The sequence below is a fragment of the Hyposmocoma kahamanoa genome, unplaced genomic scaffold (genome assembly GCF_003589595.1).
Source record: "Hyposmocoma kahamanoa isolate Upper Pololo Valley unplaced genomic scaffold, ASM358959v1 180, whole genome shotgun sequence".
Lineage (NCBI taxonomy): Eukaryota > Metazoa > Arthropoda > Insecta > Lepidoptera > Cosmopterigidae > Hyposmocoma > Hyposmocoma kahamanoa.
The window spans coordinates 1,871,663-1,943,751 of record NW_020653711.1 but is presented as its reverse complement, the minus strand read 5'-3'; the positions used below and the strand labels follow the sequence as shown (position 1 = coordinate 1,943,751).

At 36.1% G+C, this 72,089-nt stretch overlaps 3 protein-coding genes across 5 annotated transcripts in view; 1 reads left to right on the top strand and 2 right to left on the bottom strand.

The window, feature by feature from the left end:
- Window positions 1–5,309, bottom strand: part of LOC113225954 (neurogenic locus notch homolog protein 1) — a 14,621-nt gene extending 9,312 nt beyond the window's left edge. The window contains exon 1 of the mRNA XM_026458440.1: window positions 5,243–5,309. Coding sequence (XP_026314225.1) covers window positions 5,243–5,309 — 67 coding nt within the window. The remainder of the gene's footprint in view (window positions 1–5,242) is intronic.
- A 6,151-nt stretch (window positions 5,310–11,460) lies between these two features.
- Window positions 11,461–27,234, top strand: LOC113226001 (protein ABHD18). Of its 2 annotated transcripts, XM_026458501.1 has the most exons (11): window positions 11,461–11,567; window positions 11,713–11,797; window positions 12,572–12,751; window positions 14,192–14,304; window positions 15,629–15,767; window positions 16,699–16,788; window positions 20,338–20,878; window positions 21,433–21,612; window positions 23,352–23,567; window positions 24,765–24,900; window positions 25,857–27,234. In XM_026458501.1, exons 1-11 carry the CDS (start codon window positions 11,476–11,478, stop codon window positions 25,921–25,923), a joined length of 1,839 nt encoding a protein of 612 aa, XP_026314286.1. In that variant the 5' UTR covers window positions 11,461–11,475; the 3' UTR covers window positions 25,924–27,234. The 2 variants fall into 2 exon arrangements, 1 of the variants encoding a protein (XP_026314286.1); XR_003310058.1 differs by lacking the exon at window positions 25,857–27,234 and having other exon boundaries at window positions 23,324–23,567; window positions 24,765–24,893.
- Window positions 27,235–36,970: 9,736 nt separating this feature from the next.
- On the bottom strand, window positions 36,971–71,613 carry LOC113225957 (squamous cell carcinoma antigen recognized by T-cells 3-like). Of its 2 annotated transcripts, XM_026458442.1 has the most exons (17): window positions 71,429–71,613; window positions 70,964–71,073; window positions 65,359–65,534; window positions 64,170–64,338; window positions 63,171–63,321; window positions 58,700–58,776; window positions 57,972–58,077; window positions 56,183–56,392; window positions 53,621–53,794; window positions 52,416–52,527; window positions 50,027–50,247; window positions 47,875–48,148; window positions 46,648–46,747; window positions 45,940–46,060; window positions 40,509–40,741; window positions 38,956–39,201; window positions 36,971–38,074 (listed from the first exon to the last, which is right to left on the bottom strand). In XM_026458442.1, the coding sequence occupies exons 1-17, from the start codon at window positions 71,531–71,533 to the stop codon at window positions 37,927–37,929; spliced, it is 2,733 nt and encodes a 910-aa protein (XP_026314227.1). In that variant the 5' UTR covers window positions 71,534–71,613; the 3' UTR covers window positions 36,971–37,926. The 2 variants fall into 2 exon arrangements, with proteins under 2 accessions (XP_026314227.1, XP_026314228.1); XM_026458443.1 differs by lacking the exons at window positions 50,027–50,247; window positions 52,416–52,527 and having other exon boundaries at window positions 36,972–38,074; window positions 47,875–47,990; window positions 53,628–53,794.
- Window positions 71,614–72,089: the final 476 nt, after the last annotated feature.

Sequence of the window (72,089 nt, the reverse complement as noted above, 5' to 3'; positions counted from 1 at the left end):
TTGTTGAAATTTAAATGGAACTAACACTGTGGTTACCAACTTTCCAACAAAAAAGAATCATCGGAAATCACACAATACACAACGTCGGAGTAATCGCGTAACACAAATAAAAATACAATCGAATTGAGACCCTCCTCCTTTTCTTGGAGTCGGCTAAAATTCACGCATAAATTGTCGACACAAAACAGTGGGAACAGCTAGACATGACAGTCGTTCAACGGTAAAAAACATCTACGACACAGTTACGACAGAAAGTCGAGAAGATGGGAATAATGGGAAGGCCCTTAGTTGCGACAGGCGTTATGAATAAATTGCTTTACCGATGAGCACATGTGACCATGGATGATTAATGGAAGCATTATTTTCTCAAACATTCTCGGAAATGTTTGCATTACATTCAAAAAAACAACTGAGAGATATTCCCAGGTGTGATTTTTGCGGAGCGTGTATGAAAGTTATTGTATAAGCTGCCGAAATAGATAAAGTACCTAATATTTTTGTAGTCAAGTATATGTAAATCTTCACCTGGAGCTACTAATGAAAAATTCCTACGTCGACGTTATAGCATTTTTTTTTTCTTGTCCGTATTTCTAAATGTAGTATCGCGTCCATAGCCTGTGTCCCGCACTTGTATTTGTGATTGGACTATATAGAAGTCGTTAAATATTTGGTCATTTCCTTATAAGGTAAAATACATTTAACGACAAGAATTTTCATTGCGTCCAATAAAGGAAATAATGTATTCATATTATGTGCTTAATATGGAAGATAGAATGGTAGAAGATTTAAACAATTATCAACGAATTGTAGAATACCCAAAAAAAATAAAAAATTTAATACTTCCGTATCAAACATAATAAATTTGAAACAATAGCCCATCAACCTAACTGAGGTTTTTTAAAACCATATTATACTACATAATAGTCCACTGAATTAGATCCAAAGCAAAAAAAAATAAAGAAACCTTCGGTGTAGCTATAAATGTAAACAACGCCTACATAAAGACCTTATGTCCTTGCTAGCTCCACATATTGTGTAATTGCTTTGTTATACATAATTTATAGATGTCGGTAGCTATGGGTGTGGTGGGTGGACGTTCCGCGTGGTCAATCATAGAGCTTCATTAAATCTAGGGAATCTTTTTTGTGACGCGCTTTAAACGGTGATACTGTATGATTTTGATGTAAAAGGAGACAAGAATAACTGCTTGGTTTGCATAGTTCGTTATATTTTAAATATGAAATAATACACGTTGAAAATATATTCCACATGTTCTTTCGAGCACCATGACCTAGCTATAGTTAGTACTTCTTGCTCCATTTATGCGTAACTACTAAAGTTTTAAAGCGTTGGATTAGTAATGTACACAAACATTTTTACAGTTGTGTCAACAGTATACTGTAGAAATCGCGTATCTCCTTGGGAATACCGCTGCTTTCCGTATATGAAAAGTCCACTTTCGTTGTATAAAGGCAATTTTGGATTAATATTGTAGATTGACGACAGGTCTTTTAACGATTTGAAAAGTAATATAATTATGAAAATGTCACTTACACTACAAAATAACCAATACTTTTTAATTATTACAAAGTCGAATAAGCCAATAAGTTTCATTCATTTATTTATAGCAATTCACATGTACGAGTATAGGTATCTTCACAACTTTATAAAAGACTGAGAATTTTTTCTTACAAATATACAAGTTTCGAAAATATTCTCCAAGCTTTTTAAAATGCGATGGGCAATTTTCCGGAATTTTGATATTGGTTTGTATTCGTACACACTTATTTTGTAGGACAAATATATCATGAACATTCATGATAATTATATTTGTCCTACAAAATAAGTAGGTACTGTAAAACAGTACCGTCAATATGAGACTATAAAATAAAATAGGTCATTTAGCAAATCCGTAACTATGCAATCTTATGTTCATTTATAATACATAGATTTACTTCAGGGTAAAATCAACTCTATAACGCTTGTGACAAGAAGTCCTAAGTGTCAAGCTTGATGTGCTCTTGACTGACCTGTTAGCAGTAATATCGCACACACACACACACACACACACACGATGCCATATCAGCATTACTGCGTTCCGGTTTTGAAGGGTAAGGGTGCTGGTGAAATTACAGGCAGACTTGTCAACTTGTGTGTGTGACATGTCTCAGGGTGACGGGCGCAGAGGCAGTGCCTCTCAGACCTTTTAGATTTAAAGCTCTGAGTGGCACTGCAACTGTTATGGATAGGCGTGTCGCTTACCATCAGGCGCACGACTTGTTCGTCTCGTCACTTAGTCACATAAAAAAATCATAAAAATAATACTAAGTATATGAAACAAATTACGATACCTATGTGAAATTTTGTAACTCTAAATAAACTAAGTAAAATGTTTACATAAAAAAAGTTTTTGAAGTTTTATTGAATATCACGATGTTTTACTACCATGATATTCAATTATTTTTTTGTGAAATTACTCCACAAGTTTGTTATAATTATTAATATCAAGGATGGAACACTTAGAAAAATTCATTCGATCCGGCTGGATTCGATCCGTGCCAGCAGAACTTACGAATTTTTCTATGTGCTTCTTGCACATCTTTGTTTTTCGTTTTTAACACAGATTTAGTACATAGATATATTAAATCTATAGTTTTTAACGACGTTGTTAATTTTATGTAATTAATGCAAAAATCCAAGGAAAATTCCTTCGATCCAAATCAGTGATATTTTCGCTTAACGCGAGAGTGAATAGGCATTTTTAGTGTGCATGCTCCATGGTCGACTTCATTGTCACTTTCCATCAGGTAAGATTGAAGTCAAATGCGTACTTTTTTTTTACATAAAAAAAAGGATCTCGTTCTCCCAAAGGAACTACGGAACGCTGCAGCATGCTAATTTTGATTCAAATGGGAATCGAACCGATCGGGTAGTCTCGAAATCAGATGGGTTTCTGAGCGAGAAGATGAACCTGATTCCTACTATATCTTTCTAATTTGTAAGTTAAATCAAGTGTTGTTCCAATTTGAATGTCAAAACTTCCCGATCGGCCAGTTGTGAATCGCAATTATGCGCCTCGAATCGCAAGAGACGCAGTTTCTGATCGGGAGAGGCAATCAAAATCTAGCTGCTTATCTTTATTTTAGGTTTTAACGGTTCTTCGCCGTTCTCTGACTTTATTCGATCTTTGCACCCATTTATAACATTATACTAGTGGAGAACTTTCACAAAAAGTATATAAATAAATATTACATAAAAAAATTATCGACTAATTTCGTCGAAACCACACTTCACTATTACTACTTGACCTTACCAATTTTAAATAAATACTAGTCTGTTTTTTAAGTCATCTTCAAGTATTGACATGGTAACATAACAATGTACATATTATGTCAATTATAATTCGCGTAACCACGCCCACTTAATCCACTCGCCTATTATGGCAATCTTCCACATTAATTGTATTTATGCTACAGTTTAACCTTGGCGATTGTTTTGTTTGTATCGATAGCTGGAAATTGTGGGTGAGATCACGTATCGCTAAAAATTACTAATTTGCGTATGGTTTTTCGCAAAGTAAATTTAAACTAAAATATAGTTACTTGCGACCATGAAACCAATAGTCGACTGGTAGCAATTGTTCGTTCCGTAATACGAATTTATGTTTTGACAGCGATAATCGTGCAACTATTGCTAAAACGACTGGTCGCTAAAGATCGGTAATATGCCTGCTGAAACGTTATTTTGTTTGAAAAACAAATATACGCGGCTTAGATTTGAAAAATAGTCTTATTTCCATTGTGTGACAATCGCGAAAACGTGTGTGAAAATGTGCCTATATCCGAAAACATACCTTCCTGACAATTTCAATAATCTCGTTTGTTATAAAGAATTTTTGATTTAATATGGATGTATGTTTTCCACGCTACTCAGGTAACTTCACTTGCCATTTAAAACTCACCCCTTTATATATACGCACAACATTTATAGGGTGGAAAAAATCAATGTTATGTAGGTACATGAAGTGGAACTACCTTTACCTGTACATACCTTATTTTTTTTACTCTTTTTCATTTAAGGGCTTTGATCATTATTGAACATGCAGCCCCATTAGAAACCAAAACAATACATCAAGTAAATCTTTAATCTTTATTTAAATCTTTATTTAATAGAATCGAAACAGATAAATCAAAATACTACCTAAATACTACATGTATACAAAATCTTCGCGGCACTATTTGTTGGCTCAGACAAAACGGATTGGCATCACCCAACATTAAATGTACCTACCAAAACCAACGTGTGCAAATAACCGCATCCTGACAAGTTCCAGCAAATGAGCAAATGAGCAAATGATGCATATCCTCAGGAATTCACTTAAATGCTTAAGATAGCTAAGATAGTGCCCTTTCGAATCCCATTGATATTTTTCATCCTATACTATACCCTATATATTTACACGGTGTATCAAAAAGGTGTCTCCACATTTTAGCTGCTGGTGATAGTACCTACTGTTGATAACATTTAACAACCTATTAAAATTATGAAATGTGACACCTCTTTTATGTTCCTTTATTTTATATTCTTTAAGTATCCTTAAAGCTTTGGGTTTTAATGTAGTTATTCAAATTCAAGAAATCCCTTAGCCCAATTATTAATTTCTGGATATTTGTACACTCTTTTTTTTTCGTTTTTGAAATATAGGAAGTGAAACCATTTTTTCGGATCCAAATCGCATATATTTGTTTATTCAAACAAACCAACGTTTCGGGCTCTTTAGGTCCCAGGTCACGGATGACTAGGACGGATGGGGCCTGTAAAGTCCCCGAAACGTTGGGTTGTTTGAAAAAAAAAAACAAATATACGCAATTTAAATTTAAAAAAAAATGTTTAATACCTTAAGCATATAGAGTATATACCTATAAAAATCGCGAAATCATAAGAAGTTTTATTTATTTATTTATTTTTATTATAAATTTTAATTATATTAAAATTTTTTTTTTTAAATAGACAGATTTGTTAGAAAGAAAACGGTGACATTAAAGCATAGACAATGTTGAGTTTTAGCAAATGGTGTAGATAATGCATAAAATCCATAAATGGACTTATAGATTTCTTGAACTGGACCATTATATTTATTCGTCTCTGTCAATACTACTTTCTTGCGTGTTAATAATATTCTACTCAATACATAGATATAATACGAATAATCAAGTAAATAGTTACTTAGTTGTTAACTCACCATCGACTCCAACTTGGAAGAAGGCGAGTAGCACCACTGGTGCTAAACATAGCAGTTTCTCGCCCATCTGAAAATACAGCATCATCATCAATATTGTTTTAAATACTTAATAAACCTAAGCATTGTTGATAGATATTACTCTTTAGCAATAACATCACCTGTTGCACTAACTTCTACTCAATTTGTTTTATCCCAAGTTCCTTACATGGTTATACTATAGAATTGATTAATAAATATAAATAAGAGAATCAAGTGCATTTTTAGGTATAGTATAACACCTAAAAATGTACTTGATTAATTAAATTTTTATTGAATTGATATTCAATTATTTTTTGTGAAATTACTCCACTAGTTAGTTATCATTATTAATACAAAGATTAATTAAGAATTTTATAGAAGATTAATTAAAGATTAATTAATTAATATTTTCTGAGTGTTTTTTCTGAGTGTTCGATCTTTGTATTAATAATTATAACAATGTACTTGATTCTCTCAAAAACAGCAACACTTTACAAATTTAAAAACGGACCGTTACAAATGTCAGTATTACGTAAAAAATATGTGCTGGGTGTCCAGAAAGTAATAGGACTTAATATAGGGAGTAATGACTGCTTTTTTCAAATGACCTGCCTAACGTGTCTTCAACAAAACCTTATAATTTTATAATTGCACTGAATTTTCAAACAAATTATCGAATAAACACAACCTTGCGTCAATATTTTGCTGTCATTTCATCCTTATACATCTTGTAGAGCACTTCCTAATATAGTTATATTAGCACCTATAACTATGAATGGATTATCAGAATTTGACTCGCTAATTAATCTTATATTTTTCACCAACTGACGTACTTAAATACTTTTGATCACACGTTCAACTATTTTGCCGTGACAAACATTTTCAACCTACTAATAAACCAAATTTAATAAACCGTTTTTCATTCCCATTTCTTGCTCTAGAAATATTCTTAATTATTATTGTATTTTGTAGTATCATTGTATAATGTTTATTATTGTAAATAGTCAAATATCGGAAATATTTGACACTCAGAGCTTTAAATCACAAAGATCTTAAGGGCACTGCCGCTGCGCCAGACACCCTGAGACATAAGTTGACAAGTCCCATGTGCCTGTAATTTCACCAGCACCCTTACCCTTCAAAACCGGAACACAGTAATGGTGACATTACTGCTTGGCGGTAGAAATAGGTAAGGTGGTAGTACTTCCCTAGACGAACTCTTTCACAAGGAGCTCTGCTGCTACTAAATCATCAAGCTATGTAAACACAACTTCCCCTTCAAAACAACATATTAATTAAAATTTCACGCTGTACATAACGACACCCGGGAATTTGTTATCATTTATTATTCAATCTGCATTTAATCAATACTGATCAATGTCATTCGTACAAAGTGTGTTTAACCTTGTAAATACGTATTGAGTCAATGACTCATATCCCATACAATACCATGACAAGTAAAGCTGACTTTTATAGGTATGTATTTAGGTATTATTTGCTAAATGGTATTTGTTACACTATGACTAAAATAGGCAATGAGCTACAACGCTGTACCTGCGGTTAGTATGGCAAATTTGTTAAAACACATTTTTTTTAAATTGGCCGCCTAGGTGTAGGTACTTAATTATATTTTTTTAATTTACAATTTCGTGTTATTTATTTGGTTATTATTATTATGATTTTAACTATACATTAAAATCTCTCTACGTTGATTAGGGAGCTTGCATAAAATCTGTAACTCTGTTTTATTTTAAAAATAAACACAGACTTGAAACATTGAAATTTTTCTTAATAACACATCGTATCAATCATGATATAAGTGCAAGATCATTGATATACGAGTAGGTACATTCACAAGAACTCGTTCTCAAAACTATTTATTTGAATCAATTTAAAAATATTGCGGACGAATTTTCAGTTATCGGTTTTGTTAACTGGAGTTAATAAATAAATAAACGTGTTAAAGTTGATTTTAAATAACCGCCACGAAATTCACATGTTTTCCTATTCCAGAACAATGACACTTCACAAAAAAAAGTTTTTAGCACTGGCCACTTACGTCTGTTCGTCTGTCTGTGTACGGTGAAGAAAACAAGTCCGTGTAGTGTAACCGCGATCCTTATACTGTTCGTAGCGCCTACGCTGCTTTAATAAATTCGCAAACTCGTGCGCATAATTCAATAAGAACAACAAGGCTTCTTGTTGTTTTTTATTTTGAAATTCTTTTAGCTTCCTGAAAGCGTTGTCCTTTTTTATGTAGGTGTTTTACTATATAGATTTAGAAAAGGAGGATGAAAAAATACAGTTACCTATTTTCTTTCCCGCCATATTTCGTTTTATTATTTTTTTATTTTTTTATTTATTAAAGCTTTGGCAAAGCCATCAGCCTAAACATGAAGTTTAATTATGTTTCTGTAAATATGGCCGCCACAAAGAGGATAGGCAATTTGAGGCGGCGTGTTTGGATTGACACGGGATTCCTTAAAACGGGCCGATATGGGTGTTTTAGTTCGAGATTCGTATAATTTCGCGTTTTAATCTTTATCAAGGCACAATTATAGCACTATCCTATTCCACTTTAAACTAGATTTCACAAAATAATTGAAAGTCAAAATAAAAACGACACTTTTCCCTCTAAAAGGTCCAGAGCGAATCTCTATTTGATTTTATGTAATAATATTGACAGGTGGGAATGACGTAATTAAACTTCGAGACAAGCCCCCAGTTAGAGTTGAACCGGATTTTACTAATTTAGAGTACGATTACACGTATATATGGATAGGTAGTAAGTAATACATTATCTTAATTACTTTTAACATTTTTTACAATACCAGGTTTTCTTTACAGTTAAAAAAAATTGTTAAGTATAGGTAAAATTCCCTGACGGCCCAAAATAAAAGTGAGGGAGGAAATTGGGGGGCTTTGGTTTTTTCTAGCGCCGAAACCAAAACAAACAGGTACTTAAAAATCTACCCAAAGGCCATAAGAGGTACTACCCAAAGGCCATAAGAGGTAAGACTAAAATCAAACTTCCGTCAATAAATATTCAAAACAAATATAAAATCGTAGATGAACTCTATTAGTGAAAAACCTCAAATTTTTCAAACAAAACTGACTCGATAAATTTAAATCGTAATTTAACAAACATTTTATTTCATAAAGATCGATTTTTGCATGCAATTTTGGCAAGTTTGACTATGAACGAATAATATTTTTTCAGTCTGACTCATGATTTCGCAGCCCACAACTGGTTACGTAAGATTCATCTTGGTTTGTATTTGTGTTGTTAATGACAGCTTCCCTACTTTTTGTTCTTTTAATTTCTTGCTTGCGATGGAATTAGTAGAGCTGCAGCTTGATTTTGATTGCCTCTCCCGATCGGAAACTGCATCTCTTCTTGAGTGGAGGCGCATAATTGCGATTCACAACTGGCCGATCGAAAGTTCTTGGCATTTCAAATCGGAACAATAGTTGATTTAACTCACAAATTAGAAAGATATACTAGGAATCCGGTTCATCTTCTCGCTCGGAAACCCATCTGATTTCGAGACTCGGATGGGCTACCCGATTCCGATTAGAATTAAAATCAGCCTGCAGGCGTAGGAGTAGAACACAAGTAAACGGTTATTATTTTTTATATGGAAATAGTTTTACGTAGAAAATGAAACCATTTTGAAACGAACCAAAGTTTCGAGTTCTTTACAGGTTCCATGGTCACGGCTGACTGTTTTTTTTTCCATCCTCTAAGGTGACTGACACAATAAAGTAATCCGTTATGTCTAAATTAATGCAAACTACCCTACTTTTCCACTATAGTTTCCGTGGTACGATTGGCTTGCACGCAGGTTTTCATGGTGTCACCATCTCCGAGGTCCCGGTTTTAATTCTCCGCCAGGTCAATGTAGAAACAAGTTTTTAATATTGTCTCAGATCTGGGTGTTTGTGGTACCGTCGTTGTTTGCGATTTCTGTAACACAAGTGCCTTAGTTACTTACTTTGAGATCGTAGCTACCTATGTGATGTTATCTAGTAATTGTTTATTATTTATTTATAGTTACAAAAGTTTTTTAAACAAATATACTCAATGTAGATCACAAAATATTAAGTAATTTCCGACGTCAACAATCGTGAAAACATCGACAACGAAAACCCACAAAAGGGATACTCAAAGTATAGGATGGCCCTTTCTCTCCCCACATATTAGTTTGCAGTTGCAAACTTGCTTAAAAATAATTTTTATCAAGCAATCATTATTAAGTAGACGTTAAGTCATCACGAAACCAAGGACATTTAATGATATTTAGCTTGCCTCAAAACATATTCCTTCTTAAAATATTCGTTTAATTGTTCTAGTTTTGCTATATATAGAAATCTTTTCTACCTACGCTTGTTTATCGTTAAAAATTTGCATTTTAATTTAGTTCAACTACACAATCGGACGACATCTGTCTTTGTGGACCTTCCATATTTGGTAGTCATTTGTTTTATCGTCCCCACGAGATACGTCATAGTCCTATTAAGTCGGTGTGTCAAAAACGTGGATGAAAAGTTTGAGAATTTAAAGGGCGGGGTGATGGTCCACCAAGTTGAATTTTTTCGACGTTTCCACTTAAGATATACATAAACTACACCTTATTTTAGTTGCATGCACTAAATACTAGTTGTATGCTCTGGTTTTTAGACAACGTCTATTGTATATGTAATGAAGGCTGCCCCCCACTTGAAGAAAACAAAACCTAATCGACTACACGATTTTTAGTCAACGTACTATATCCGTCTGTCCCATTATTGTACTGTATATGTTTCGAATTAATTTTAAAAGTTGCCGCGACAATCATTGCAATCGATGTACGTTTAGAAAATAATTTAAGCACTTGCCAAAAAAATTATAAGCAACATCCTAAAATGTTTAATACAAATTATAGTTTTCATTGATTGAAATGTTTTCAGCCGTTCTTATTAGAGTAAAATATTTTGCTATAAATAAAATCAAATATTTTAAATCACACAAACAGGTGTGTTATTTTCGGTGCAATCACAAAATTATACGTAGTTTGCGAACGTGCCGTAATGACTTTCCAGAGTTTCTATATTCTAATTAAAATTACCTGAAAAGTAATTCCCAAAATAACAATTCTTGCATCAAATCATTGACTTACAAATAAATGGACGACGGGTCTAATACAAAAACCACGAAAAAAATATCCCAAGTCAACCTATTCGAAATTTAAATTGTAATGTCATCGCAGTATCGCGCTGTCAGTCGAACAAATGAAGACTAAAGCGGAGTTTGGCGCTCTGTATACGATTTTAGCGCCTTACAAGTGCGGACACTTTTTAGCGCGGACCCGACGTCCATATAATTGTAAGTCAATGCATCAAATTCAAAAGTACTTTTAAAATTTCTACTAAAAAATGTTTTATACGAAATTTAGACCACAGATTTATATATTTCATAAGCGGGATCGAGCACTTCGACATACCAATATTACAAATTTACACCTTATTGGGTTATGTTAAGGTTTATTTTAAGTAAAAGTAAAAAAGCGAGACTCGTTAGATAGCCCGAAGTACTGGTCTGTCCTTGTCTAACAAGTTGCCAACGCTAAATAAAATCATCTTAGGCAGTGTCTAGTCTATTAACTTTTTAAAATTTTGGTTAAATAAAATTATCTTAATGGTAATATGCTTTTACTGTAATAATACAAAATAAATGTATCAACAATGAAACCTTATATTATGAAGTAGCATATCAAATAAGTATACTAATTTGTACCATGAAATAATATTAGTAGATTTGGTCATCCATAAGCGGCCACATTTTCTGTAAAAATTAAAAACAATATGGCTGGCTGAAACATGAATGAACTCCCTATTAGAAAGAGATATATTACTATTCACTCGGCTCTTTTTATTAACTTAGTGCGCGGTCCAGTTTAATATACAAGTCCGTGATTTAGATATTTTTAACTGGTATGTGCAATATCAAATTTCATATTTAATAAGTGAAATACTTTTACAAAGATCTTGGCAAAATTTATAAAGTTGCAACCCAAAATTGACGTGTTGCTACTGCCAAACAGCTGACCGCGCTAAAAAAATATTTGTTGACAATTTTTCGACAAAATGTATTAACAAGTCATGAGCACTGCTCTAGAAGCAAAATTATTTTAGAGAAAATATATTGAATTGCTAAATCCGCCCATTTTACGAAAATGTCCGCCAGTCGACTCGACGCTGTGTACCGGAGTATTCTTTTGACCAAGTTTTTTACTAAAGGATGGGGTAAACCGGAAAATTTGAAAAGGTAACTAAGTTTATAAACCCTATACCTAACGTCCTTCTTATAAAAGCTGTTTACTTCTTTAAAGAATTTTAAAATTCTTTGTTTAGGTTATGTAGCATTTAGTCCTGCAGAGTTGTTTATGTAACCACAATATTGTTGCTTTCAGGTTATTTGAGTTCCGTAAGGTGGTATCGAACCGCGATGAATGCTACAAACTTATTGAAAGAGACTACCCGGTCACTATCACAAAAGTAAGTTTCAGTCAAAAGAATTTTCTGGAACCTTATTCCAGAAGATTGATGATGCAAAAGTTGATTTTAGCCATGACCTATTAACGCTCTTGGAATGTGTAACAGATTTTGTAATAATAATATGTGTGAGATGTTTAGGTCAGTTTGAAACATTTCACAGTTTGAGATATAAATTCCAGATGCAACAAAGTGAACACTATGCATCGACTAAATTCTTCTGACGTTAATAGAAAAGTAGTATACTTATTGATATGCTGTATAAAAATACAGCATCACAGAGAAATAGACTAAAATTATTAATAGAAAATTGTCTTTACTTATAAGTCACATATTGCAAAAATTAAAAAATGTACCCTAAATTGTAGTATAATTGTTTAAAAACGTTATTCCTATTGGTAATTGAAAATTTTCCTTGTAGTTTCTTTTCAGTACACCTTCAAAACATTTTGTTAAAAAATTGCAGAAACCAAAATGTCTCAGAAGTACCTTAAAAGAAGGAAAATAAACTGTAAATGGTACATATGGGAAAAACTCGTTTAAACAATTGATAACATGAGTGGCTCATTGATTAGAACAGTTCCTGCTAGATGAGGAGGTCTTACCTACGATCTCCAGTGAGGGAGTTGTCTCTGGTTTGAATGCTCTTGGAGTGATCACATTACTCCGAAAGTCTAGAACAGAGAGCTCTTTGGTTTCAGAGCAGATAAATATGATTATCTGGTACAAAAAAAACACTTTTATATCTATGTATATCCAACTGAAAAATATGTTCAGGAACAAAACCTGTCAGACTGCAAGCTCCTAGAAGGATACTTCACAACACCTCTGGAGCGATATCTCCCTGGTATTGTTCCGGAAATTGCGCAGAAGGCGCACTTCCAAACTCTGATGCCTTTACACTGGCCTGAGAACTGCAAACCCATGTGCTTGCATTTAGCTGGCACAGGAGATCATGTAAGTTATCATCTAACAGTAAATATATTATTTATTTTTGTATAATATGTATTTGTGCATATATGTTTCTGCTTTTCCACGTCTTCGTGTGCATTTTTCATGTGAGTTCTGTATGAAAATAATTGTATTTATTCTGTCGGTAACCAAATTCAAAATTGTGGTAATCAAAGTTTTTTCAATATCTAGTTAATCAAATCGCAATTAATGTATTTTTGTTACCATGCAAAACAAACTCATGGGTTAAATATGCATAGAGGTCCTTGAAGGTTTTCTACTCTTTAAAGAGAGTACGTAAACATACTTTACTATTAAGGCATCATCATTTAATGTTAACACTTGCTTACACCCTAGCCTTTAGGTCGATGTGGGCTCTGTTTTTCTAACAATCAACAGGCAATGTTAATAAAAGGCTTATCCAAACAAGGTTAATCCAAATGGATCAAACTTGTTTTAATTAATGTTTAAATAAAAATCCATTATTTCTTAATCAAAATAAATAACTACTGAATTAAATAAAGGCATTGTGTTATAAATACTCGAATATATTATGGTAAGAATCTATATTACACTCCTTTCTCCAAAACAAACAATCTGATAAGAGCACACGTAACAAGATACATGATTCATTACAATGTTAAACTTGTGTACTGGAGCAATTTCATTGCGTCAAATGATGATAAATAAAATGAAACGTGATTTCTTTCTGTCACCAATGACGCAAGAAGGATTTGGCAAAACTCCAGTTTTTTCTACCTATAGTATATAAATTACTATTTCAATTCAAACTTGACGTCATTAGGTATAAAACTATTTGGCATTGACATGACGTCAAGTCTAAATTGCATAGTTGTTTGCCCTTAGTTAAAATCAATATAAGTACGAAATCTTTGTGGACTGCATGAACAAAATAATATGATTATTTTCGTAGATGAAGATGTTTAACACCATTTTCCAGCACTGACTAACAACATCTATCGCGTATCGCGTACGCGCAGGTAGGACTGATCACGAGTCGCTCGCTAGCGCTGGCCTCTTGCTTTGCATTGGATTTCTTTGTGTTGCGTGAGTTTGATATCTAGCAAGCTTGATATTTCCACGCAAGCAACAAGGAACGTTTGCGGAGGACAGCACCACTGGCCAATCACACAGCAGCAGCCGGTTCAAGAGTGTCGACAACCCAAACAAAGGCAAGCCGCCGCGCATGCGCGCAAGTCTCCGCAACGCATAGCGGAAGACTCGTGAACGCCTTTGCGCGGAAGTCAGATTTCTACGTCATGTACCCAGAAAACGCAACCAAGCGAAAAACGCAAAGAATCGTGAACCCGGCTATCGAATACCATACAAAATAAATATCATGGTAGTAGAACATAAGAATATTCAATGTTACAACAGTTAAATTTCCAATTTTGAATTTGAATTATCAATTCTTGACTTTTGCAGTTCTTTTGGCGACGGCGGAATCTTATGGTGAAGCCGCTGCTGAAGGAAGCGCGAATCGGCGGCATCATCCTGGAGAACCCCTTCTACGGACTACGGAAACCTACAGATCAGGTGTTGGTACTAGATTCATAATTCAAATAGTACTAAGTAAGAAAAAGAAATTAGTACGTCACTAAACGTGAAATTTCATATTTAAATATTGTTTAATATAATGTTTTTATTGAATTGATATTCAATTATTTTTATGTGAAATTACTCCACTAGTTTGTTAGAATTATTAATACAAAGATCAAACACTCAGAAAAAAAGTCAAAAAACCAAATACAAAGATACGACTCAAGCACATAGAAAAATTCGTGAGGTCCACTGGTTGGTTCTGTGGCTTAGTTGGTATAGCGTCTGGCACGGTATGCTAGAAGACGTCGGTTCGAATCCGAATGGAAGGAATTTTTTCTGAGTTTTGTTTTATAATTTTGATAAAAATTGCTGTGGGTAGAGAGAGAGATTTTGAAGTTCGGGTGAGACACCTATGCCCAGAAATCCCTCTGCTAACACTATTGCAGGCTAATTAAGATATTAAGAGTACCATTGTTACAAAATTTTCGGTATCACCTTGATATAGTTACCTAACTTTTTTGTTACAAAATTAATGAATGAAATATTCCTTATTGCACATAAAATTACAGTGGCAACACACAACAGTAATTTGACGTAACAGGCCTTATTGCTATGTAGCAATTTATTTCAGACGACACTAACACGACACATTTGGTTAAAAATAATGATTTATGAAAAATTGTTGAAACTAGAGACGTACATGTGAAAGGGGTGCAACTAAAAAATATCTTCTTTAATGCACTTTTTTACATTATGTAGGCAGCAAACAAGCACACTGCCCGCCTGATGGAAAGCCTTCTGAAACCCCTTTTGAAGGACTCCATGCTTTATTCCTGCGGGAAAACCCCGACAGGGAGTTCATTCCACAACCTAATAAATTGTACATGGGAGAAAGCTCCTCTGAATCCGTACAGTACGAGATCGACTCGGTTCCAGAGTGTGAGGATAGACTCCCTGCCGGCGGCGAGTGTTGGACAGATATAGGGAGGCAAAGTCGCTTCTTCAAGACAGTGGGTCAATATCGTAAAAAGCACTACATAATAAATACTAATATAAACATATATTATATCATATATTATAGATAATATGAATACATAACAATAATTAATAAAACAGACTGAAAACAATTTGGTGATCTGTGTGTTCTGAGTAATGTCTCATAGTAAATTTTGCTGCTATAATACTCATAGTTGTGGGAAATTTCTAATATAACCATACAATAAGACCAGATAATTGCTGTTCATTGTCTGACCAAGAAAAATTCATTGATTTTGGGATGTCTAGTTAATACAAACTTGTCACGCGGATACAATATTGCAGTCGTTCTTCTCTCCACAACGTGTCGGACATATTCGTGATGGGCGGGTGCTTGATCCTGGAGTCGCTTGTGCTGTTCCACTGGTGCGAACGCAACGGCCTCGGCCCATTAGGCGTCACCGGCCTCTCCATGGGTGGACATGTGTGTACTTCATTCACTTGTCGACTGATTTTTGGTTATAAGTCATATTAGTTACCCTATATAGCACTGCTATTGCAATAGCGTTGTAACTCAAAATATGTGAAATTTACTATTATATCATTATTGAACGTAAAATTTTATTCTCTACACGTCAAAAAAACCGTCGTTAGAATATTGTAAGAAACAATCAAAAGATATCTACTTAACTGAAAATGAGACACTGTATGTGAGCTAGCCTGCCCAAAATAATCCATATTCAAAAGTATGACATTATTGTTTACATTTTATTTTTAAATATATTTGGGAAATTATTTGTGTCTATGGAATTAGTTTTTCATTGATTCTGAGAAAGTCCACTTTTGAGTTAATACACTATTGTATTAACAGTCCGAATATGAACTATATATAAGTACATAACTGGGTACAGAACAGTCGCAATGGGAGAGTATGGGCTGTAGTTCCCACGCGTGTCCAGTGCGCATTTGGAAATGTGCGCAGGTTTCCTCACAATGTTTTCTGAAAAGCTCATGGTAACTTTCAAATTAAATTTCGCATATAAATTGCAAAAAGGTTACGAGGTCCAAGCCCTTGCTCGAACCCACGACCCTCTGCTTGATAGCCGTTAGGTCAAACAACAGGCTACCACGGCTTTCAGGGATTGTTCTTTAGTAAATTAAAAAGAAGGTATTTAAATTATGACCTCTGTAAATATAGTTCAGAATAGGGTTTTTTTACTTTAAAATAATAATAAAAAAAATATTCGTAACTTAGATCCGGAAAAAACCGTTTCATTTTCAATAAGAGAAAAATAAATATAAATTTAAAAAAAACAGCCAGTACGTATTACTTTTGTTTCGGCTGCTGATTAATATGTGACTGTTACAAATTGTGGAGAGAATAAAGAATTTTATAATTTACTTACATGCTACAGATGGCGTCACTCGCAGCCACAAACTGGCCGAAGCCGCTTGTTCTGGTCCCTTGCCTGTCTTGGTCGACTGCTTCCGCTGTATTCTTGCAGGTAACCGCAAGTCCTATTTTTACTTTTTGTACCTTTTTTTTCTCGAAATGTTCGATTTTTTTTTCTAACTACTTAAAATTAGAAAATACTTTCTATGTTTCAACTTAATTTAGAGTAAGTCGTTAAAATTTGTTGTATGTGACATCCCAAAAAAGTAACAACCACACGAATGACATGGTCTCAAACTAGGCAATTCCCGGTACTACGACTACAACAAAATGAACCGAAGCACTGGTCATAACACCCAGACCAGAAATAATTTAGAAAGCAACAAGCCAAAAGGGAAATTCGTAAGATCTGCTGACTCGGTTTGGAGCTCAGTTGGTAAGAGCGGTAGCCCCGGTGTGGCAACAGACGCTGGTTCGAAGCTAGTCAGATCGAAGAAAATTTTCTTTCTATTGTTCTATCTTCAGAAATATGTATATTAATGTCATGGTAATAAAAACATCATGATATTCAATAAAATAAATATAACTTACGAAAGTTGGTCTCCCTAAATTGGTCCTATCGAAAACCGAACCCGAGACGTTAAAGGCTGTGCCACCGAGGTAGACAATTTAGTGTATTTTCTGATGTTTGTGTTACTTGCCTGTGTTCAAATTGTTATTATTTTTACAACCGTGCGTTTATAAATTTTCTAATGCAGAACGTCAGTTTACGGAGAGTCGTACAGTATCAGGTCGTATATATTACACATCGGGAAAACTCAGAATCCACGAATATATCCGAACCATCGAGTATATAACCAGAAATAAAGACGAACTGTCATTTAATTTGTTCTGCCAAATCATTACGGTGACAACTGCGCTCAGATTAGCCAGCCCGGGGTGTCGTCAATTGATTCACTTCAAATCGACCAGTTTAACTTGTGCTTTGCTACAATGGACGAAAATTGAAACCACATTCCATCGGTAATTAATACCGATAAAATGTGATTCCATTTGTTTTGTAATTAGTTTTGCTGTTTTTCCCACAACACCGAATGGAACAGCCTCCCATTGTTAGAAATATTATCTTTATTACAATAAATACAGAACGTTTTTGGAATATACGGAGAAGTACACACAGGTCAGTTGTTGGCGTTGTACTATTTCAGCTGTCTAATTTGTGATTACAGCGCAAACGAGAGATGATATTTAAAAGTGATATTAGGCCCACTTGCCTGATGAGTTACCAGGGATGGATGACCCTCATTTCGTCTCTATTTCTGGGTATATACTCGATGATCCGAACGCTGTTGTCGCGTCTATACATCGTGTTATTCGCTGATGTATTTATCGACAAATGCGCTGCAAATTATTAAATCCCTCAATTTCGATCACTGGTCATTACAAGACGAGGGACAGGCGCGCACACATACAAGCCGACTGCTACGTTTATATGCAGTCACACTACTGTCTTATTATGTAATGATACTAGCGAGAGTTCAGAATTCCATGTGTAATGTTGTGCCGTTCGCATAAAAATCGCAAAAACAAAATTACAAATACGGAAGATACTTGTATACTGTATACTGGTTACTTAATATAAATGGTCTAGTCCTACTTTTTAATTTATTTTAACAAGTTTAATTACCTACTCCCTGTTACTTAGTAAGTAAACACATTTATTACTGTTATTACAAATACAACCAGAAATTCTCCCGTCAACACACAAATCCCAGTACATAATGCAAATTCCAGCTCCCACTTAATATCTTTATACTATGCTTTTACTTATTATTTACGTGTACTTTTTTTTATAATATCATGTGACGAGGCGATCTCGTCGTGCGCCTAAAGGTAAGCTACACGGCTGTCCATAACAGTTGCAGTGCCACTCAGAGCTTTAAATCGCAAAGATCTGAGGGGCACTGCTACTGCGCCCGTCACCCTTGGACATAAGTTGACCAGTCCCATTTGCCTGCCATTCATGTCATCGAGTATAGACCACCAGAAGCAGAGACGAAATAAGGGCCATCCATCCCTGGCAACTCATCAGGCAAATGAGCCTTATAGCACTTTTAAATATCAACTCGTTTGCGCTGAAATCACAAATTACAGCGCCAACAACTGACCTGTGTGTACGTCTCCGTGTTTTCCAAAAATATTCTGTATTTATTGTAATAAAGATAATATCTATAACATTTCATCGGTAATTAAGTACTAAATATGTATTTTTTCAATCTTCGTCCATTATAGCAAAGCTCAAGTTAAACTGGTGATTTTTGAAGTGAAACAATTTACGACACCCGTCAATTGTTTCGAATTCGGGCTGGCCAATTGAAACGCAGTTGCCACCGTGGTGATTTGGCAGAATAGTTTTCAAACAAATTAAATTACATTTCGTCTCTATTTTTGGTTATACAGGCTGTATATTTGAAAGTGAGACATTCATATTCATACATCATTCATAAATGTCATAGTAAATCATGTTACAACTTAACATAGACTAAAATAAAATTAGGATATTGGATAGAACAAAAAATAAATCAACAAATGTGTTTTGAAGTGTACATAGGAATAAACAGTTTTCCTTTACGCTTGATTTCGAGTGCAATGGGAATACTACCAAGCGAGATCCGAGTGAGACAGAAACAATAACAATGATTTCACATTTACGTTTTAGCTTATGTTAATTATTTTTTACTTGAACTATCATCGAAATGTTTTACGTACTAAAAAAGATAAGTTTATGATTTAGTAACTAGTTATCATTTAATAAGAATTGAGGTTTTTTGCTTAGTTACAAATATGAAATCAAATTATTTACAATGATTGATTTTTTAGTTATTTATAGTTTATTTACACTTACGTGGTACGGAGCAAGTGTTCAAAATGCCCACCGTTTTCTACAATGCATAGTCTAGCACGGCATAGTAAATTTTGTTTTAAATTGTGCAACACAAACACATTTCGTCTCACAGTATAAAATGCTGAGATAATCCTCTCACGCAACATTTCGACACTGTTCACATCCTCCGCGTATACTCCGATTTGGGAATATTTCAATAGCTTGCCTCACACTATCACCACTTATTGCGTAAAGTCGCACCATCTCAGTCAATTCGACGTTAGAATACATATCCATTTTGCGGCGATCGGGCGACCGGAAGTAGAAATAATTTACGTGTCTTCGTTAGATCGTGCACTGAGCAATTTCGCGTATGCGCCCGCGCCCACACCCCGACCTGTGCTTTGTTTTTCGCCGCCGTGCCGCCACAAGCCGCTGCTTCGGAGCAGCAATAGTGATGTGCATAGATTTCGATAACTAATGTTGTTCTCAAGTAAGAGTCGACAAAAAAAATTAAAAAAATATTTTTTGTAAAGTTTAAGTTCATTAGTTTATTATTTCTTTGGGTTCAGAATCAGGAATATAACGCACTCTATAAGTATGTCCCACTTTCAAATGTACAGCCAGTATACTCGATGCTGTAATTTCACCGTCACCTCACCGGCAGAAATAGGCAAGGTGGTAGGACTTCCCTGGACGAACTCTTTCACAAGTAGCTCTACTGCTACTAAATTACCTGTTACTTATTTTTACTTATTTTATTTAATATTTTTTTAGGGAGTTATGTCCCAATCGATTAACTGGGATCTCTTAGAAGACCAGTATCTCTCAGACGGCATATATAGAGAGAAACTATCAAAAATGGTCACCATAGTTGACGAGGCATTCCTAGCAGGCCGGAAATTCGCACGCACGTACTCAGAAAAAATATTAAACCAACTACACACAGTTGCTAGTCCAGTTACAATTAAGAAAGAAACAAATATGAACAGTCCAAACAACGAATTGAACAAACCTGCCAAAGATACAGTCACTAGTAAAGAAATAGAAGTCACAGATAGTAAAAACGAAATTATAGACGTAAGCAAACAAGTACAAGAGTTGCAAACTCATAAAGCTGTACAAACAGAATCCTTCGCGCATATAGAACATTTGGACGAAGAACTGAAGCTATTGTTAGAGGAGAACAAAATTAGTAAATCGTTGTATGATAAATTGACATCGAACGAGAAATTTGTACTGGAGCCGTATGATATAGATGAAATTAACAAATTAACCAAATTGCAGTTAAAAGAAGTTCTTCTTAAATGCAAAGTTGGTAAGTGAATTGACATTTTCAATTCTTCTTCTTATCGTATTGGTGGCGTACATTATTATGCTTGCCGTCGTGGCGAAAGGATTTCTCAATCGGCGTAACCTACTCGTGGTGTAGCGGTTATAAAAACGTAAGAACTTATAGATAGACTAGCTGGTGCCCGTATCGCAAGAAATAACAAATTCTGGATTGTTAATATAATTTAAACCCTGTTGGCCTATCGTCGAAAGTTCGTCACATTGCAAGTTACAACGTTTTGACATTATATTGAAATTTCAATCAATTCGCTGACATCTAGCAATTAATTTCTGAACGATGACGATTTGGAGTTATTAATTTAGTTCTCCAAAAAAGAAAAGAAGAAAAGAAGCGACCATATTGCAGGGATAGAAACTTTATATTACTATCGTTTCTTGTAATAAAAAAATTATTTCGATAACCAGAAAATTAAAAAAAATAGTTTCATTTCCTATGTATAACAATCACGAAAACCTAAAAACTCGGTAAAAAGAATATTTGTTTGAGTGTTTTCTAACCAATAGTACAACTTCTTTTAGCCGACATCAAAAGAGACAGAGATCAACACAATCAAAATACTCAATTAGACACACCAAGTGAAATCTCGCACCCGAAAGAACCCAAGCCAGAAACCATTATCACAGAAGACAAATCGCCTCCTCCACCTAAAGTTGTACAGAAAGATAACATTTTAGTAATAAAACCTCCAGATGATCAAGGTGAGTCAACTATAATCATAGTTATTTCTTAATGCTAAACGTTGACCGGCTGAGTGACGCACGTATGTCTTTTTTTATAATGGCCGTGTGCAGCCACTAGTGGTTGCGACTGGTGGCCGCGTCTGGTGGTTTGACTCAGCCACTAGTGGTCGCATTTACTGGCCGCGAGTAGTGGCTTGACTCAGCCACTGGTGATCGCATTTAATGGCTTGACTCAGCCACTAGTGGTCGCATTTACTGGCCGCGAGTAGTGGCTTGACTCAGCCACTGGTGATCGCATTTAGTGGCTTGACTCAGCCACTGCTGGTCGCATTTAGTGGCCGCGAGTAGTGGCTTGACTCAGCCACTGGTGATCGCATTTAGTGGCTTGACTCAGCCACTAGTGGTCGCATTTAGTGGCCGCGACTAATGGCTTGACTCAGCCACTAGTGTTCGCATTTAGTGGCCGCGAGCAGTGGCTTTACTCAGCCACTACTGGTCGCATTTAGTGGCCGCAAGTAGTAGCTTGACTCAGCCATTAGTGGTCGCATTTACTGTCCGCGACTAGTGGTTTGAGTCAGCCACTAGTGATCGCATTTAGTGGCTTGACTCAGCCACTAGTGGTCGCATTTACTGACCGCAAGTAGTGGCTTGACTCAGCCACTAGTGGACGCATTTACTGGCCGCGAGTAATGACTTGACTCAGCCACTAGTGGTCGCATTTAGTGGCCGCGAGCAATGGCTTTACTAAGCCACTGCTGGTCGCATTTAGTGGCCGCGAGTAGTGGCTTGACTCAACCACTGGTGATCACATTTCCGCGGCGGTGACTCGACGAAAAATTGCCGAGCAAAAATGCGACTTAAGTACGTGAGTCATCCGTTAATATAGTTGATATATTACAGTATGACATAATAGAAGTTTTCCATTGTTCAGAGCAGTCAACATTCGCTGTGTAATTAACGGTGTACTGAAAATGTGTTTTTTTTTTAATAATGCCTACCAAATGATGATGGGACAAACAAGTTGTGCGCTCGATGGTAAGCTACACGCCTGTCCATAACGGTTGCAGTGCCTCTCCAAGTTTTAAATCGCAAAGATTTGAGGGGCTCTGTCACTGCGCCCGTCACTTTGAGACATAAGTTGACAAGTCTGATGTGCCTGTAATTTCACCAGTTTTTTGTCTCTGTGTAATGACTACATACGTGGTACAAATATAGTTCATATTTGTCCAACAAACCATTTGAAAGTTTTGTCTCGCACGGCCGGCAGACGTTTAGCTGTAGACGGGCCCTTGTTGAGTTTATTGTATACAAGCTGTCGCACGTCTATATGACACGGAGAGAAAGTAGTTTAAATATTGTAATTAAAATAATAATTTTTTTTTTTGTTTAATATATTATAATTAAAATACCTGATTTTTTATAGCAAACTATCTTTAAAAGTTATTGAATTTCAAGATTGATTGAATAAAAATTACACAAAATTTATAAAGACAGTTTTGTATCTGGAATTAAAAATAACAATTACTTGCCTTCAAAAAACTTCAGGCGCTCTGAATTTAAAAAAATAGACACGCAGACGTCTCACGGCATTTAATAATAATAATATATATATATATATATGTTTTGTGGGAATCGGATGCTCAAAATACATAGTATAAATTACGCACGGCGACGTGCGTGCGGCTGATTTTGTTTTTTGTTACCTTGGCCTGCGCACTGGTCGTGTTAGATCTACGGACTTTCAAATACAACCGCAGTGGCAACAACAAAAAAAGAATGGAGATGGAACATGACAGATCTAAGGCCAGACTTCTGGGTGAATATACCGTTTCTGCGAAGCAGTGGGAAGAAGATAGACATAAGCAAAATACATTGGCGGGACAGAGAAACGCTGCAGTTCATGAGAGGCATAATGGATGAATGCACACATTTGAGCAACTTCTCTATACCGTATGATACTTCTTTAATTATTGGTAAGCGTTTTTTTTTTGTTATGTTTAGGTTAGATTTTAGTAATTATAACTTTTTTATGAAAACCAAATCGATCTCAAAAATTATCTGAATTACATATATTTGCGAAGTTTTATTGAAATAGGTTTACGGAAAGTGGGTGAAATCCAATAAACCGGATACATTCTCTAATTTCCTACACTTGAAAGTAAAATATTTACTTTATGAGACCACTAATGAGGTACCCCCTTTTCGAACAAAAAAGAATAATCGAAATCGGCTCACAAATACCTGAGCAATCGCGTAACACACACAAAAAAATACAGTCAAATTGAGAACCTCCTTTTTTGAAGTCAGTTAAAAATTCATTTCTGTAAAATTAGTAACTCACAATTTAACTTATCGATTTGTCGAAATTTGCATAATTTGATTTTTTCCAAAACCATAAGCTAAGCTACCAGTATAAAAAAGCCGTTTAAACCCAATACAGATCTGCAATACACACAGAAAAATGCGTAAGATTGTTGACTCTATCTGTACCTCAGTTGATAAGAGCGGTTACCCCGGTTTGACAAACAGACACTGGTTCGAGACCAATCGTAATTTTTCTGTGCGTTGCATCTTTGTATCAATATGTAATATGGAACAAAAGTTGTTGTTAATGATATTAGTAATATACATAGCAAAGCAACACAATAATTATAATAAAGCGTAATAATAATAATCTGTATTTGTACAGCATCTATTGTTGTTTAAACTTTGGTAAAACCCTCAGTTATAACCTGCTGTTATCGATTTTAATAGACCAAATGACCAAATAAAATCTTACCATGATTGATTGGTCCCTTTCCGCAGCCCAGAGAACACGTGAGGGCCCATCCCTTTATAAAAGTGCGCATTTGACCTCCCTCTCACCGCTGGAAAGTGACGATAACGTCGACGATGGAATTTCAGATTCACTCTCGCCTTGAAACGGCAGTTATAGCGTTCAGGCAATAGGTCTGCAGGCAGGGAAATCCACTCCATAGCCGTTCGCCATATAAAATGTAACCCCAGGCTAGTCCCATTTTCATCATAGGGGTATGATGAAAATGGGAAAACGTAATACAATCATGCAATTCCATGGCACACTCCTATCTTGTAGAATACCGATAAGCAGGCAACTTTATGGCTGTGTTCAAGGCTCTTAAGGTACTTAAGTAAGTGATTCAATTTTACAGCGGTATGTGCAAAGCATGACGCCTATGTTCCTCGTGACGACGTAGGTACCCTAGAAGAAATCTGGCCCGGTGCAGAGGTGCGCTACGTGGATGCCGGACACGTGTCAGCTTACATATTACACCAATCACTATTTAGGTAAGAAAGTATCAACAAATCAAAACACTTTAGTAGCATTAGAGCCCCCTTGTGAAAGAGTTCGTCCAGGCAAGTTCTGCCACCATAACTATTTCTGCTGCCAAGCAGTAATATGAGCATTACTGCGTTCCTGGTGAAATTACAGGCACATGAGACTTGTTAACTTACGTCTCAGGATGACGAACGCAGTGACAGTGCCCCTCAGATCTTAGCTATTTAAAGTTCTGAGTGGTGTTGCAACTACTACAGACAGGCGTGTCGCTTACCACCAGGCGCACAACTTGTTCGTCCCAACATTCGTGGCCCTTCGTCGTCTATCATCCTTTTGGAACTTTTCATTGCCTCGCTTTGTCTGGCAATTTTAATAAAGGCTGAACAATAATATTTTGCAAGGACAAAAAAAAACAATAAAAATTTGTTTAAATATTTAACAGACTTCAAAAAAAGGAGGAGGTTCTCAATTCGTCTGTTTCTTTTTTTGTAGGTATGTTACGCAATAACTCTGCCATGTGTGAACCAATTTTGATGATTCTTTTTCTGTTGGAAAGAAGGTACCTCAGATGTGGTCCCATTTAAATTTCAAGAAAATATTCCACCTCTAAGGGTGGCAAACTAGAGGATTTCAGTCATTCAGTCAATCAGATGTCAGTTTTTTTAACCGGAGGTTAGGTTATTGTTTACAATACCAAGTGACGAGACGAATAAGTCGTGCGCCTGGTGGTAAGCGACACGCTTTTCCATAACAGTTGCAGTGCCACACAGAACTTTAAGGCACTGCCACTGCGCCCGTCATCCTGAGACTTAAGTGAACAAGTTCCATGTACCTGTAATTTCACCAGCAGCCTTACCCTTCCAAACCGAATCGCAGTAATGCTAACATTACTGCTTGGCGACACAAATATGTAAGGTGGCAGTATTTCTCTGGACGATACTAACTAAATATGTTCATTCTGCAGGTCGTGCATTATAGAAGCATTTGAAAGATCAAAAAAGAAATGGAAAGACGGTAAGCACATCGAATGACGGTCATTAAAACGGATCAACGGTTTTAATATAAGCATATCGATGGTTCCTATTGTCTTAGTCAATGAATATGACCAAACAGCCATATAATTAAACCAATTTAATTAAACCCGAAAATACAAATTACAAAACTGCGCAATGTTAAACAAATATGAGTTGATTGTAAATGTAAGTTTGTGGGCCTGTAACTTGTCTTCAGCACCTCCTTTTTAAAGTATAGAAAACGGGTTGAAGCTTATAGTGATAATAAATTTAAATACGTAAATCTGTTCGTTTAAAAATTTTAATGGTGTTCATATACAATGCTAATATAACTTGACACGCATTGTACAGTGAAGTTGGGTAATTTTTGGGTAGTTTACTCAGGTTTGTACAGATATTAAAATAAAAATGTATTGGTCTGAATAGGTTTTATTGATTAACGAGTGCCCTTTTATGCCGAAATTTAGAATAATTTAACTAAAAAGACGAATTAGAAAAAAAAACTGTTTGAGAAAAATCTGCTTAGGGGGCCGTTCAAATTTACCCTGACTGTTGTATGTCTTTTAACCGAGTTATTTTGGACAGTCCTTTTTCAATGACAATTTAAATTAACTTGAGAAAATTATACTCGTATTTTTAATGAAAAACATATTATCATCATCATGAAACCATTTGTACGTCTCACTGCTGGGTACGGGTCTCCTCTTAGGCGAGGATTTAGGCCATAGTTTGCCACGCTGACCCAATGCGAGTTGGGAACATCACACGTTTTCCGTGGGTTATGAACTTTCTTGGACGTGCCGGTTTCATCACTATGTTTTCCTTTACCGAAAGACAAAGAAGAGATGGTAGAATTGTCACCAATCTCATAGAGATGCAGTAACTTTCAATAATGTGACAGCTGTACGAAGTGCCTTATGATATCGATAGGCCAAATTCTTCATGTTTCAAAATTTTAAAGACCTTCTTCTACTAGCGCCATCACGTCAGAATCAAAAAGTAACTTGTCAGCTTTTACTCAGAATGTTAATAAATACTTAGAATACCGTGAGACAGTAGCGTGCCAATTTCCATCCTATATGAGATCAGGAGCTACAGACCAAAAAAATACCATTGTGTAAAGAGGGAAAAAAATCGTTCGTAACATGTACCAAAATCATACTTCAAATATATTCCATAAAAGGCTAAACGTTAGGTTTTCGACTTAAATGTTTAGAATAGCCCTTGGTATAATAAAGCCACGTGTCAAATTTTAAAAATAATATAAAATACATAAAACAAATCCATTTAAGCATAAAAAAGTAATCTACTAATTTTAAACCTCTCTCCTGAAAAGCTCTCATTTTGCAGATGTGACCTTATTAAACCGAGGGTGCGAATTCTTGAAAATAATTGTGTATTGAGGTAATAAATGAAGTACTAAAGATGTCTTGTGATATTAACTTTTTAGGTGTGGCTCAAAAATCATTGATTTTATTTAAAAGAAATAGATTCAAGAAATAAATCTTGCCTGTTATAAATGTATTATATACATCAAGTGATAAGTATTGTTGTTGTACCTTTTGAAACTGTTTTTCAAAGCAAATTTAAAAAATGAAAACATTAAACCTTTTGTTTCTTGAACTTGGCTCTATTAGGCTCAATTCACATTGCCACGGTACGGAAGCGAAGTTTTGTATTGTACGTAGCATTACTGTTGGGTAATTTTCCAAAAAATTTCAAATAGTGGAATATTTTCGGGTAAAATACAATTCAAAAGCTCATAATTATTATGTTTTAAGTTTTGATATATCTTTTGAAGTTTTATTTAGCCTGAATTTTAAAATAGTTCTAGCGAAAACCAAGTTAGAGAAAAATGAGATTTAAAATGATTGGACAACAGCGAAGAAAACAAGCATCATAAAAGGAAAAAACTCTTTACAATGGCTCCATCGTTACGTTCAGTAGCTTCAACTTTTGACAGTTGCCAACTATCAAGTGTGGAAAAATGTTGGAAAAACATTCAGAAAACATGATTTTTCTAAACGGAAATTTTTCCATGACCCAACGCTACATAGCATAATGAACTTTATTGCGTAACGTACAAATTAGATACGATATGGTAGCTGCAGGTATTCCCGAGACGCTAGACGCGCAACTTGTATTTTGACTCGTATCTAGTTTGTACCTTACACAATTGACATAAACCTATGGTTTCAAACAATCGCAACCATTCGCTCTGTGGCAATGTAATTTGAACCTTATAAAAAACTTCTGATATAACGCTCCGGCCACACAGACACGGTAGCGGGAGCATTCCGGGCCTGGGAATTTTTGTATTGTGTGAGTTCTTATGCACCCTGCCACATTGAAACCGTGTGGCGGGGCGGTCCGGGGCCGAACGCTATGACCAGCAGGTGCGGGCCGGGGCCTGGATTGCCCGTGAGACAGGTGCGGATGCAAAGCCGTATTCCATTAAGCTCTATGAAACCGTCCACACAGAATGGCAGCGGTGGGGGGCTTCACCGGGATTGCTCGTTGTACTTTTTTACACCTCTCGAGTGTGTTTAATTAAGTTTCAATATGAATTTAGCATCTCGCATTGATATCATGCACCTAATTTCTTTTGCGTTCCCTCCGTAACGCCAATAAAAGCAGAAATTCTTGATCTTAATCCGATAGCGATATGATATTTTCTTTAAAATACGTGTGTTACTGCGCGAACTATGCGTGGAAGTCCTGTGTGGCACGCCTCGGTACGCATTCGTTTCCCATAGGTCCGGCCCCGGACCGTGTTTCACGCCGTACCGCGTCTGTGTGGCCTAACCTTAATATACAACTCGAGTGCCATTTATTTTGTTATTTATAACTATGATGATTTTTAAGCAAATAGTTCAGTAATCATATCATCAGAATGTAAGAAAAGTACATGTTTTCAATGGCAAAGGATCAGACTTTTTCACTTGCCTTGACTATTGTAAACTTTGTACAAAAAGTAAAAATAAAAGAAACTAAACGCTCAAATGATAGTCATATTAAGAGCTTTTTGAGACAAGGTTTATTTCCATCGAAAAGTACAAGTTGATTTTTCGAGTCGTATAGAGTTTACAGTGCAACGCTTTTTAGAATATATTTATGTTAGACAATTTGCTTGTACATAAGACATATTTCTCTATTGAGATGTAAATTGTGATTTTATAAATAAATGTATGTATTTATTTTGACATAAAATGTTTTTATTTCTAGTTTTAATAACCTTTTAGTACCATGTAACCTGCTGAAAAGTTTGGCGGTATTACCATAGTATAATGAGTTCAATTATGGCAACTCCCGTAAATATGCCTATTTTTTTATTACGATTTTTGGATTGGATGTAAGTCCTTTGAGTCTTAATTTAGTTTTCGGGATCCTGAATAAATATTTTCTATTGTGTTTTTAATGCACTTGTAGAATGGCCAAAAGAACTTTGGGTTTTTTAAATAGTCTTATGCGCCGAGAGTCATTATTCATGTTTTCACTTTCACTTAAATCATTTAGTTCACTTGCTAATAAAAGACGTTGAATTTTGAACTCATAATTTCTTCTTGTATGCTTCCATACCATCCATTTCATTTCATCCATTCCATACCATTTGCCTTTTATATCTTGATCCTTCTGCCAGAAACTTTTCCATAAACATGTTATGACATGTTTTGTTTGTTATATATAATTGAAAATTTTAAATCTTTTAGCGTCCTTCCACTTCAAATTCTCGCCCACAATGCTAAATATGCCTACACTTCGCTTGGAGCGTAGGGTTGTTACATTATTATTTTAGTTGTACCCACAGATTGTAAATATAATTAAAAAAAATTTAAGTGTTAATCACAGTATTCTCGTGTTATTAATGAAATGACCTCTCTTAAATGCAGTAGGTAAGTTACGTATAGCTAGTTTTATACCAGCATCGCGGATTGATATCTCAATTGTGGAAGTAAGATTACGAAATACAAATGACGTGCTGAACAATAATGAATTTGAGGCACTCTGCTCAAACTACCTCTAATGCGAAAATAAACACGTATACTATTTGATGCCATTTTTTAAAACACCAAGCGAATGTGTCAAATCTATAATAGCTGATAGACCTGATTGCCCGATGATGTATACACTCGCACAGAGGCCAATTTCATTGTTAGTTATTAAGTATTAATATAGGATAAGCTCTACTAACATTAAAATGGACCTTAAATGTTGTCTGAAGTAAATAAATTATTATTATTATAATTAATGGCGTGTCAACGACCCAAGCTATATACTATGGTATTACCAAAATGCGGAAACAAAGTGGAATTTATAATCTCTATTTAACTACTGGAAAGGAAAAGGTTTGTACCAAATCAAATCATGAGAACTGAAGTATGAAACTTGGTTACACATACATACATATATATCTATGATGAATAATGTGAAAGAAATTCCAGAAATAGTAAAACAATCATTTATTCTGTATCATCTGTGGCGCGTTTCACGGAACAAAATAAATAGTTTTTGTTTTGACATATATACGTAATCTAGTTATGGTAGAACACAATGTTACTATAGTGAGTACAAGACATTACGAAATTAAACTTATGTACCGTTGCATACAATGTACAATACAGATGATTTTCTAACTTGGAACTACATTCTCGGTGACAAACGCTTTGGTAAGCGCGTTTATATAACAGTAATCGAACAATGAAGAAATAAAATAAATTCGGACCATTGGAAACAAGACAATAAACAATAAAAAAACCACCCATTGTCTCACACAAAATATTAAATGTTTATCAGGGGACCTAATAAGAGCTCAAATAGCAACCCTGTTCAAGGTCATAAGTTGGTCAAATTCGTGCTATGACGTCACAAAAACACGGCAAGTTCCATGCAGTTCACGTTGACATTCAAAAGCCATTCACCTTTTTTCTCATAGTAAAATCGTAACATGACGTGCTATTTGCCATGCAATAAGTAATTAAAAAAAATTATTTTTGGAAAATGGCGGGATTTTATCACAATTCTTGAGATTTTGTTTTCAGTTTAAGTTGCATTACATCTTCGGTATCTAATTCTCTGCCATACAAGAAGTAATTAAAAAAGTAACAATTTTTTGAAAATGGCGGAGCTTTTATCACAATTTTTAATATTTTGTTTTCAGTTTAAGTTGAATTACATTTTCGGTATCTTGGGGTAGCATTCCAGAACTCTACTCAATGCTCAAGTCAGGACTTCAGTATGATTTTTAGTGCTTGAAATCATACTCAAGTCCTGACTTGAGCATTGAGTAGAGTTCAGGAATACGACGCCAATTCTCTGTTATCTTTTTAAAATTTTACTAGCTCGATATTGATCGCAATGTAACTTTTAAATAGCGCCAAATTTGGCTTTAGCGCAATATCGAATGAAAATGTAAGAAAATGAGATACGTTCGAGTTCTCTTATCAATCGCAAACTCACTACAATCATTTCAATTTTAATGACAAGAATATTTATTTATTAAGCATTGGCTATAGAGCCATTAGCTTACTGATACGAAATAATTAAGACACTCAAAACGTAATACATAGGTATTACGCTTCTTCGTTCGCTTGCGCTAAACTTAAGGAAGTCCTAAACCTATGCTTAAATTGATAAGACAGAAATTGATAGTCTTTAGCCCTGCAAGCATTGGTTTAAGACAGATGAATTCGTGTAAAAACTGTAACTAAACAAACCTGCCATTTTTTTTTCTATTATAAAATAACGTATTTTGTGTAATCAATAATAAAATTTGTTTAGAAAACATTATATTTTCCTTTTCAAACACAATCGTGGTGTTAAGTAAGCCCTTTTCATTTATGATTCATTGCATACAAATCTCTAAACCTTATCATCTTACCGTACAATTCCCGTTCAACTTTGTGAAGGTTATTATACGAATTGAAACAATTCGCCTGAAACGTTTATTTGTTTGAAAAAAAAAGGAATTTAGACCCAAAAATAGTTTGATATCCTATTACACAATTCAGTTGTACCACGTAAACTGTACTGCCCGGAACTGGCTAGTTTTTTACAAGCTCATATTAGGTTCCCAGGTGGAGTACAAAATATTACCCAAAAAATCCTTCAAACTCACTACTGCAACATTAGCACGGCTTACTCAAGTAATGCCCAATAAGGAACAAAATCCCAGAAAACAACCTATATAACCCTTCTAAAATACATGAGAGGCAAAGAAGACTTGCTTATCATCTCTAAACTGTATTGCATCCGGTGATTTTCTGGGAGTGTGAACAAACTATTCATTCGAGACTATATATTATATTTATTATTATTTATAATTATTTCAGGTCCCGATAATATCTTGACCATTCTAACCAAAAGAGTGCGGAATAAGAGAACATGTCTACTTACAATATTCATGTAAACTGTCTTACTGAATTTCATCCAATTGAATTAGGTCACAGAAGTGACGGTATCTAGTATCTGCCATATCCTTTGGGCCCCAGTCTGCTAATTTTATATCATCTCAATTGTGCGTTAGAGTGTCAATGACAGGAGTGTGTACGTTTGGTATTCTGCTAAAATTTAAGAGTCTTGAGCTTGTCCTTCGCTAGCCATCGAGCTAATTTTCAAGCGCCATTGCAATTTTTACGACGACATAGTCTACTAATATTATAATTTGAAGACTAAATTGCTGTTTAAAAGAGATAAAAATTAAGATATCATCGTTTTAGTAAGGCAACAGCGGTCAAACGATCGCTTAATGGAGTGCAAGCCATCACTGCCATTCAACTGACGCTCTATTTAGACTCAACTCTCATTGCAAACTATAATCAATCAACGTCGTCTGCCATTGCAACGAGATTTTAGTAGATTAACAAATATTATCACAATTGCAATATAATCGCAGTGGAATTCCAATGGAATTACAATAACCAGTGGTTTCAGGAAAATTTGCAGACATGGAACCCTGGAGTTACTACGCGACGGTCCCGGTAAAACACAAGTTGTCGCACTCGTCTGGTATGCGACCAAGTTATCTACCGTTACCTGTGTTAATTGGAAGAACAGCTACTCTGGGATGAGTAAGAGCTTTTACGTACTTATTGGTTCTAGAAGACGGTGATAATAAACGACATCTTTGTCGATCGAAAACACTAGTACACTGGAATATAATGAATGAATGGTTTTATTAAGTCACGGCGCGTTGTAGCAACAAAACCCAACCTTCTTGATTTACTTTAGAAGCAAACAAGAATTTATCACTTGGGTCGACCAATTTTATAAGTAACACAATCGTGTATCTTCTATCAGTATGAATGTCGCTATGGCGACGACTTGACTGTCTTTTAGGAAAACGTGAAATAAACAAAATAGAATCATAGCATATACATATATAGGCTATAGCCAATACGCAAAGAAGGAAATTCAAATTGACCAATTTTATATCTTTATGGAAAACTTAACCCGTTCATAAACAGTATTTAAATAGTATTGCACACAAAAAAATCTCTACTTTTCTTGCCGCAGTGCTTAATATTGATTCAATATGAAATGTTTCATATAATTCATTGAATTTTGTCAGTAGGTTATTGATACTTTTCTATGGAGAAGCAGTAGGCGGCTACTAGACATGAGCGCCGATAATAGACCAACCGGCGGCGGCGAGGATTCGGTGGCGCGAACGCGACCCTAAAACGAATTTGTATATCGGTGTTTATTTTTACAAAAACCGTTATACAAATACTTTTTCAAAGGAAAAAATTATATAACGTATTTTCTATAGTAATCAAATTTTTATCAGTTCGATCAGGCGCTCCGATCGAACGCACGCGCACGCTTCCATATTGTGTATGCGTAGTGAAAATGGCGACCCCAGAAATTGTCAAATAATTTTTTTAAACAAAACATCTTTAAATATAAAGTCACTAACTAACTTTTGTCGCCTATCTATGTCACCTCTGCTGAGGCTGGACGGCACGCTAGCCTACATTGCAGAAGACAAGTCAAATCTTTGTGCCTCACTCTTTGCAAAGAGTTCGCGTCTGGATCTAATCTTACCTCAGGCTGGCTGCACTATGGCGCCAATTCGCATACGCTAAAAAGAGGTACTTAGAACTCTGCGGAATCTAGACGTGAATAAAGCTAGCGGGCCAGATGGAATTCCAGCACTAGTCTTACGTAACTGTATGCCTGAGTTGTCTCCTGTTCTCACACGCCTACGCCTGTACCGCCTCTCACTTGAGACTGGTGTAGTTCCGAGGTCGTGGAAGCTTGCTTACATATGGAGCGAGGCTATAGAAAAGCAAGGTGAAGCACTTGCAGTGTCTTTGGATATTTCTAAAGCCTTTGACGGGTCTGGCACGCAAACCTTTTAAGTAAGCTTCCCTTTTATGGGCTTCCCACTTTGCAATGGATCTCGGATTTCTTGAGCGAAGGTTCGATTCGAGTGGTCTTAGAAGGCTACTGCCGAACATATGGCGATAAATTCCTCTTTCTACTGCATATCAATGATATGTTAATTTCAGGTACCTTTGCGTATGCTGATGACAACACAGTCGTAGATAGGTACTTGACCAATGCAAGGGTCAGTGCTCCCCGATTCTCCACGCATACAGGCCCTCAACTAGACCGCTACTAAGACGCGCTAGCTGCTCACGAGACAGATGCCCCGGATACATGCAACCGGGGCAGACAAACATGTCCGTCTCTGCAGCTAACCACAAAGCCCAGCGAGTCCATACCCAAGTCCGAGTCCGCCAGAGATGCCCGTAAAGGCGTATCACTGGCGAAGGGCTTGGCCCGGACGCCCGCAGTACTGTGATCTTGCCGTCGAGCCCGTAGTCTCTCCGGAGAACCATATAGCTTGGGTAAGTAGATAGGGACACACACACCGGGACAGTTGCTTCAGCTGTACCAAGCACATACTGCTGCCACCTTTAAGATGGCTCTGCTACATACCAATTGGCCACTTTGGATTCATTTGACAACCGTGGTAAGAAGCTTATAGGCGACTCGGAATTAGTGGAGGCGAAGCTGCAGAGCCTTGAACACCGCCGTAAAGTCGCCAGCTTATCGGAATTTTACACGATATATCCCGGAGTGTGCGATGGAATTACACGACTGAATTTCGCTTTCCCCTTTCCATCACCGGGGGACTAGGCCTAGACTTGGGTTCCACCTCTATGTTGTGGATATTCCAAAGATTCGCACGAAGCGTTACGGTTCCACATTTTTATGGCGAACGGCTATGGAGTGGAATTCCCTGCCTGCAGACTGGTTCCTGAACGTTATAATTTGGGCCTTTTCATGGTGAAAGTGAATAGGCATTCATCCATTGTCGATCTCATCGTCACTTTCCACCAGGTAAGCTAGAGGTCAAATGCGAACTTTTTATAAAAAAAAATAAGTTTTATCTTAGAAAAGTCATTTTCTGGCGTCGCCATTTTCACATACACAATACGGAAGCATGCGCGTGCGTACGATGAATGGCGCGCCGATAGCATTTGTCGGCGGCGGCGGCGCGAGGAAAAACGCGGCGGCGGCGCGCCGGCGCGGCTCTCATGTCTAGCGGCTACACAGAAAGCAGTTGAAAATCGCACTGTAAAGCCCGTAGTTTCTTTTTGAGATCCATATGTGAGGAAACGACCTCTTTCATCGCCGTATTTTCTCTGGCTCCTGGCCACTTTTGAAATTTTGAATGGTTCTGTAATTCTTTTTCCTCGCCATTCTTACTTTGCTTCGTTGCGACGCCACTCCATGCAAAATTCTCGAAGCGGACAGACGCACTCTCATTTAAGTAACCTAACTTAAGCTTATAAGCAGCAATAATACAAATAAAAGGGCCTGTCCTTCCTTTCTTCTTTCCTAATAATAAAATAAATTCATGTGGGCAGAGCGCATACCATTATTCTACCATTATTACGCGATACCCGCGTGTCACATTTAGCCAAATGGGATACCCCGTACTATCCATATTCTGACATTAAAGTTTACGGCAAACGCCGTTACCATTCATGAACGGGTTAACGGCAACAAAGTGAATATTGTATTTAATAAATAAATATGTACCCGGCTAATTACAAATCTTTATAGACTCATAATTATACAGGACGTGTCACGGCTATGGGACAAGGGAAAATACTTTCAATACTTGCAGACAGGATATTTTCATTTTTAGAGCTTCTCAATTCGACTGTTTTTGTGTGTGTGTACGTTACGCGAGTACTCAGCCATTTGTAACCTTATTTCGATGATCCCTTTTGTATTCAATATGGGATATCTCAGTATTGGTAACATTTATATTTGAAGAAAATATTCCACGGTGAAAGCCAATAAATCGGCTAACACGCACTTTTCGCACCATGAAATATTCGTTAACCGATTTAAATAAAACTTGACAAAGAGATATAATTCCACAAACTTTTGAGGACGGTTTTTTTTATAAAAAGAAGTTGAAGCAATACCGTATTCAAAAACTTAATAACTTGCTAGCCTCTTCTGGGAATCGAACCGACCAAATGGTGTTCACCAGTTAATTATTCAATTTATTCAAAAAACAACTAACTTGAAACTGTCTTTGTATCTACAATTTCAAATTCGTCTCGTATCTAGCTCATAGAGATACATACCTCCAAATATTAGTTTATTATTTGCATCTTGCATGTATATTTTATTAAGATAGTAGTTCCTTACGTGGGTACTTATAAGAGGTGAGTAGCCCATTAGTTGCTTTTTGTTTTCCTTTTTTTATTTGCTTAAAAATACTTTATTAGTGTTGTAGTATATTGTATAATAATATAATATATGGTATAGCATAATATAGCATGTACATAGTATACTTTATTACATTATTATAGTAAGATTTATGTGTTGTCGATATAGACAACATACAGCATTGACTCAAACCTTAGTGATTTTTAAATGTTGTTATAATTGTTTGTTTTGTAATGTAATTGGTTGGTAAACATAAAAAACTTATTAAACAATCAAAACTATCATGGCATATACATATGCAATGATAATGGTAATATTTTTAGAAGTACTATATCTACAGTAGAAAACAATATTTTTTCATTTTCCTAAATTTAAATGTATAATTTTATGGTATTCTTTTAATTTAAAATGCTATGTTACTCCTTATAACTAGCTCTTTCGAAATTCCATCATATACCTCCACGCACGACGTGCCATTCTTTTCCTGTACGCCTGAGCAACAATCAACTCGTCCATTGGCAAATCGTTTAACCACGATAGCGAGGATTACAGTGTATGTCATCGATAAGGTAAGATCATAAAAATAAAGGATATTTTTCACATTTGGTCGGTTCGATTCCCAGATGAAGCAAGCAAGTTTTAAAATCTGTATTACTTAAAGCCAGTGACGGAAAAGATGAGGAGTAATAGGTTATGGACATGTCATGTGACGAGAAGAGTGTTATGTATGAATGTAGAGGGACATAAGGAGAGAGGAAGACCAAAGATTGATGGATTGTGTGAAAGATGACATGGTTAAGAAAGGTATGAGTATGGATATGACGGCTGATAGGGGAGAGTGGACGAAAAATACATGTAGCGTGGAATAAGGACAAGAAGAAGAATGCCGTATTACTTACTTAAGAAGAATACAGTATTACTTGCTTTTAAAAATAAAATAATGTCTCCATGAAACAAAATATCCTAACTTCAATATTTTAAGTACTTTCTCCGAAATTTGCAATTAACATGATTAACATACGTGGTATGATGACAGCCGCATTATTAGTCAGTTTGAATTGCCTAATGCATTTTAAGTGCATAGTTGCAAGTGCAGCATTCGGACTGGATAGCAGCTGCAAAATAGTATGACTTCTCCCGACCGCTAGCACAGTTAACGAAGAATATGAAATCGCACCCATTGTACCCAAACTGAACAGATGCAGCCAGAATGCTGCCCTTAATGCCATTGAACGCCATGATGCGTTATACGTAAAAACTCGTAAGCTGTAAATATAAAAAGTAAGATTTTAGTTCTTACACTACAAATATTAGCTTATTGAGTTATTTGTTCAGCAGCATATTTCTGAAATCTGTGTTGGAAAGAGGTCGCTTCTCGCTGCTGTGGTCTCCGTTGGCTCCGTTCGTGGCTTTACTAGTAGAGGGCTTCAGCAGTACGCTTGGGATGAAACTGCTTAATTTAGTTCGCCGCCTGCAAAATAATTAAATAAATAACTATATCGTTGCCTTGGATGAACAGGGTATCAACTCAAAAATTTGGACTTTTTACTTTAAAATGCAGTCCTATTAAAAAGTCAAGACTTTTATAATGAACTGAGTCTGAGTCCTATAACGATCGAATGTGAAATGGCGCGGGAGGCAGGATAGTATCTCTGAACTGTTTACACATCTTGATCCCAAACATTGAGCAACACAGTCGTATTCAGTATTACACATGAAGCTGTAGTCGCAAGACCTCGTCGATCGTTGAACAGGTTATTAAAACTAAAACACAGCATGTGTTCATTATAGGTGTATTTAAAAAATATTTATTTCTAAAACGAAGCCGATTATTTCAAGGTAATACCTTTTTTTGGCATATTTTTTCATTCAATTGTTATGGTAACCTGTAGTATAGAGTTATTTTTTGAGATACTACTATGTTCCTTAAAGTTTTACCGAATTGAATATGATTCCTTCTTTCATTTAAAAGTATTAAGCTTGAATAGTTTAATTAAAACCCTGAATCACAAACATTTTATGTTCAAAAGGGTAATATATGGACCTCTCTGATCAAATTCAGGATTTTGTAATCCTGAACTCAACTACGAAACTGAATAAGAATAAGAAGTATTCGAAAACACTGTTGAATATGTAGTCTGTAGCGGCTGAAATAATGCTACAAGAAACTTTAAAATTGCTCTCCTGAAAAATCTATGTTTTTGAGATAATGCCCTGTTCATCTGGACCAACGATATGAAATGTAACCATCATATATATATGAACCATACACCACATACATACACCAAAAGTAGAAGGAATTCTTCTTTGTACTAATAATAATAAGATTTCTTTTAAAGAATCTGAACTTACATTCCTCCACCAGTGTCTCTTTTCCCTTGTCCAAGCAAGCCATCATCACTGCCGCTCGCTCCGCCTGTGCCACGAGAGGTAGCGGTAGCTGACGTAGAAGCGATTTCCGGCTTCGGCGGCGGAGCGCTAAAGGCTACGTCGATTTTCCTCTTGGCGATTTCTAATCCGTTTGTGTTTTGCAACGCTTGTGATGCAGCTGACTCATCTTGGTATTCAATGTACGCTATTCCTTTTGGTTTACCATCTCTGCAGAAGAAATAAAAAAAATAAAACAACAGAGTAGCAGCTTTAGAAGAGATAAACGAATCAGATGAGCACCCGACGACGGTAGTGCTGATACTATTCGCGCACTAAATTCGAATTTCGTCTTCCGAAGTCGAAAATATCTTCAACTTGGATTAGAGATAAAACGGATAGTGATTTGACCGGATACCGGATATCCGGCGAGCACCTAGGCCGGATAGCTGGATATCAGACCTACTGCCGTAAATATGTCGCGACCGGTTTACAGCGCGCATCGCCCTGATTGATTGATTAGTGAATGATTGCACTTTCACATTGACGATTTGATTTGTTGTGGTCACTTCGGTTTTATGAAAACGATTAATTTATTCGATAATACAAACAAATCTATCACAGAAAAATGTTAAGAGTGAAAAAAAATATATATTAATATCAAGAGCAATATTTTAATATCAGTGCTGTTTGTTTGTTGTGCCGAATGCGAATTTCTCGCGATGGAGAAGGAAAAAAGCAACAACATCATTCTTTAGCTATATTAAAATTTGTGGTTGTATGAGCCTGAGCACTTGAACTTGGGCTTGTTTATGAAAATAAATAGAACCAACTTTTACCACTTAATGCAGAAAAACTGGTCTTCATCCACCATAATTTGCATTAATTGAAATTTGAGTACTGCATTTACAGATAACGTTATCTATTTTCAAAGTTCTTTCAGTTATAAGTAATAAACAGATTGTCAACGATCCTGTAGTTGCTGTTTATCCTTAGTCAAAAAATAAATGTATTTGGTGTACTGATTATGAAATTCTCTCAATTTTAACATCAGGTATCCGGCCGGGTATAGTTCGACTTTCCGGAACCTGGCTGGATAGTAAAAATAGGCTTGATACCAGATAGTTACTGGATATACGTATCATTTAAAATTCGGATCATAATTTTCGTAGATCGAACTTCAGTATTATTTGTATGAATATATCTTTGTCTGATCCGAACCCGAACCAGTGGTAGCAGCGGGGCGGAGGGAATCAACAGCATCGATATAATGTATAAAAGAAATCACAATTCCAATTGTGATTTCTTTTATATTTCTTTTATATATATTCACACTCAATCGGTAATAATTATACATTTTCCTATTATTTGTTTGGCAATAATGTCGCTGTATAAAGTCCAGACGGATCAAAAAAAATTTTCTTTCAATTTGTTCGATATTTGTATCAATAATTTCAAATTAAATTTCATAGTGATGGACATAGGTCGTATCTTCATAGAGCAGAGCCTACTATATATACATAGAAACATATACTCACTTGAAAGTAACAACCCGTACGTCCTTCAACTTGCCATATTTATCAAATATCTCAGCTAGCGCATCCTTAGTGCAATGCGAGAAGGGTAAATTCTTGACGAAAAGTTTGTTCTTCTCTTCTCCAGTGGCGTACTTGAACGACTGTTTGGTCTTTTTCGCCGAATATGATGAGAAGAACATCGGTCTACCATTAAGAAGGGTCCTGTCGTGTTTGAGAGCTTCGTCTACTGATTCCTGTAGGAAAAGTTATTTTAAAAATAACACGTTCCAAGTATATCGTTCGTTCTTTTGTAAATATGTTGTTTGACGACCTCGTTGGCCCTACGGTTGGCACTGTGGGCGCTGGATGAGGCGCCTTCGAATTCGAATCCCGGTAGGATATTTGGAAAATTAACTTTTTAATACAGTTGCCCAAAACGTGGTATTCGTACTACTAATCGTGCCGAAAGTTGGATTTTTCGCACTAGTGCTTTTTACTTTTCCATTTTTTTTTAAATTTACTGTTGTTTCAAGTCTTAAACATAGAACTAAAGAGGTTGTATATTTATGTGCTTTGTGACGTAAGTCATTCGTCATTAAAACTTATATTTACTTACAAACATCTTATTTGTTTAAATTGCATAGGTGTTTTATAAAACAACGGGTAAAAATACCAAAATATTTTCCATAAAGATTGCGTATTAATAATGACCGGAGGTGAGTATTACGCGAGACCGCAGCGCGTCGCGCCACTAAAATATACTGTTTTATTTTACTTTCAATGTAGTTTTTTCGCAAAAAAAAAAGTCGTTTGATACACTTGTGGATTTGTCATTTTCACTTGTCTCGAGATTCGCGAATAATGACTAACTTTCCGCACTTGTATCAAAAATAACTATTTTTGACTTGGTTCTGGTTTGCATCAAGAGTCTTTTAATTCTGGCGAATATTACTTATTTAAAAAATAATTGTTAAAATCACGCATATTTTCAAGCAAGAGCAAGAAACATCCAATTAGGGTGTAAGTATTGCACTTTATGGATGTTCACATCCATAAAGTGCAATACTCCAACTTTCCAACTTCCATGTATACTCCAACTTCCATGTATTGCACTTTATGGATGTTCACATCCATAAAGTGCAATACATGGAGACTAACATAAAGAGATGATGAAAAGCTTTTGAGATGTGGTGCTGGAGGAGAATGAAGGGCATCAGTTTGATAGAAAAGAAAACTGATGAGGAAGTATTGATAATGGTAAACGAGAAAAGAACGATCCTGAACACTATAGAGTATAACGCGAGAAAATGAATGGTCATTTGACACGACACGACAACTTCTTTAAGACCATTTTGGAGGGAAAGATCGAGGGGAAGAGGGGAAGAGGTCGACTTAGGCGCAGTTATATAGATCAAATAAAGGAAAAGGCCGGTGTCGTGTCATATAAGGAGGTCAAGGCTCTGGCTTACAGGAGAGATGATTGGAAGATGCTAATTACTTATTTGACAGTAAATGACCCCTGAACCCGTTCGATCTGTCAAATCGCGTTATCATACATTCTTAATTCTAGCCCCGATCGAAGTCTTTAGGTCATCCTTAATGAGTAAAAAACCGTAACTACGGATTTCGTGCTTCGAGAATAGGTCCCGGTGTTCTGGGTACTGCCCCAGAATTCCCTACATTGCGACCACGTGATTGGTGTGGCTATTTTTAGACTGATTAGTATTTTTTGGTGAAATTACATTATGTCTCAGGGTGATGGGCGCAGAGGCAGTGCACCTCAGATCTTTGCGATTTAAAGCTCCGAGTGACACTGCAACTGTTATGGACAGGCGTGTCGCTTACTATCAGGCGCACGACTTGTACGTCTAATCACTTAGTAACGTAAAAAATCTGGACTATTAATGAGCAATAATAAAAAGTGAACATATTATTCATTCTGATTTATTTTATTTAGTCGATAACTCGGCTGTTCCCTCGATTTTTTTTATAACAAGAACTGTCGGGACGAACAAGTCGTGCGCCTGATGGTGAGTTACACGACTGTCCATTGACTGATGATAACTGACGTTAACCATGGTGACATTGACGATCATGCACTTCCTGGATGGAACTTTTATAAAGCAAACTTAAACCCAGATATAGCGGGTTTCGCTGAAGCGGATTGGTCAACGATGCTGGGGGAGCATGATGTGGATGGTGTTGTGGAGCAAGATTATTCTATTCTGAATGGTACAATCTCACAACACGGGCCTATTAAGCGAAATAAAAACTGTAACAGCCGTTATGTGTATCCAAATTGGTATACGGCCGAAATAATTGACAATATAAAGCAAAAGTATTACAATTTAAAGATCTATAAGGCTGAAGGCTGGCAATTAAATCATGAATTGTATAAATGTTACCGTAAAAAAGTGAAAATATTGATCTCTTCAGTGTACACAAACAAAAAAGGATATAGATAGGGACCCCGCAGCCTTCTGGCAATATGTTAAAGACAGAAAAAATGATCGACGACACACAACTGAAATTAACTATGAGGGTAGCATCGTTTCGGGGCAGGACGCAGTTAACGCATTTGAGAAACATTTCAGCTCCGTATTCTTGAACCGCATGCCAGAACTCATTGCGGAAAAGGCTGCAATATCCGGTGGTGCGTCGACGTCGTATATTCGTATAAACAAATTAACTGTCGCAGATATTTGTCGTTCCGTTGGGAAATTAAACACCCGTTCTTCTCCTGGACCCGACTTTATACCGCCTTTCATAGTCAAAGATTGTATCTCTGTTCTTGAGGTTCCGCTATTGCATTTGTATAACACTGCTCTTAAAAACTCTCACTACCCCCAAACGTGTCAAAGTCTCAAGAGTAACACCAATACCCAAGGAAACTTCCAAGGTAGATATCACATCATACACACCAATTGCGGTTCTTTCAGTGTTCGGAAGGGTGTTTGAAAGTATCATCGATTCACGCCCAAAACGACAAATTCATCCATTGCTCACTGACTGCCAACATGGTTTTCGATCTTCGAGATCCACTACAACCAATCATAGAAATTTCGCCGATTACAAATTATCAAAATTAGATGGTAAATCCCAAGTAGATATTGCGTACTTCGACTTTTAAAAAGCATTCGATTTAGTAGACAATGAGATCTTACTTTCAAAATTTGCTGAATTTGGATTAAACCCTAAACTTTTAAACTTTTTTGCTAGCTACCTCAGAGAGTCAATATGTTCAGAGAGTGAATTTGCCAGCTGTCGCTCTGAGTTTTATTATACTCTATCAGGAGTTAGTCAAAGGAGTACGCTGGGTCCTACACAGTTTCTGATGATGATCAATGATTTGCCTACAGTAGTTCGGTACGCATAATGCTTACTATTTGCTGACGATTTTAAGCTACACATCGATGTAGACTGACCGGGGGTAGCAATAAGTTGCAGGAGGACATCACTGCAGAGAGGAGAGGGCACGGACAAACCGCCTTCAGTTCAATTTATCCAAGTACAAAGTCATCACTTTTGCAAGAGTACCAACTTACGCTGCTACTTATAGCATAGGCGATACTGCGATTGATCGAGTGGAGGTGATTAGGGGTCTCGGTTTGACTTTAAGTTCGCGGTTATTTTCAAAGATCATATTATAGCAATTTGCAAAAAGGCAAGCCGGACACGGGTTTATTATGAGAACAGCTTATCCTTTCACCGAGTCCAGGTAGCATTGATGCCTTTCAACGCATACGTTCGCAGTGTGTAGGAATTCGGAGCTCTAGTGTGGGACCCTCGCGAAACCACATACAGTGACATGATAGAGAAGGTGCAGAAGAGGTTTGCAAGATTTGCGTATAAAAAGATGTACAATGTTTACCCGTATCTTTTCCCTTCTGTTTGTATACGGAATGATTGGATTAGACAGCTTATTACTGAGGCGTGAACTAATGCTCATAATGCATTATCACGCTGTTTTTAATGGTGGGCTTGACAACACGAAAGTGGTATCTCGGGTGAGTCTGTTTGTCCTTGAGCGATATTTGCGCGTCGGTGGTGCTTACTACAGAGGCGCGTGTGGCGCTTGTTCGCGACGCTTCGCTCGCGCACCTGCGGTGGTGCACAGGCACCTACTGCTCGGGCGACTTCTTTGCTTAACCAATTGCTCACACAACACTCACGTGCCGACATATTCCATGACAGTTCAAACGAATTCTTGAAATATGCTGTTTTGTTCCTCAACGAATTTTTAAGAATCCAAAACAGAGTACCTATGTAATATAACTGTAATTAAGCATATAATTAACTATATATTGACTAGCATATAAGTGTCTTCGCTTCCGCTGTAAACTAGTATTGTGAATAAATAAACAAATAAATAAAAAAACAGTTGCAGTGCCACTCAGAGCATTAAATCGCAAAAATCTTAGGGGCAATCCCACTGCGTCCGTCACTCTGAGACATAAGTTGACAAGTCCCATGTGCCTGTAATATCACCAGCACCCTCACCCTTCAAACCCGGAACGCAGTAATGCCAACATTACTGCTTGGCGGCAGAAATAGGTAAGGCAGTACTTACCTGGACGAACTCTTTCACAAGGAGCTCTACTGCTACTAAATATAGCTGTATTTACATTAAGGGTGCACGAAAAGAGCCTCCCCGCGCAACATACCATAGGTTTCCTGTACCCATCGAGTGTACAACCAGAAATAGAGACGAAATAAGGGCCATATATTCCTGGTAACACATTAGCGATACAGCTCTTATAAATATCAACTCCCGTTTGCACTGAAATATAGACAGGCCAACTACTGACTTGTGTGTACGTCTCCGTATATTCCAAAAAATATTCTGTATTTATTGTAATAAAGATAATATCTCTAACAATGCCGTGCTGTTCTATTTGGTGGCGTGGGAAAAACAGCAAAACATCTACTTACAAAACAAACAGAATCACATTTCATCGGTAATTAAATATGTAATTTTGCAATTTTCGTCCATTATAGCAAAGCTCAAGTTAACTGGTCGATTTGAAGTAAAACAGTTGACACCCATTGACGACATCCGTCAATTGTTTCGAACTCGGGCTAGCCAATCAGAGCGCAGTTGTCACAGTAATGATATGGCAGAATAGTTTTCAAACAAATTAAATGACATTTCGTCTCTATTTCTGGTTATATACTCGATGCCTGTACCTTACGCCGATTGGCAATTCCTTTCACCACGACGGCAAGCAATATCGTATGAATGGCAATAATGTACCTCATTGATACGATAAGAAGAACCTCCAGTATGAGAAGTTCCCGTAAGCGGGGTTATTAAAGACAATTGATTCCAAAATAGCCTCAGACGCAGCCACGCAGAATTAGATTCGTATCTTAAGGACTTCACAAGGTAGCCCTACTTCTGTCTGCTTAACCTTCTTAAACTATATTTATAAATTAAAAAGAATATACGAACCGGAGTCTTATATTGGCAGTAGCATATGGAGCCTCCGAAAGCTTTGATGCCAGTCTTGACGCGCAGCGACATTATGTCGCCGTATTTGGACAACTCGTCCCGGAGCTTCTGTTCGTCTACCCTGGAAAAATAATTACTGATTTTAAAATTTATTTATTTCATGTTCGCGGAAGCTCACGCGGGCCTCTATGAGTTGCACCCAAGTACCAAAGCAAACCAAGCCTAAGGATCGGGTCCAAGATATTGTAAGAGATATAAAATATTGCGATAATGGAATGCAGGGTTGTCGTGGTCGTTTCGTGATAGGATATTGACGCACAGAATTGCTCGCAGAATTGCAAAGCTAAGTTTATTATATGCATACTGCCGAAGTTTTATACTACTTTCATGATATAAAAAAATGTATTTAATTTAATTTTTTAATTTATTTCCATAAAAAAAATATTTCCTTAACTTTTTCTCGTTTTTAGTGAAATATATATTTGAAATCTTAGGTTTTCGCATTGATTGTTACACATAGGAAATGAAACTATTATTTCCGATTTTAAATCGCGTATAGGTATTTGTTTTTTTAAACAAACCAACGTTTCGAGCCTTTTACAAGTCCCATGATCATAGTTGACCGATATGCGCGATTTAAATCCGGAAAAATAGTTTCAGTTCCTATACATATAAATATATAAAATAAAAAATTTGAATTTAACTAACTTGAATTCGAGGTTGCTAACGAAGAGCGTGCAGGCGTCTCTGGTGCCGGCCCGGGCGCTGCTCGACGCGCTATCCGTCCTCTGGCGCTTGCTGTCTTTGGCTTAAATCATATTCATCATCATCATCAACCCATAACGTATGTTACATAATGAGCGGTAATAGTCTAAATGGAGAACGATTGCCTCACTGAAAGGTCGACGGTTAGGGTCCATGTGGTAGCATGTACCTCTAAATTCAATTTCAAAAAATGAATTTGAATGAAGAATTTCAAGTTAAGTAACTTTGTGTCACTGGTTGTGGACTAGTGTGGTCGTAACTCGTGACAAAATTCTGGTAAGGGCGCGTTCCCATTATGTCGTGACGACAGATCGTGGCTTGTACATTTAAATGAATTTGTTCACATACAGTTCATAAGGATTAACTGTCGTTCACGACTTTTTTGACGTTACGACGTCAGACTGTCGAGACAATAGGAAGAACTAGAACGACAATCGTCTGACGACAAATAAAAGGTCAAGATAAAAATGTAACGACAGATAATCGCAACTTCAAACGATTATGTCGTGCAAACGGCAAGGCGGCTGCCGTGAACCAATCAATTGCCGTCCCGATCTAGTGTGGAACAGCTAGACACGACAGTCGTTCAACGATAAAATAAACGTTCACGACACAGTCACGACAGATCGTCGTGATATGGGAACAGGCTAGACGCGACAGTCGTTCAACGATAAATAAAACGTTATGATATAATGGGAACGCGCCCTAACGGTCACGGAAAACATTGTGATGAAACCTGCACGTCGAATAAGGCTCACAATCTTTGTAAAATGTGTGCAGTCTTCAACTCGCATTGGGCCAGCGTCTGACTATGGCCCAAACCATCTCCTTAGACGGGAACCATGTATATGTAAAACTAAATTAATAATGTGACAACCCTAGTAGCAGGCATTGACGCGTCGAACAAGCTGGAGTAGCAATACTTGTCTTATTATACTAAGCTTGTATCCACCGAACATATCGAAGGATCTATAAACATTTATATTGCAACCCCGTTTATACGGGGCTGTCAAGCTTCATCGCGAGAAAATTCGAAAGTTTTAGCGTTTATAATTTCGTGTAAAACTGCGCAAGTCCAAAACGCGAATGGACGAAAATTTTTTTTTAGGTTTATACACTTTTAGTGGAGTGTACGACGGTGCTTTACGATTAATCAATAGCTATACTTACATTCATCCTCGTCTTTCTCGTCTTCATGAGGACGTTTTATCCCACTATCTCTGTCTCTCTCCCTCTCATCGACCTCCATATCTTCCCGTCTTTTTTTCACCTCAAATGTTTCAGCACCACTGTCCGATTTTCTTTTCCCTTTCTTTGGTTCATCTTTGATCTTCTTTTGTTTATCCAACTTGTTTTTTTTGTTCTGCTGTTTACCTTTCTGGTTTTTACCCGTCATTTTGTCTTTTAACGCTTGGTAGTTGTCGCGCCATTCTTTTATTTTAGCCTGCAACATTACGTGTTGCTGAATATCTCTAAGTTTTGTCTTATATCTTTTACTGATACAAAGGGGAAGTATACCAATATCATACCAAAATGAGAAAAGGGACCAGTTCAATAGAGTAAACAATTTTATCACTTATTTCCTCTACAATATAATCGAACATGATAAATCTACAATTTGAATCTAGTTTTACCGTATGTAGACAGGTTAAGCAACGTTAATCAACAAACAAAAATCATTTTTAACATAACATATCAATTTGTAAGCTTATTATGAATAAATGAACTTCATCAACAATATTCCTGGTGTATCTCTCTGCCGGGCAAAGGCCTACCCCTGATTCCTCTACGCATCCCGATGAATGCATATTAAAAATTACCATGGCACACCAAAGTAGCAATTATATTAAGATGAGCTAATGCTGAGTAACAATATGTTAATTAATTCGAAAACATTACTATAAAATTAAAAGTGATCAAGTAAACAGTATCAATTGTTTTATTTTGGTAGTGAATATCTGAATATAGCATATATATATTATAACTGCCTCTGTGGCCGTACGGTTACCATGCTGGGCTGTCACGCAGAGATCCCAGATTTGATTCCCGGGCCGGGAGAATTATTTGTATGGCCTACATTTATTTCTCACGTGAGTTTGGGTGTAATACGTGGTTGCGTATGTGTGTGTGTGTGTCCATCAGTGGCGAGGCGTGAAAATTTTTCTTGGTAAAGCCGAAGCTGTAAGTTTTTGAAAAAACAAAAACACTTACTTTAACAAAAAAATCTTTTTGCGTTAAAAAGGCGCTTGGCGACATTTAAACACAACACTTGTTAGGACACAAGATACTAGTTCACTTCATTTCACAGGATAACTTATTGTACACATAAAATAAGTGTTGCTATTTTAATTACCTACGAATTACCATGACCTTTTACATACACTCGTTACGTAGTCCTATTAAAAAGAAACACCCAAAAATATAGATACATATACTATTTATCGTTAAGATTTACAAAATAGAAATTAACCGTATTTTGTATTAATTTGCTTTTATAATAATTTTGTTACATTACTTTAAGAAAGTTTTACATCTGGCAACGATTCTAACATTACATTGACCTACCAATAGGTCAATGTAACATTAAAACAAATTAAACTATAATTTGTTGGAATAAGGCTTAAATTTAAGTGTACGCTATTCAACAATAACTCGAATTGTTGCGGCTTATCTCCCGCCATTTCTTTATATGTTACAAAGCGGATTTTTGCGAATGTGTGCGTATATTTTGATGGAAGCGCGTAGATTTCATGAATTAAATAGAACTCTCCGATCCGCCGGCTTACCTCGCGCTGATTGGTTGAGGTGCATCGGAACAAGTTATTACGCGTTTAATAGTGAATATTTTGAATAAACGTCTGTTAAGTGGTGGGGTATGCGTGGTACAACTGGTAACAGGTACGCGGGAAATTTTAGGCAAGCCGGTGGGAATCGAGTTATATGGACGCCTCGCCACTGGTGTCCATGGTACCCGCAACACAGGGTTTTCCTAAACTTAATTTCAGGTTTCTAATATTGTAAATTTATGTATTTAATTTTGTATTGTATGTATTTAGAAACATTTTTCAACAACAGAAAGAAACATTTTTTTTATTTCTGTTTCTATTTTACAACAAAGTTTATCGATAGGATAGTATTATGAACTGCCGTAATGCACAGCCCTGCACTTACACAAAAGAATTGTACCCTACTGTAAAAGGGAAGAGAGTGCGCGCAATATCGCTGTCCTGCTCCGGCAAAGGTCATGGCCTAGTCTGCTGCGAGTAAATAATCTTTCCATAAAATGAGAATTATCTATATTTTATGCACAGTTGGTACTTACCTCACATACTTCGGAACACTCTCGCATCGTAGGCAATGCCCCATAATCCCTCTCATAGTCGGTCCACAATCGTGCGACAGCCGGCGGGTAGTCTGTGACGAACTTCAACGCTCGTCTGTACAGGTCTCTTAGTTTAGTCTCTGATAATGGCGGATCTCGACTTGATTCTAGTAAGATGAATACTTCCCAGTATTTGGACATTGTTTTATTCTCACCATATCCTGAAATAAATTTATGTTTTACGTGGTGTGCGAAAGGAATCCTATGCATTATCATTATCATAATCCTGTTTTAGAGCCAGGCTCTTGTCGGTGTAGCCTCCTCCACTCCTCACGGTTCATAGCCAGTTCCTTGACCTGTTTATAGCTGCTCAATTTGACCTTCCTCTTTGTATATTCATTATACGTCATTCTTGGTCCTCTTCTCGTTCTTTTCCCTTCTAACCTCCCCTCAAATACCATTCTCACAAATTGGTCATTACGTAACAAATGTCGTAAATATCTTCACTTATAAATGCGAACCACGAACGATATTTTCCCAAAGTGGTCCCTACTGCCCACTAGTGGGCGCTGAAGAGTCCTTGGGGAGCGTTAAAGCTGTCCAAAGGTTGCCACCGCATTTGAAAAAACCTGAATTATCTATACAAACTACAAAGATATACATTCTTTTCATATTTTTTTTTGTTTTAACTTAATATAAAAAATACGTGTTTTCAACTATTTTTTCGGGTTGGGCTTGAAATATTCTCATCTTTTTTTTATCTCTCTGTGATCTAAAGGGACATATTTACGTCTCAAGGCGACCTCTCACGGTCCGCGTTTTCACAGATTTCCCTGTATGGCCGAAGATCACCCAATTACAGAATTATAACGGTAGATACTACATTATTTATGAGAAATTCATACCTATAATTATACCTTTCCATTGGTACATATGATATAAAGATGGTTGGATTTCGATGGATATTCTTTTTCACATTTGGCCGCATTGACCTACCAACAAATGGACGTCGGGTCTAATACGAAACCCACAAAAAAAAATTTCCGAAGTTAACTTAAACCAACGTAGTGACATGTAATGAAATATATAAAAAACCAAAACATTTAATTTAAATTGTAACGTCATTGCAGTACTGCCTATATTCAGCTTCTACTGGAAACTTAACAAAATGCACCATATATAGCTTCAATTGAAAATTACTTGAACACAAGAGTAATGGAGCAGCCTTTATTGTAAATATTAATTCATTTAATATATATATATTATTGTGTCGAATTTTGTACAAATTCACTTAAAGAAATAATAAAGGGTTGGGCAGATACATACAAACAAATATTGCAAATGTGAAAATAAGCGTGTCTAAAAGAAATGTACCGATGTTCCAACTAAACGTAAACTCACATATCCGTAATTCCTAAAACCGATTTATAATAAAACCGTTACGCTTTCAAGTAATTTTGATGCTTTTCACAAATGCAAAATTAACTTTTGTTTTGTAATAATCCTAAAAAAATACATTTGACATTATGAAAATTCTAGCTAACGTTATTCCGGGCAAATGTATTTTCTGACTTCTGATAGGTAATCCCAAGCCGTAAAACGAGTACAACACTATTTTGTTAATTAATGCTAACATTTAATAAAAAAACATTTTAAAAATAAGATTAAAATCAAAGCGACTCTATAGTTTCTTTGTTCTAAATATTTCAAGCGCTTGTGGTACGAACAATTGAAAATGACCAAGAAGTTTATATAAGCTTCATGAAATTGACGTAATGGGTATCTTTCCATCTTTTGCGCATGCAATGTCTAGAAAAAGGAGAGTTAGCTATTTGATTATTTTGTTTGTTTTTGTAATTTATATTCAAGATTCATGTACATAGAAATTAAATACTATACAACTGTACAAAATGACACTTTTAAATGATAACATGTTAACATAATATACTTTGTTTAGTGAAAATATGATACAAAATCCTGTTTTAACACTTTACTGCAGTTATTTGGTACAAGTTATTATTATATAGTACTGCATGAATGACAACCGCGCTGTCAGTCGAACAAACGAAGACTGTTGCGCGATTGACGCTCTGTATGTGATTTTAACGCCCTATAGGTGCGGACACTTTTTAGCGCGAACCCGACGTCCATTTGTTAGTAGGTCAATGTTTGGCCGGTTCGATTTCCAGATGATGCAAGCAACTTTTAAAAGACTGAATGCAGTATTATATACTTTTAAAAATAAAATTGTCTCCATGAAACTAAACAATTCCTATCTATTCCTATATTTAAAGTACTTTCCCCCCATTGTCCCATAGCCGTGTGTCGCCTTGTATAGTCCTTTTTCAGTACTTTATTGTGGTTCGTAATTTATCTAATAAATACTAACGGAATATCTCCTCAAATATGTCTTTTCCCTGCTTAGCATCATGCATGCGTTTGTACTCCAGACGCGCCCAGTACAGGGGGATCTCGCAGTCATTGGCTTCAGTACCCCATGCCTGCAAAATGTTGATAAAATGTGATTAGTTATTTTGTATTTTTCTATAATTTCAAGTGACGAGAACGCAGTTATCAAGTTAACAAGTTATGCAGCTGTTGGTAAGCGATACGCCTATCCATAACAATTGCAGCGCCAGTCAGTTTTAAATCGTAAATATCTGAGGGACACTGCCACTTTGCCCGTTACCATGAGACACTAAGTTGACAAGTCCCATGTGCCTGTAATTTCTACAGTTTTTCTCAGCTTTCTAGAAGTTTGACAATTAGTTTCGGAAATGAAATTTGACATTGCACTCTCAACTACGTGCATTTATCAAGAACTTCAAAATTCGTTTCGGAAATAATAATAATAACGCACACACTCATATCCCCGGACTAGGAAAACCCTGTATCGCGGGTACCATGGACACACAAATAGACAACCACAAATTACACCCAAACGTACGAGAGAAATAAATGTAGGCGTTACAAATATTTCTTAAATGATAATTTGATATTCAATTCACAACTGAATACTGGCTTTCAAATTACACGGTTAGGGCACTATAATATAAGATAGTAAATAAATAATAATAAATAACGCATACTTACATTACATCACTAGGGAAACCTTGTATCGTGGGTGAATAGACAACCACAAATTACACCCAAACTCACGAGATAAAAACCATATAAATATTTCTCCCGGCCCGGGAATCGAGCCCGGGACCTCTGCGTGGCAGACCAGCATACTAACCGTTCGGCCACTGTGGCAGTTGATACGGTAAGATTACATACGACGCCTCCTACGTAAAGTATCGTATGTCAAAATTGCCAAGTTTACATGGGAGTGTTTTAAAGTTCTCCGTTTCATTCGGCAAGGCTTGCTACTCACATAGAGTGATCATCTAATAGATCATCTAACCGATATCTAGGATTTTATGATACTCAACGTGTGTAACGAGATTTGCCGAATAAAAGTGAGAAATCTAAAGTAACGTGTTATGCTTGTTTCAGTGAATTCAGAACTTTAAAAGGCTCCCCTGCAAACTTGGCAATTTTGACATACGATACTTTACGTGGGAGGGGTCGTATGAGTGCCGAAATCCGTACCTCAGCAAGTGAATCCCAGGCAAGTCGGAATGTACGTCTTAACCTCTCAACGTCCTCCTCATTATCAAATGCTGTGCACCGTCTGATGAACTCCAAATAACTCAGCCAAAGCGATTCGGCGTGTTTATACGTCTCCATGCCTTTGGATAGTGCTGTTTCGAATATTGCCTTTACCTAAAAGTTATAACAATGTATGTACCAGACATGACACACAGACAAAATACAGCCGTGTAATATTGACGCACTTATATTCTCCAATCAGCCGTCACTATTTTGTCAGAGAACAGATTATTGTGTAATCTGTTGCAAGTGTAACAACATCTTGAAGGTGATATTTGAGAAATTGGAATTTTTATGTGGATACTCACTCACTTGATGAAATCGTTGTTATTATTAAGTAAATAACACAATTGTGGACCTAATATACAGGCTGTATCTTTGAAAGTGAGACATATTCATACATGTCATAGTAAATCATGTTACAACTTAACATAGACTGAAATAAAATTAGGATATGGGATAGAACAAAAAATAAATCAACAAATGTGTTTTGAAGTGTAGATAGGAATAAACCGATTTCCTTTACGCTTAATTTCGAGTGCAATGGGAATGCTACCAAGCGAGCGCCGAGTGAGACAGCAACAATAACAATGATTTCACATTTACGTTTTAGGTTATGTTAATTACGGAAAAATAGTTTCATTTCCTATGTGTAACAATCGCGAAAACCTAAGAACTCGATAAGTAGTTATCATTTAATAAGAATTGAGGTTTTTGGCGTAGTTAAAAATGTGAAATCAAATTAATTACAATGATTGATTTTTTAGTTATTTACAGTTTATTTACACTTACGTGGTACGGAGCAAGTGTTCAAAATGTCCACCGTTTTCCACAATGCATAGTCTAGCACGGCATAGTAAATTTTGTTTTAAATTGTACAACACAAACACATTTTGTCTCACAGTATAAAATGCTGAGATAATCCTCTCACGCAACGCAACAGTGTCGAAACACTGTTCACCTCCTCCGCGTAAACTCCGATTTGGGAACATTTCAATAGCTTGCCTCACACTATCACCACTTATTGCGTAAAGTCGTACCATCTCAGTCAATTCCACGTTAGAATAAATACCCATTTTGCGGCGATCGGGCGAGCGGAAGGATAAATAATTTACGTGTCTTCGTTAGATCAAGGTCGCGCGTGGACTGAGCAATTTCGCGTATGCGCCCGCGTTCTCACCCCCGACCTGGGCTTTGCTTTTCGCCGCTGCGTCGGAGCAATAATAGTGATGTGCATAAATTTCGATAACTAATGTTGTGCTCAAGTAGTAGTCGATAAAAAAAAATTAAAAAATATTTTTTGTAAAGTTTAAGTTCATTAGTTTATTATTTCTTTGGGTTGAGAATCAGGAATATAACGCACTCTAGAAGTATGTCCCACTTTCAAATATACAGCCTGTATTATGTTGTCTGAAATATAATTAAAAAAGTAACTAAAATTGGAAGGCGATAAAGTTACTCGGTCTAATTTTGATAGGTGTGGCATTACACAAGGACACCACCGAAACCAAACCTATATCAGGGCTCTCATAGTGCTACTAGACCACAAGTCTTGAAATCGGTAGATCAGGTTTTCTTAACATTTTTCTAGTCATCTCTAAGTTTCGAAGACCCGAAGGGTACAGTGACACACGTCTCCCTCGCTCCAATAATGGATGGCTGTCAAAGGGCGCGAAAATTCAAAGGTCACGCGCACAGCGCCTACACATAATACTCACAACACATTGTATAAACATTTTTATATTAATGCATTATGTTAGGTAGGCACGTCATGGATCCCCGACGTTCATAACACGGACCCCTTATGGGTCCACATGGACTACAAGTTAAGAAAACCTGCTGTAGACGGTTCCACAAAGAAAGTAGGGTTCGATATATTATATCTTTTGCCAGAAACAGAGAGAGAACACCACTGCTCTGTAAGGATCTCCAGGATAAAATGCCACAAAACAAAACTAAACGCGAAATTTATTGCACCGCATTTAATGGCTTCTAGACGCACTCACAGGCTCCTTAATTTTTTTTTTATAATATCAAGTGACGGGACGAACAAGGCGTGTTCCTGCTGGTAAGCTACACGCCTGTCCATAAAAGTTGCAGTGCCACTCAGAGCTTTAAACCGCAAAGATCCGAGGGACACTGCCACTTCGCCTATCACCCTGAGACATTATTTGACAAGTTCCAAGTGCCTGTAATTTCACCAATCTACTCACTCAACGACCATCCTATATTGCTTTTAAAGTGTTTTTCCTCGTGGAGTTTTTGTAGTATGAATCGCGTATATTTATTCTTACAAACAAGTCAACGTTTCAGAACCTTGCGAGTCACAGCTAACTGACTATGGGATCCGTAAAAGGCCCGAAACGTTGGTTTATTTGCCAAAAAAAATACGCGATTTAGATGTGAAAAAATGTTTAATAACCTATGTACCAATAACCATAGCGAAAACCTGAGAGCACTTACATTTTTTCTTATTAAAATCATGTCAAGCAAATTGTTTACCTCATCAAAATGTTTGCCCTCGTGTTCGGCTTGCTGCATTTTCAAGGTCCAAAATACATGCTGGGTCGGGCACCTCCTAGTACACGCGTCTAGCACACGACCGTATGTGGCTCTAGATGACCTCTGTTGTGCTAGACGCGCCCACGATTGAAGAAAAGGCAAGGCCTGGGAGCATGATAGACATTCTGTCGTAGCTCGGTCGTATAATACCTGATAAATAGATGTTCCTTTAAAAAATTTACAAGTACAAACACATTATTTTTTTAAAGTCAATAACGTCTCATACAGCATTTAATGTTGAATTTTAAAAAATGATTATGCAAGAACTATGGTTTTTTTGTAGATTGAGTAAAATTATATTTGCAGGGTTCCCAGATTTCATAAAACTTTAAATAGTCATGTAGTTGATGTCCACAGTTTTATCTTTATTTTATTAAATTTTGCCAAAAATGTCTGAATTGCAAATGTTTTGACAGTATCAAAATAAATTTTATTTATATACATTTTAATAAGGGCAGGCGAATTTGATTATCTAAATTGAATTAAAATTAATTTTTTTTAAATATTACATCACCACTTGTATTTTTAACATACTTAGTTGTAGATGTAACGTATGTATTTGTGAATTTACAAAAATTGAAAATTCAAATGAACCTGCGCCCAGCATTTGGACGACTAATTAGCCGATGATGATTCAAATGAGGCAAGTTCGGCTATTTATTGCATAAGCGTAACCAACGTTCAGTCGATATTCGATAGAATATTTATCGACTACAATCACTAGCTGCCTGCAAGCGAACAACACTAGTGCACAATGAACTGTAATTTTACACCATCTTGAAAAAGACAGGCTGTATATAACTGTTGACAATAATCTTTATTTGATTTGCATTATTATTATTACGCTATTTCAGCCTATTGGCTGGTTTTAATTGCATTTGCCAAGCAAATTCAAATAAATGCAGCGTGGTGTGTATGTATGTTGAGGGTGTATTATAATAAAATCCAATTTCATCTAGTTCTATCTGTATGAACTTTTTGACAAAATCGGCAAGTATCTAATAGTTTGAAACTGGGGGTTGTTTTTTCGTTATTTTTAAAGGGGGTTTTATCTTTATAGACATGCCACCTCCATAGGGGCGTAACTGAAGTATTACAATGTAGGTATCGCTAATTTCACGTTATACAACATCCTAGCCTTCTTAGACAAGGGACTGGCCAAGATGCTATTGCATGCGCCTACTGCACAAAACGTTCAAGTCCGGAATCTGTTGTCTTAACTTCTAACACACTCCATTATTATATAATAGACGTCTTCTGTTGTCGCACATATCTCACAGTTTGGTGAAGGAACCTAACCGAACTTGTTCAAAGGAACGTGTCCCGGATAATGCCTGTTGTGGAAAGGACACATATATAGACAACATATACTTTTACTTTTGTCGCCAACTATTATTATTGTTATATGCTCCATTTAGGGCTTGTGCTGCCCTTCATCACAGATCATATTTGTCTATGTTCATTACTAATTACAATTGAAGCCTAGGTCAACAGTGTTATGAATTCTTCTAGGTTCGACTGTTTTGATCTCCTCTAGCTGAGGAACGTCTTCTCTGATTATAATACATAACGTTATTTTGTTAGTGATTTCTCAGTCCATGCGCTAAGTTTAAATTTGTACTGCAGAGACCTATTTCTAGCAATTCTACATTTTGTGGTAGCTGTTGGACGTCAGACAAAATATGGGCAGTACAATATAAAATAAAAACAGTAAAAAAATGGTCTTTACCTTCAATATTCCATCACTGTCACACTCGGCGTACTTATCATCTCGCGACAGTTCCTTCACTGTATCTATGTACTCCTGGTACACATTGCACTTCTCATCTGCACTCCTGTGATATTCATAGTGATAAGTTAATATAGTTCCTAGGTTAGAAATTCATTCAATTTATTTATTAATTGCATTTATGTACACAGCTTCAGAGCTTATATTAAGCATACACTGAAAACATAATAATAATATTATAATAACAATAATAATTCTTTATTCACAAGTATATATCCATATTAAATACAAATTACAATTATATTAAGAAACAAAAGCAGTAAAATAAAGGTAATAAAATACAATACAATGTGTTTACAAAATTGTAATGATAAGCCTGCCCCTCCTTATTCCCATCACGATGTTACGGAAATCCAATATTTAAAAAAAGTAATGAACCCTCCAAGGGCACAGCACATAGGAATGAGTCAGGTCAACGTTATAGAAATTTATCATCTAAATATAGTCATAGTGTATATATAGTAGCTTTCATTAGTGAGTGTGTTTTTTATGTTATTAATGAATTTATTTGCTTTATTTTCTTGTTTTATATTCTCGGGCAGTTTGTTGTATATTTTTATTGGCATTTCGTATGGGCTCGGTTTATTCAACTTTAATTTTGATGTCGGTACTACGAGATTATTTCCGTATCTTGTATGGGAATTAATCAAGTGACGAAGTATACTTACTCTAATGTTAGTAATTTATCTTCAAATGGTGAAATTTTCTCTAAGTAATCTGTAGCCGCCTCATGTTGTTTTTTTATCTGTAACAAAAACAAATCCACTTATAAATATTTAGACCTTCATTATACAATTTTGTACTTCTAAGACACAAATAAAATAAACATATACAATGATACATACATATCATAATGCATGCCTCCCTCTGCACTGTGATTCCCCCATAGGCCATAAATCAAAAAAAATCATTGGCTTATCCCGGTTAGATCAACTCACTAAGTTAGTAACTAGTTAACAAGCTTCCAAAAACTATAAATATCAATGTAATTAGGTCACGTTATCATTCACTTTTGTGCATCGGAAGTGAGCGCATCGCGAGACTAATTATCACCATGTGTGAGTCATCGAAACTTAATCACTTTGTTTTTGAGTGTCACTATTCCAAATCAAGTGTTTACGTGTTGTGAAAGCATGGAGATCCAAGAGCATGGTATGTACTTTTATTATCAATTTTTTTAAATTTTTTTTATGCATACTTTTTTTTATATAATTTTTTTATTGAAGGCAGTTTTTTGGTGAAAATTTTTGGCATAACTTAATTTCCTTTAGACCTACAACTTTTGGCTGCGCTGAGCTGCACCTGAGGTATATGGTTTTTGAATAAGGAGTATGTCCTTATTAAGAGCTATAAGTTTCATTTGCATCTTGCTGCCTCTTCTTGGCTTAAAGGGGTGTCAAAGTATGCATGTCCATAGTATTGAATTTTTAATTTTTTTTTAAGTTCAGCTTTCATATTGTTTTAGGTACATTTTTCAAATGTTCTGTATCGAGGATGACAATTTTTGATATTTGGCACTCTAAAGTGGGTAATCCAAATGAAAAAATGCAACACGTCCTGAGCACTTTGACCGAAACATCATCCCTTTCTGACGACATCGAAAATATTGATTTAGAGACTTTAAGCCTTAAAATTAAGAATATTTGTAAACGAATTTCCCACTACTGGGCAAAGTCGAATCGTACTAGATCTAAATTCTTAGAAAAATATTCAGATTGGCTGCATGTCGTTGAAAATATTGATGTACAGCGAACTGAGTTACGTGTATCTCAGAGCTTTGACGAAGTTAAACCATCAACTTCTTCATCGCATGGCCGTCCGAGAATTAACTTTGACGACACCAGTAAACGTACAAAAAGGAGAAGATTGGCTAGTTTGTCTAACCAAGACCCTTCTCTTGTACAGTCATTGCTCAATGCGTCCGATAGCTTGTCTTGTCCTGAAATCGATTCTAGCGAAGTTTTATCGCTCATTGTTGAAGCTCAGTTAACTCGACATCAATATATATTAGTAAAGAAATTTATAGACAATAAGTTTTCAAAAACCATTTTCCCATCTTACCAAAGTGTCGTGGAATCTAAAAAACACTGTTATCCTTCAGATATTACTGTTACAGAATCATCCGCCGAAGTCGAACTTCAAAGTTTATTAGATCATACTGCCAATCGGATTCTCAAGTCTCAAAAAGATGTTTTGGATAGTGTACCTAATGAGTCTCTAGATAAGATATCTTTGATAGGGAAATGGGGTTTCGATGGCAGTACAGGGCATTCAGAATATAAACAGTGTTTTTCTGACTCCACTCTTGAAGACAGTAGCCTGTTTGTTACTTCGTATGTGCCACTTCAGCTTGTTTTGACAACAGATAACAAAGAAAATTCAGTAGTTTTGTGGAAAAATCCTCGTCCTTCATCAACTCGATACTGTCGTCCTATACGCCTCCGATATTTGAAGGAATCGACTGCAGTGTCAGTTGAGGAAGAAGCTCATTTTAAAGATAAAATAAGGAACTTGCAGCCTACTGTTTTCAAGGAAGAAGATCGCGAATATCGCATTACTCATTGTTTGCAACTTACTATGGTAGATGGTAAAGTGTGTAATGCACTTAGTGGTGTTTCTTCATCAAAATGTTTTATTTGTAACGCCTTGCCCAGTGAAATGAACAAAATTTACGAATGTTTAAATAAGGAAGTCGATGAGAGTAAATATGAATTTGGTTTATCACCTCTTCACGCGTTAATACGTTTTTTTGAATATTTTGTTCATGTCGCGTACAAGTTAGATGTTAGGAAATGGCAAGCTAGGTCCGCTAATGACAAAATGCTTGTTGCTGCAAAAAAATCATATGTTCAGACTCAATTTAGAGAAAGATTAGGGCTTATAGTGGATAAGCCTAAAAGTGGCGGAAGCGGAACATCAAACGATGGTAATACAGCCAGGCGGTTTTTCTCGAATTCAGAAATTTCCGCTGAAATTACTGGGATCAAGAAGGATCTCCTAGATCGTTGCTGGATCATCCTTCAATGTTTAAATTCGGGATATAATATTAATAAGACGAACTTCGAAGAGTTCGCTTTAGAGACGGCTCGGCAGTTAGTTGCCGAGTATCCGTGGTATAACATGCCTGCTTCCGTTCACAAAGTTCTAATTCATGGTGCTAATGTTATAGATTACGGTTTGTTGTCAATCGGAGAGTTGTCTGAAGAAGCAGCTGAAGCGACTAACAAATACATCAAGTCTTTTAGAAAAAATCATACGCGTAAAATGAGTCGCATTGTGACCAACACAGATTTAGTAAATAGGCTGCTTCTTCTTTCAGATCCCTTCATAACAGGTCTACGAAAGTTACCTGTTAAAAAAAAGGTGTACTGTCAAAAGCTGTATTAGACTTGTTATGTATTTAAAGTTAATATTGTTGAGATTTAATGTATTTTGGTATAATTTGTGTTTTGTTTGTATTTTGTAAAATGAACTTTTTTATGTATTTTTATTGTTTTAATTTATTCATTTGTGGTTATTGTTAATACAAATAATCATTATTTACACAGTTTTACCATTAAAAGTCGCAGTATAAAATGTTTTAGATACATCGTCTAAAAACAAAATTACTGCGAGACATTTTTGCACCTAAATATTGTCAAATATTTTTTAAAATGTATAATTTTATTAATTTACGTTTACCTAATCATATTTTAACGTAATAAAATAAAAAAATAATAATAATTTCGGAGTTACGTATTTATGACCGCCTTAGTATGGAGCGTGAATCACCGTGCTCTGGTGTAGACAGACACCGAGGACCTGTAACAACCCTAACATACCTGCTCCACCTCATCCACTCCCATCATTCTCTTCATGCATGTTTATTCTTTGGTACTTTTAATTCGGCCTTTTTTAAGGACATCTTCAATCTGATCGAGATATGTACGCCGAGGTTTACCTCTCCCCATGCCTCCATCCACATTAGCTCTACAAATTTGTGCCGTCAATCTACCAACATTCCTTCTTTCTACATGACCAAACCATCGAAGCATACCCTTCTCTATCCTAGTCACGTCACACCTTTCATACCACGCTCCCTTACCAACTATACTGTTATATAAGTTACAATGTTTGTAGCAGTAGATATCCTTGGGAAAGAATTCGAAAAGGGAAGTACTTCCACCTTACCTATTTCTGCCGCCTACACTAATAATAATAATAATGTACTAAACAATCACGTGGACTCAAAGTAGGGAATTCCCTGTATTATGAGTACAAGACCAACAGAATTTACTACGGGGCACTACTCAGAACAGTATCTTCTATATTTGAGGTCATAGCATATATTTATATATGTAGTAGCAGTAGATCTCCTTGTGAAAGAGTTCGTCCAGGGAAGTACTGGCACGTTACCTAAAACAGTAATGCAAGAATTATTGCGTTCCGGTTTTGAAGGGTAAAGGTGCTGGTGAAATTATAGACATATGGAACTTGTCTCAGGGTGACGGGTACAGAGGCAGGGTCCCTCTTTGTAATTTAAACCTCCGAGTGTCACTGCACTAGACGCACGATTTCTTCGTCGTTGTCGTTAAAAGGTAATAACTCTATATTAGTTATTAAACTGCCTCCATGGCCGAACAGTTACCATGTCGGACTGCCACGTAGAGGTACCAGGTTCGATTGCCGAGATGGGCGAATTATTTGTATAGCCTACATTTATTTCTCTCGTGAGTTTGGGTGTAATTTGTGGCTGTCTATATGTGTGTCCATGGCACCCGCGACACAGGGTTTCCTTAGTGCGGAGCTAATATATATATATATATATGCGTGTGTGTAAGTATTTATTCGATATAAGAGTACACACTGCAATAACACCATATACACATAAGACGTAAGTATTTGTTTTCACTTCGGGACGCATATGTCCGTCACTCGGCTAGGGCCCATTGAAAACCAGCATCACAGCCTAGTCTTGGTTGTGACTTTAGCCGAAGGGGATCCTTTTACATACGCCACAGACGCACACATGTCTATATTTACGTTTTGTATAGTTATGTAACTTGTTGTTTAGATATTGCTACTCTGTTTTTTTGTTTTATGTGGCGTTGCAATAAATGGTTTTTATTTCTATTATATGTAATAGAATAGTGTAATTACCTTGTCAATGTATTGGTCGTCTCGCACTGCCGTAGCTAACTCCTGCAATGGCGGCCAAGCCTCCGCCGACCGCAGCAAAGGTCGAGACACTGTCTCTTCAAGACACCACAGCACGCGTTCTTGTTGCGCCTTGTACTCGGGGTCATTTTCACTACAACATTAACAGTAGTATTTGTAATATTAAGATTATTGGATACCACGATGTTTAACAACCATATTTTCTTTTGTGACACTTCTCCACAAATTGTTATTAATACAAAGATCGAACACTGAAAAAATTCTTTCAATCGATTCTTGTTGCAACTACCAAAAACAAGTATCTGCAATGCAAAGAGCATCAGACACGGAATGCTGATAGCGCTGCTTCGAATCCAGGATCTAAGAAAATTTTCTTACTGTTTGATCTTTGTATTAATAATTTATAGTAATATTTGTATTAGCAGTACATTAGCTCTGCAGGCTGATGAGTATGAAGTGTATACGAGTCAGTCATTCCCGTTCCCGCCGAGGCATATATAGTGCTTTTCTCAAACAAAGCAAGGAAAAAATAATAAAAGACTAAAAAATAACAAGTAAACAAGTTTTGTATAACACATTTTGCTTCTTGTTTTATAGTATGCGTGTAGTATCCCTCGCTGTAACTCATTTTCGCAAAGAAAATATGAAAAATATAAAGAATAAAAAAGAAGTTCAAAGTACTATCGTTTGTTTTGCCGCCTTTTTTAAAATTTGTAAGACAGTAGTTTTCTTTAGTCTATTTAAATAACTTTTTGAAATTAGGTATATTTTAAAAGTTTAGAACAGCGGACAGAATGGATTTAAATACTTATTTAGCAAAATTTTTTTTTATATAATACCAAGTTGGGACGAACAACTCGTGCGCCTGGTGGTAAGCGACACGCCTATCCAGTTGTGTTGTGTGCCAGACAGAGATTTTAGTGCTAAATACTAAATTAGGTCATCACTTTTAAAAATCTCATAAAATGTTTATTTCCTTACCTCATAGTACTCAGCTGCGTTTTCTCTAGTTCCAATTTAGCATCCCAAAACAGCTTCCCCGATAGCGGGTCAGCACCGCCACGACGTAGTACTTCTTCGAGCTGCGCACGCGCCGCGTCCGGTGGGCCCGTTAAAGACCACGAACACCACTCTGAGAGGATTGGGATAGCTGGGGAATGAACAAAATGACATTGTCACCCTTCAACAAATTTATGATTATATTTTACACTGGCTTGCCAATTGGAAGATGACAGCTATGATAGAAAATAATATTTTTAAAATTTTATTAAAATCATTTCTTTGAAATAATCAAAGTCAAACATTCTTTATATGGGTACGCAAATTATACTTTAAAATCGTCATAAAACTCTACTGCTGAACAAGACACTCTAGGGGATGTTCTTTGTAAATAAATATTTGTACACATTTATCATTTTTGTAAATGATAAATGTGTACAAATATTTGTGTAGCAAGAGCTAAACCGGTCACTACCATGGTTTTTGTCATTCAAGTACACTGAAGCTGACTTTATCATAATGTTTTTGTTTCACTGTAGTTTTAAATTCAAACCTAGTGAATTGTAAATTTTGAATATAATCTTATTAAAGAATTTTAAAACATCGTTCATTACCTTAATTTGTGAGTTTGTGAAAAAGACTATCAAAAACAGCCAGTTCATTTTTATTCCTCATATTAATGTTGTTTGTTACTATTTTTTCTTATATGATCAATGGGACAATATTATAATTTAAAAATACAATATAAAGAGGCAACACTATTTTTAATTTAATACTACTTACAGCTACACTAGTGATAGCCACTAACTTTATACAGAAACATTTTCCCTGAACCACGTTTGAATTTTGTTAAAGTCTTTTGACGACTATGGTGGCCCAACGGTTTGTAACTTGGACACTGGATGAGGAGGTCCCGGTTTCGATTCCCGACAGGACTAATTTGGAAAATGAACTTTTCTAAATTGGTTCTAGTCTGGGTGTTCTGGGAAGTGCCCCAGAGCGAGTTCCGTTGCTCTGGTATTCATAGTACAGGGAATTCCTCGAGACCAGGCAATTGGTGTGGTTGTCTGGCACATTATTATTATTAGTTAACGCTTTTCGAAAATCTGACAAATCCTTAAAAAAAGAACAAGACGGAAAACTATCGCTTAATATATGTTATTACACTTACAATAGCAATCTAGTGCGGCCTGTTGAAATAAAGATGCAATGTGTTCTCGTGACTCAGCAGAGTGTGCCAGTGTGACTTCGGTCTGAAGCCGTAGCAGCCATGTTTCTGCACGCAATATTGACAACTGCTGCAGTCTTTCAAAAGCGGCGCGCCAACGGTCCAGCTCCGATAAACCCCTGGTGAAATTAACAAGTTCAATGTGAAATCCTGACAAGGGACCTGGAAATGGTGGAACTAGACATGTGCCCCGTTGCAAAATGTTGGCGGCAGCCGCAGTCTGTTTTCTGAGGCGTAATATAATAAAGGCGGATCGGCGTCAAATCGGCGTAGTTTATTCTTATTTATTTTCGCTCCATAATGTACATTACAGATGTTTTTGTATTAATATTGAGATCAAATTATGGACCCTGGACAGGGCACAGCAAATAGCAAAAGAGAGAACAAGTCTCATAGTTGTTACACTTATTTAATATACAATTATATAGATACCAACCGTTTTATATAATTTAATGTTATAATATGTAATTTTTCTACTGTAACTAAAATTAAATTAAAAAAAAAAATTAAGTTGTTTTTTTGTTTCATTTTTCAGGTTATTTTTTTTTGTTCTTCGTGTAATCGTGCGATCAGTCGGACGACTATGAGCACATGAGTTGCGTGATTAGTGGTGTGCAACGTCAACTCCCCAGAAGGAGACTCCCCTTCAATTGTAGGTGGATTTTTAAATTATTTGATCCAGTTCTAGGATTCTGCGCCTCGTTAGACGTCTCATTGAGTCAGGGATAGTCAGTTTCCCTGCCAGCAGGTTAGGGTGGCGATGCAGTTGCTTTTTTGTACTTATTAGCGTAAGATCGAATTTCTTCCTTTACTGTGTTGATTTTTAGGTAGTGATGGACTTCCGAGTCAAAATCAAACTCAAATAATCATTTATTTCTTACGTAAAATTTTATGTAGTTTTTTTAAGCTGCTGCTCGTTCACTACGCTGACCTCCTTGAGAAGAACGAGCAAGAAACTAAAGGGATTACCTCTTTTCAAATAAACTTAAATGCTATGGAAAACATTTTGAATCATAATTGTGTGGAATCTAGACTCATGTTGTCTTTCCATACATCTTTATCGAACACATACTGTTAAATTTTGTAATATGACTATCCAATTAAAATTCAATTAATGTAATTTAACCTTAGGAAATGATAATCTTCATACATATTAATATACAGGGTTACAGGAAAAGTGATGGCTGCCCTGCCCATTTCAGGAGAAGTGTCAGAGACTGGCTGGACACAAATTATCCAAACAAATGGATAGGACGAGGTGGGCTGTTGCCATGGCCAGCAAGAAGTCCGGACCTAACCCCCATGGATTTTCATGTGTGGGGGCGCATGAAAAGTCTTGTCTACAGCGAGTCAAATCCAGTTTCGTCTGTGGAAGAGTTAAAAGAAAGGATTGTGGATGCAGCAAATCAAATGAGGACAACGTTAACCACTGGAGTAGTGAAGACTGGTCTCCGTAGAAGAATGCGACAATGTATTAGAAACAGAGGCGGCCATGTTGAACATGAACTGTAGAATAACAAAAAGTTGTGTGAAAACCTGATTTAATAAATACTTTGCATGCTTACCTATTGTTTTGTTATACTTTTTAGGGCTAAGTATTAATTTTCTCCTCCACTATCGCCTATGAAACTAAGTTTTTTCAATGCATTTAAATAAAACCCTAGATTGTTATACCTTGTTAGATAGCTGATGAAACGTAGATATTTTATAACTTATCTGCCGATCAACTGCCATAATATTTTTTTTAGATATCCCTTAGAGAAAAATAAACTTTCTAATTTTTTTTTTAATTTCTTAACTTTCTCTTTTCTACTACGGCGTATTGAATTAACTTATTCACTATTTTAATGATTGAGGTCCTAAAGCATCTTATCACACATGTAAAAATGCAATAATTATAATAATAAGACACACAAAATAAACAAAATTAAATTTAGTAGCCTAAAAATCGGCAATTTTGAATAAAAAAAATAAAAGTCAAATATCTCGAAAAGGGTTAAGTTTAGGGTAGGGTGTTTCATAGTAAAATAAGTCAGAAATGATGAGTACTCCACGCCCTTAACGGATCTAGCACGACTTTTCCTGTAACCCTGTATAATAAAATGATAATATTAATATATATTAAGATTATCATTTCCTAAGGTGAGAGCTCCAGAATCTTATTATAAAAACGTGTACAGTTCCCCATACAAAAATTGTTTCATCTTTAGTTAAACGAAATCGTGGTACCATGAGTTTGGACTTAGTTCTAAAGGTTAAAATTATGGAAACCTTGTTTCTTAATGAAATTATGTATATTTTTACAGGCATACAAAATATTTGAATAAATGTACTGTGATGCCACACTCATGATACCAAGCTCCTTAAATTTTTCTCTTAGAGAAACCCGAGAACATAAGCCAACGTAAGTACACAACGAATCGCTCGTATTTGCAACACAAATATGATTTGTATAGCTGCCGCTACACCCCACATGAGAATCTTGTAGGACATTATACTATGAAAGTAACTAAGGTTAAACTAGTCGAGCAGTCAGTTTCGAATGAACCAGGGTTTATTAGAAATCTGCTTGAGGATGGAATTATCAACTCTTTGTATAAGTGCGATATTTGAATTGCAAGCGGGACCCCAAAGCTGAATGCCGTAAGTCAAATTTTTCAGTTGTTAAAAAATGTTGTTTACATCAACCTATGTTTGTTGTGCATTTTTATTGATTATCATTCTGGTTTTTATTAGAAATTAAGGTTTTAGAAATTTCTTCCATCCGACTGGACTCGAACCAGTGCCGGTCGCGTCTACGTGGCTACCGCTCTGCCATCTGAGATACGGAATGAGTCAGTAGATCTTACGAATTCTCTTTCTATATGGGTATTGCGGAACATACCGTAGCGCTACCTGTGATAACTTATGAAAGCTTTTTCACTCACCTAACTACCTTTACAGCTACCAGAAAACTAACAGAAATGTTGCTATATTAATTGCGTAATTACTACTGTGTATTCATTGTCAACGTTTTTTTTTTACACATTAGCAGCTTTCGCAGGTATGTACACAAAAAAAAAAGGTATGTACACACTGTTACTAAAAAAATTAACTTAAAAATGTTTGCAAAAAGAGACAATAACGTAAAAATAAACACACTTGTTATTTCAATCTAAATCTCATATAAATGGGATGTACATACATCCCATCAGACGGGAACGAATTCATTTCAATTGTAACTAAAGTATAGTAAATAATAAATAATGATGCTTCATTAAAATAAGATCAATTGTCACCACGCCAATGGCATGCCGGTCAGTCGGTCGGCCGGGGTAGTGCGGCGCACATGTCTAGATGGAACTAGTATTGACTTAATATCAATATTTACAAATTTTTTACTAACCCTGATTTTGATATGGTTTTGAAGAAAATGTACTCTAGTAGTTTGTTAGAATCGTTTTGTGATTATAATTGATACAAAGATCAGATCGACTCATCCGAAGAACAGAGTCCGATGTGATTATACAGCGAAAAGTGAATAAGTGCGTTACGAGAACAATTTCGTTATTCAAATTAAGTCCTAAGTCTAAAACTTATATATCTTATTTTGTTTGGGAATGACATCCACAGCAAAGAAGAACAAACTAAATACATTATGTCCTGAGAACAAGTAATTTTGCACATAGATCTTTGTTCTACGGATGAGTCGAGACATAAAGAAAAATTTCTTCAATGTGACTAGACTTGAATCAGTAGTATCTGTAGTGTCTGTTGTCATGCTAGGGCCACTACTCTTAAATTAGTTGAATAAGAGTGGTGGCTCCAAATCATGATTTTGATATATTTTTTTGTGAAAATAGTCCAATACGTTTGCTATTATTGTAAATACAAAGATCGGACACAAAGAAAAATTCCTTCAATCTGACTGGACTTGAACCAGAGTTTGTAGCCATGCTAGGGCCACTGCTCTTAAATTTGTTATCAAAAAATAGTGGCCCCAGCATGGCAATAGACACTTATTTGAGTCCAGTTAGAATGAAGGAATTTTGACATCAATATTAACACTCATTTTAGACACATTAAAGAATTTAAGCAATTTGGTAACCAATATGGGGTTACCAACTGTTTTTTGTTTACGATTCATCAACTTTATTAAGATTACACAGTTCAGTATTGTCAACAACTTATATAAACCAACGGAATTTATGTGAAATAGTGTTGGTTTTGTCTTGCATTATTCATAATATATCATATTTCATATCGTAGTTATTTTTGAAAAATTACAACTATGAAAGACTACCCAATACACGCAAAATAGGCGCGTTGACGTCGAGTTGCGGACACCAGCCCGTTACACCAAGTACCAAGACTACCCAATTCACAAGTTCAAAAAAATTAGGGCTTTGATCTACAAGTCCAACCAAAATATTTGACATTCACTGTAGTATGTAAAGTCTGTTCCAATCCACTGTGCCAGAAAAGTAAACAAACCGGTTTGGTTAAAATTCTAAAGGAATCACTCAATAAATGGAGTATCATTCACGTATATTTTGAAAACTTCAATGTGAAATCTCATCACTTTTTCCAGCAATATTCAATAACATATTAAAAATCTTAGATCAAAAGTGAGGTTATTTTTTAAATATAGATTTGTGAATAGTCTATGGTTGCAAACAGCTGTATGGAAATAACTCATTGGGTTCATTCCATGACTTTTTGTAATCGATTAGTAAAGCAAAAATTTTATCACAATCAAACAAATATATAAGTATATGGATTTGAAGGAAGAAATTTTAAATTTGCTTTTATAATTATGCTTACATAAGTATAAAAGCAAATTTAAAATTTCTAATCTCACATATGAAATATCATCACTCCATATTGAATCACATATTTTTTTATAGTAATCAGACGTGAAATTGCAAAACCCATTTTATTATATAAAACTGAGTTATTCCAACTGATTCAATTAAACAAATCGATTCATTCTATTAATTAATCCATCTGTAGTTCGCAGTACATTTGACCATCACTAAACTATGGTCTGGTCAATGTTCTGTTTGTTTACTTTTCTGGTACAATAGATTACACTATAGTTGCAACTCCATAGGTATGCATGGACTTATGGTTGAAGTCAATTTGCAACTCCAGGTGGAGTTAAGGACTGTAAACATGTTAATTTTACAATACAATGAGTTTATAAATATTACTTATCAACGATTAGATGCCCTTTTAGTCCAATTGCTACTGCACTTGGAACTACCTCTGTGGCCAAACAGATACCATGCGGACTGCCATGCAGAGGTCCCAGGTTAATGCCCGGGCCGGGAGAAATATTCGTATGGTCTACATTTATTACTCTTGTGACTTTGGGTGTAATTTGTGTGTCCATGGCACCCGCGACTCAGGGTTTCCCTAGTGCGGGGCTATGCTGAGTGTGTGCATTATTATTATTATAATTAGAAGTATAAATTGTCTAAAAGTAAGTAGTAAAATGTTACACTTGCATTACTTTCACAGACTAAATCTCCTCTGATTGAATGCAGATATTAAATAAAGCTCTTACCATAAAGCTTGTATCAAGTCAATATGGTCTTCATAGTGGTATGGGTCCTCTGCAATGCGGCGCTCTAACTCCTCTACCTTCCTTTCTAGAACCTCTTCATCATCATCGTCCTGTAAAAAAACCAACACCTGATTAAAAATATTACATCACAGCTTACTACTAATTTCATAAAAGCATGTGTAAGCATTCCTTAAATATGTGCAATATTGAACATATTGAATTCTTTTTATTAAGTACTGTGTCAAGTTCAATTGGAATTTGATGTTTTTTTTCCATAACAATAGACGGGAAGTTCGTTAGTGGGTGGACCCTTATGTAAATTTTCCAATTGCTTTACATTTAAAACATTATGTTCAACTAATGCATCGTATTGAAAATAAAATGATATTACATTACACATGCCAAAATATTTTGCTTATTGATAAAAATTACGAAATACCACAAAGAAATGTGCGGTTTACTCACGTCAGAATCATCAGAATCTTGGTCTCCATCGTCTTCCTCTACGACCACTTCGATCTCATTTTCCTCCTCCGACTCATTCCGGACCTCGTCCTCCACAATAGCCATCGTTCCAATCGGATAAAACTAATAAAATCCCCGTTTTATTGTAAAATTGTTTGACAACAAAATCACGACAAACGCTATGGCGGACTGTCAGATTTGACGTTTGAAAATTTTGGAGTTGCAATTTTAAATTATAGGTAGATTGCGTTCCGAATATTATTTACAGTTTGCCACACGTGGCCAAATTTGGTATTATTAGTGTTGGTCATGGAAAATTTACATTCTTTTTTTTTCACATTTTTCGGTAAAATATTTTTCCTTTAATTTTCCACATTTTACTTAGACACCTGTTAAAAGTTGAAGATACTCAACGAAAACGATGGAGATGTATTTAAAAAAGATTTTTTGTAAGATTATTTTTAACTTTTAAAGCTTTTTTCTCGCTGTTGGCCAACTATTCTAAGTATTATTATATGAACGAAAATTTGGACATAAAGGCGGGAATATTTAAAATTGTGCAGTCATCGCAAGGTCGCAGTAGTTTAATCTTTGTATGAATTAATTATGAAACACAAAATACCTTCATTACCGTTTTTCGCTGTTTTCTTTCATTCGACAT

What these genes read in the sequence shown, in the direction of transcription:
- LOC113226001 (XM_026458501.1), top strand. Translation starts at nt 11,476, where the DNA reads ATGTCCGCCAGTCGACTCGACGCTGTGTACCGGAGTATTCTTTTGACC. An exon ending in TAGCTGGCACAGGAGATCAT is followed by an intron (nt 12,752 to 14,191) that starts GTAAGTTATCAT and finishes TGACTTTTGCAG; the next exon opens with TTCTTTTGGCGACGGCGGAA. An exon ending in CTTCCGCTGTATTCTTGCAG is followed by an intron (nt 16,789 to 20,337) that starts GTAACCGCAAGT and finishes ATATTTTTTTAG; the next exon opens with GGAGTTATGTCCCAATCGAT.
- LOC113225957 (XM_026458442.1), bottom strand. Translation starts at nt 71,533, where the DNA reads ATGGCTATTGTGGAGGACGAGGTCCGGAATGAGTCGGAGGAGGAAAAT. An exon ending in GGCCGCACTAGATTGCTATT is followed by an intron (nt 64,339 to 65,358) that starts GTAAGTGTAATA and finishes TTCATTCCCCAG; the next exon opens with CTATCCCAATCCTCTCAGAG. An exon ending in AGAGACACTGGTGGAGGAAT is followed by an intron (nt 38,075 to 38,955) that starts GTAAGTTCAGAT and finishes ATTATTTTGCAG; the next exon opens with GCGGCGAACTAAATTAAGCA.